Source organism: Aegilops tauschii, chromosome 3 (assembly GCF_002575655.3).
Source record: "Aegilops tauschii subsp. strangulata cultivar AL8/78 chromosome 3, Aet v6.0, whole genome shotgun sequence".
Lineage (NCBI taxonomy): Eukaryota > Viridiplantae > Streptophyta > Magnoliopsida > Poales > Poaceae > Aegilops > Aegilops tauschii.
In genome coordinates, this window is record NC_053037.3 from 105,026,670 (window position 1) to 105,098,758 (window position 72,089).

Below are 72,089 nucleotides of genomic sequence, written 5' to 3' on the forward strand. Positions count from 1 at the left end.
TGGCACGAACCGATACTAAAGGTTAATAAGCATCGCACCCTTTAGTACCGGTTCGTGGCACCAACCGGGACTAAAGGTCCCATTTGAACCGGGAGTAATGCCTATACGGTGCCCTCGCCAATCGAACCGGGACTAATGCTCACATTAGTCCCGGTTCGTAATGCAACCGGTATTAATACTCTTTTCTGGCCGAACCAAAGCCCCTTTTTCTACTAGTGAATGTTTCTCATTGGCTTTTATTTGCTTTCGGCTGGCACGCATGCAGGCTTCGACAAACATAGAGGGGCATTTTATTGGAACGTTGCAGATAATGAGCGGAAATACAGATTTGTCAGGTGGAAACTTATGTGTAAACCTAAAAACCTTGGGGGTTGGGCATTATACTCCCATTATGAATAAGTATCTTCTGTTTAAATGGTGGTGGAAAATCATGACAACAGGTGTGGGATCCTTATGGTACTCCATCCTCAAAGCTAAGTACTTCCCTCCCTCTAGTCCTTTGTTTTCCTCTACCCGAGGAGGATCCCAATTCTGGAGGGATTTAGTTAAAGTTAGACCTCTGTTTTTGGATCATGTTAAGTTTGTGGTTGGAGATGGCTCATCTGTTCGCTTTTGCCTTGATTGGTGGTGTGGAGACTCACCTCTCTCCATGAGCTTCCCCACTCTGTTCTCTTATTGCCCTAACCCGAGTATCTCTATCGCCGAGCTTTCGGCTAATAATTGGGACCTGGCTTTCCAGCGTTCCTTATCTCCCTAGAGCTTGAAGACTGGCCAAGACTCTCTGCTCTCTTCCCCTCGTTCTTGGAGAACGTGGACTCGGTAGTCTGGCCCCATACCTCGTCTGGCCGCTTTTCGGTTAAGTCTTTATATTCTAAGCTCGTTGGTGGCACTCCCACCAACATATTTTCTCAGGTTTGGCGGGCCCGCATTCCTCCTAAAATCAAGATATTCCCCTTGCAATCTTTTAGAGGCGTTTGTCCGCAGCGGACCAAATTCGTAAGAGGAACGGCCCTGGATCGGAATTCTGCGCCCTCTGTGGTGCTCTGGAGAATACGAACCATGTCTTATTCATTGTGTTTTGGCCAAGCTGGTTGGGAGTTGTGTTAGATCGTGGCTAAAGGTCACATGGGATCCCTCGTCTTTCTCTGAGCTCCGGGTCCTTGCCCAATCGTTGAATGGTGTTACTAAAAGGGTCTTTTGGGTAGGACTTGGAGCGATTTGCTGGGCCCTGTGGACGACTAGGAACAAGTTTACCATTGAGCATGTTTTTCCTGCTAAGCCTGCTGACTGCTTATTTAAATCTTGTATCCTCTTGCAGCAGTGGAGATCATTGACTAAGACCGAGGACCATGATGCTCTTGATCTGATGATTTCTAAAATGCGGGCCTCGGCGTCTTCCCTTTCCAAATAGGAGCATGTTGCTTAGTTGTTTTCTGCGTTGCTTCGACTAGTTGCTGGCTAGGTCGTATCTACCTCTCCGTCCTGCGTGCCTAACTTCGGGTGATAAAGCCATCAGGCAGAGGTCGAGGTAGATACGACCTAGCCAGCAACTAGTCGAAGCAACTGTGATCCCTCGTTTGGGGCGTACTTTTGTTTTCTTGTTTGGTTGGTTGGTTGTGATGGTTGAAACTCTGCCTGATGGCTTTATCTATAAAGTCAGGCGCATATCTTTTCTCTAAAAAATCTTTATGCATATGAGGCTCTTGAATGCTCCAAGGGTGATCCCTCGTTTGGGGCGTACTTTTGTTTTCTTGTTTGGTTGGTTGGTTGTGATGGTTGAAACTCTGCCTGATGGCTTTATCTATAAAGTCGAGCGCATATCTTTTCTCTAAAAAATCTTTATGCATATGAGGCTCTTGAATGCTCCAAGGCAAATCTCCGTTGGAAGGTTCTAGTGCATCCAGTGGCGCACATTTTGTCTATACTTATTAGCAGGGCCAGCACAAACAGAGAGAAGGGGGTTGAGCCGCGGATATTCAATTCTACTTCGGGGAGCATTTGCTCCTGGGCGCCATTTTTTAAAAAAGATTTCTAACCTTTTTACTATTTTTTAATTTATTGTCCATCTGGCAGCAAATGCTTCCTAGAGCGAAAATACTGTGTCTCGGGCCTGGCAGTGCTGGTCGCTGGGATTGTCCATATTTCAATGATTTGTCCAAAGTTATGCGTGTATGCCCATTTGAGAACATGGGCTGGATTAGGGTTAGAGCCAACCTAAGCCCTAGCCCTATGCCCACCCTCAAGTATGGGACTAATTTTCTTCTCTAAAACTGAAAATAAATTTTCTTTCTAAAATCATTATCTGGCAAAATATTAATCATTTTAACTATATGTAACTTATGTTGTCTCCGTTATTGGAAACAATGATGTCTATAGCGTCATTCGCTACCCGATCTTTACACACAACATGAACAACTAAAGTCCCTTTGTGCTTGTATATATCTATTGAACATTCAATACATATCAATTTTCTATCTATATGCTATTTAGATTTTAAATCATCATGATGGTAAAGAGTTCCATAATTAAGATGGATGATTGCTAAGATAGATATTGGATGAACCTTTTTTGCAGAAAAAATCGCAAAAGAATATATAGTCAAAAGGTTTGGCATGCATAACTTCCAGCGGACAAACAAATAACTTGTAATTTCTTACATCATGTGTTCGCTAAGGTTCCTCCTGTCTCCCGCCGGTGCCGGCGCCAGTCTACCTCGTCTCCTGTGGTCTTAGGGGCCATGGAGGTGTGTGGATCTCGGACCTTGTTGGCGGGAGGGCTTTGTTTTTTTATGACTTTTAAAGCTTTCTTAGGGTTTGTGTTCTGCTCAGAGAGATGAGGCGGCGGCGGCTCTCTGAAGATGGAATAAGGTTCTCCCAGCCTAGCCCCTATCCTGGTGGTGCTTCTAGCGTTATCGAAGGGCGTGTGGAGGTTTGTCTCCGATGGATCTCGCAGGATTCAGTCGTCGTTTGTCTTCGGTGGATCCAATGGATCCGGTCTCTATCAGTATGTGCTCGTGTGTATACAGGTGGGATCCTTCCGATCTAAGTTTCTCTTCAACGGCGACGGTTGTTGTTCTAGTGTGCTAGTCCTATAGGGAGGGGCGGTGACGGCGGCACGCCTTCGGCTTGCTTCAGTGCTTGTAGTAATTGCTATTTAGTCTATGATGAATAGATTGAAAGTTTTCTTAAAAAAAAATTTCAATATATAGTATTATACATAACACTTTGTCGGCTGGGAGGTGTATCAAAGAAAACTTATCTTATCATACTGTTCTACCTTTCAACATAAAAGCCACACGTTTTGACACATGCGAAACTAGAAAGTGGTGAGCAACAGTGTCGAGACAATAGTCCCGTTAATGACGTGCATGCACAATGCAGCGTGCCTGAAAAATATCTTTTACGAAAAATATATTCTCATGTTTTTCCTTTTGTGAAATATTTTTTCCAATAAAAGAAATATATTAGGGTTTTTATCATTTATGACACCAGTTATATCTCACTACTCAGTTTTGCCACTAGAAGTTACAGCCGCTCAAAAATGCCATCGGTTCGGGAGATGCTTACTCAAAATGCCATTAGATATATAAAAAATGTCATCGTTCCGTTAGATGTTTGCTCAAAAATGCCATTAGACATTGTTATTTTCATGTCAAACTTGTTAACCATCCAATATGACAAAAAAAAAGCCTAGACCCACATTTCAGTTCTCTCTATCACACAATGATAAGTGTGGCCCCACTTGTGAGGAGTAAGTAAGCGAATAATTTTATAGGAAAATAAGAACGCTGTTGGGATCAAGTGGACCCTATACTTTATTGTAGTGAGATAGAGGAAGAGCTGGCATGTTGGTCCATAGGTATTTATGCCATTATAACATGTCAAAAGAGATTTGAGATCCCAATAATGATGTCTAGTGGCATTTTGAGCATGTGTTTAACAAAGTGATGGCATTTTTTAGCAGTTGAAATTCCTAATGATGATACTGAGTAGTGGGACACAACTGGTGATATAAATGATAAAAACCCTATATATTAATATTGAGAAGATATTAATTGCACTGTCTCTGCACCAACATGATCTCTAGATGTACTCAAGAAATCAAGGATGCATGCAGTAAAATTATTACAAAAGAAAAGAAAATAAAAGAAAAGGCGACCAAGCGAACAACTGCAACAAACGAAAACAACAACCATCAATGATAACCTTTAGGTAACATGATAAGTGATCCAACAACGACACCTCTAGGAAGGGAACGATTTTTATGCGCGAGCGCCGTTGTTATTGGACCCAACCACTTAGGCTCTCATGAGTTTTTACCTTGAAGAGAAGTCTGAGTAAATCCCATGCAATTCATGCCTTAAATAAGGGAAAACCGTGTGAACAACAACATTGACAGGTTCAACTAATAAAAGTCGAACCTAGAGTATTTAACCTTGGAACTCGAACCTGTGCACTCAAAGAACACCACCTACCCAATGTCACCTAGTGCTGCCACTAGCTGCCGATATCCATCACCACACATACGCACATTCCTGATGTGGACCTAAGCACACAATTAGAACCATGCGCACGCAACTCATACTCCTAAGCAGCCTGACGCGTTCTGATGTAAATAATTAGAAAATCATGAGTACATGTGCTGTCGAAACTTGGACTCGCACGCATTAGACACTTTCAGCTCGTCTAGTCAACTCTTCTATACTCTATCTGTTTAATATAGTGCATGTTTCATTTTTCAAAATTCAAACATGTCTATGTTTGACTAAGTTTGTAGAATAAACTATCGACAACTAAAATACGAAATAAAGGAAATATAAAATACACTATGACGAATATTGAATACCACATATGCATTATGGATGCTGATAATTTTTTCCTATAAACTTGGGCAAATATAAACAATTTTTCTTATAAACATGGGCAAACATAGACATTTTTTAAACGGATACATGAACTCTCACACTGAACCATGGTCTCGCCTACTAGCATGCATGGGCAATACCATGCCAAGGTAGCAAAAACCAGGCTATGTGTCTAGCTAAAAAATGGGCCCTACTTCTCTAGAATATTTATCTATAATATTATATCTACACTAGTAGAAAATTGGGCTTTGGTCACAGAGTAATATTCACATTAGTCCCGGTTCAGTCACGAACCGGGACTAATGCGAGCATTGGTCCCAGTTCGTGCGGCCAGGGGCCTGCCGGGCCTCGTGGGGGCATTGGTCCCGGTTCGTCCGGCCCCTTTGGTCCCGGTTGGTGGGACAAACCGGGACCAATAGGCCACGCTCCTGGCCCACCATCCTTTAGTCCCGGTTCATACCACAAACCGGAACTAAAGGGCTGGTCCTAGTTGCGGCCAGTGTTTAGTCCCACCTCGCCAACCGAAGGGCGCTCACACCAGTTTATAAGCCCGTCCCTCTCTACCTTGTTGAGCTCCTCTCAAAGTGAAAATAGATGCCCTTATACAGGGAATTTGACCTAAATTCACAGTAAATTTCTTTGAATTTCCGAGAAATTTATTATGAATTTAGGTTGAATTTTCTCTATAGGCGCATCTATGTTCATTTTTTTATAGTAAATAAAATAAATAAACCTTAATAAAATAAATAAAAATAAATAAACCTTAATAAAATAAAATAAAATAAACTATAGTAACTAAAATAAATAAAGCTTAATAAAATAAATAAAAATAGCAGCAGTAAAATAAATAAATATAAAATAATTAAAGTAAAATACATAAGTAATTAGAAATAAAATAAATAAGTTTTTTGTTGTAAGTAGAAACAAAACAAAACAAATAAAGCAAAAGAGAAAACAAAAAACAGAGAAAACAAATTATGCCACCTACTGGGCCACCACGGCCTGAATACGACTTGAAAACCCATCCATGGGCCAGGATTCAGGCCCGCAGAAGGCCCAGTAGGCCCCACAGGCAAAGAGAACGGTTAGGCCCGAAAGCCTGCATGCAGTTGAGAGGAGCTCGAGAGGGTGGGCGCAGCAGCGCTTATAAACCACTCTCGAGCCCTCTCAACTAGCGAGGTGGGACTAAACTTTTGACGCGGGGCAGCACAAGGCTTTTGGTCCCGGTTCGTGGCACCAACCGGGACCAAAGGCCTTTAGTCCCGGTTGGTGCCACGAACCGGGACCAATGAGTTCCCTATATATACCACATCGCCACAGCAGAGCACTCCACAATGCTCTATTTTTTCTGGCCGGCGAGGGGAGGGCATTTGGGTGCTCTAGCTCACCTCCTATGCACATGAGGTGTTCGATGAAATGTTTGAGCCACACTAGTTAATCTTTCTCCTCTCGAAACTCGACCTCCGAGCTCCATTTTCCCCGAGATTTGTCTAGGTTTAGCGGTCCGTCACGTCCTGTCCCCGTCTTCACCGCCGTCGATCGCCCGCGCCGATCTCGTCGCTAGCACCACCGTGGTGAGCCTCTTGTTCTTATCTTCTTTCTGAAAGAAAAAAATTCTTACTTTAGATAGTTACTTGTCTAATTTTGTTACTTTTGTTATTCCTTCTTATTACATAGTGCGATGGTTTTGGTATCCGCCCCTATCGGCCCTCGTCCTGTCTATGATTAGGATGTGGTATATATTATCTTTTTATAACTATTTGGTTCATTTATTGTTTATGACAAATATACCGACCAACGTGACATAGATTTTATTTATCTAGGAGGTGGTTGAACCGGAAATTCTAACCGACCCTATTGTCGAGAGGTTAAATTTAGTTGAAGAAGAAAACAATTACTTGAAGGAAAAAATAAAAAAAAATTGAGGAGGAGAAGATGATATTGGAGTTGCATGTTGCGGATGTCGTCGATGATCACAAGATCAAGATGGATGCAATGCGCTTGAAGATTAGAAAGATTAGAAAATATGCCATTCATACCGAGGCTTGGTATCATTATGCCGTTGGATCAATTGTTACCTTGGTTGTGATTATGATCGCATTTGTTTTCGCATTGAAATGTTTTACATAGTTTTAATGTATGGTTTAATTAATTAGATGCTCTGGAGAGCTATATATATGTTGTTAGATGAGAACTATGTATGTACTTTGGTTTTAATGTGATGATGAACTTCTATTAATTTGGTCACTTAATTATCTATTCATGATGTTCTGTAATGGTTTTTGACACACTTAATTATATATAATGCACACAGATGAACCGGCAATGGATGTACGGTGACAGACACACCTCCGAGTACATTAAGGGCGTGCATGATTTTCTCGAAGTGGCTGAGGCAAACAAGCAGAATGGTTTTATGTGTTGTCCATGCCCTATATGTGGGAATACGAAGTCTTACTCTGACCGGAAAATCCTTCACACCCACCTGCTTTACAAGGGTTTCATGCCACACTATAATGTTTGGACGAGGCACGGAGAAATAGGGGTTATGATGGAAGACGGCGAAGAAGAAGAGGACGATGACAACTATGTGCCCCCTGAATACGGTGATGCTGCAACGGGGGAAGCTGCTGAAGATCAAGAGGAACCAGACGATGTGCCCAATGATGCTGCAAGGGGGGAAGCTGCTGAAGATGAAGAGGAACCAGTGCCCGATGATGATGATCTCCGCCGGGTCATTGTCGATGCAAGGACGCAATGCGAAAGTCAAAAGGAGAAGCTGAAGTTCGATCGCATGTTAGAGGATCACAAAAAAGGGTTGTACCCCAATTGCGAAGATGGCAACAAAAAGCTCGGTACCGTATTGGAATTGCTGCAGTGGAAGGCAGAGAATGCTGTGCCTGACAAAGGATTTGAGAAGCGATTGAAAATATTGAAGAAGAAGCTTCCAAAGGATAACGAATTGCCCGACAGTACATACGCAGCAAAGAAGGTCGTATGCCCTCTAGGATTGGAGGTGCAGAAGATACATGCATGCCCTAATGACTGCATCCTCTACCGCGGTGCATACAAGGATCTGAACGCATGCCCGGTATGCGGTGCATTGCGGTATAAGATCAGACGAGATGACCCTGGTGATGTTGACGGCCAGCCCCCCAGGAAGAGGGTTCCTGCGAAGGTGATGTGGTATGCTCCTATAATACCACGGTTGAAACGTCTGTTCAGAAACGAAGAGCATGCCAAATTGATGCGATAGCACAGTGAGGACCGTAAGAAAGACGGGAAGTTGAGAGCACCCGCTGACGGGTCGCAGTGGAGAAAAATCGAGAGAAAGTACTGGGCTGAGTTTGCAGCTGACCCAAGGAACGTATGGTTTGGTTTAAGCGCGGATGGCATTAATCCTTTCGGGGAGCAGAGCAGCAATCACAGCACCTGGCCCGTGATTCTATGTATGTATAACCTTCCTCCTTGGATGTGCATGAAGCGGAAGTTCATTATGATGCTAGTTCTCATCCAAGGCCCTAAGCAACCCAGCAACGACATTGATGTGTACCTAAGGCCATTAGTTGAAGAACTTTTACAGCTGTGGAATGGAAACGTTGTACGTACGTGGGATGAGCACAAACAGGGGGAATTTAACCTGCACGCGTTGCTGTTTGTAACCATCAACGATTGGCCCGCTCTCAGTAACCTTTCAGGACAGACAAACAAGGGATATCACGCATGCACGCACTGTTTAGATGACACTGAAAGTATATACCTGGACAAATGCAGGAAGAATGTGTACCTGGGCCATCGTCGATTTCTTCCGACCAACCATCAATGTCGAAAGAAAGGCAAGCATTTCAAAGGCGAGGCAGATCACCGGAAGAAGCCCGCCATGCGCACCGGTGATCACGTACTTGCTATGGTCAATTTTTTACACGTAATCTTTGGAAAGGGTCCCGGCGGACTAGCTGTTCCGAATGACGCTGGGGGACACGCACCCATGTGGAAGAAGAAATCTATATTTTGGGACCTACCCTACTGGAAAGAGCTAGAGGTCCGCTCTTCAATCGACGTGATGCACGTGACGAAGAACCTTTGCGTGAACCTGCTAGGCTTCTTGGGCGTGTATGGGAAGAAAAAAGATACACCTGAGGCACGGGAGGACCTGAAACGTTTGCACGAAAAAGACGGCATGCCTCCGAAGCAGTATGAAGGTCCTGCCAGCTACGCTCTTACGAAAGAAGAGAAAGAAATCTTCTTTGAATGCCTGCTCAGTATGAAGGTCCCGACTGGCTTCTCGTCGAATATAAAGGGAATAATAAATATGCCAGAGAAAAAGTTCCAGAACCTAAAGTCTCATGACTGCCACGTGATTATGACGCAACTGCTTCCGGTTGCATTGAGGGGGCTTCTACCGGAAAACGTCCGATTAGCCATTGTGAAGCTATGTGCATTCCTCAATACAATCTCTCAGAAGGTGATCAATCCAGAAATCATACCAAGGCTAAGGAGTGATGTGGCGCAATGTCTTGTCAGTTTCGAGCTGGTGTTCCCACCATCCTTCTTCAATATCATGACGCACGTCCTAGTTCATCTAGTCGACGAGATTGTCATTCTGGGGCCCGTATTTCTACACAATATGTTCCCCTTTGAGAGGTTCATGGGAGTCCTAAAGAAATATGTCTGTAACCGCGCTAGGCCAGAAGGAAGCATCTCCATGGGCCATCAAACAGAGGATGTCATTGGGTTTTGTGTTGACTTCATTCCTGGCCTTAAGAAGATAGGTCTCCCTAAATCGCGGTATGAGGGGAGACTGACTGGAAAAGGCACGCTTGGAGGGGACTCAATAATATGCAGGGACGGATATTCTTGGTCTCAAGCACACTACACAGTTCTACAGAACTCTACCTTGGTGACCCCGTATGTCGATGAACACAAGAACAGTCTGCGCTCCAAACACCCGGAGCAGTGTGACGACTGGATTACATGTGAACACATCAGGACTTTCAGCAGTTGGTTGGAAACACGTCTCAGAGGTGACACCACTGTTTGTGATGAGTTGTACTCATTGTCCAGGGGACCATCTTCGACTGTATTGACATACAAAGGATACGAGATAAATGGGAATACATTTTACACGATCGCCCAAGATCAAAAGAGCACCAACCAAAACAGCGGTGTCCGCTTTGATGCAGCAACCGAGAGGGGAAAGGACACATATTATGGTTACATAATGGACATATGGGAACTTGACTACGGACATGATTTTGAGGTCCCTTTGTTTAAGTGCAAATGGGTCAATCTATCAGGAGGAGGGGTACAGGTAGACCCACAGTACGGAATGACAACAGTGGATCTGAACAATCTTGGGTACACTGACGAACCGTTCGTCCTAGCCAATGATGTGGCACAGGTTATCTATGTGAAGGACATGTCTACCAGACTGAGAAAAAGAAAAGATAAGGAAGCGAATACATCATACGATGAGCCAAAGCGCCACATAGTTCTTTCAGGAAAAAGGGACATTGTGGGAGTGGAGGGCAAGACAGACATGTCTGAAGATTATGAAAAGTTTCATGAAATTCCTCCCTTCAAAGTCAAGGCTGACCCAAGCATCCTGATAAACGATGAAGATTATCCATGGTTACGGCGCAATAAGCAAATGACACAAGCGAAGAAAAAGTGAAGACTTTCTCCCGCAACTATTATGATGATACCATGCCAACTTTGTAACAGACGAGTATGATACCATTGTCCATTTTGTACACGAAGTGCATCTAGTTTTTGCCGTAACCATCTCAACTTTGTTGCACATGCTATGTGGATGAAATGATGATACCATGCCAACTTTCAACCTTTTTAGAGTTCATTTGAAATGCTTTTCAATTTTAGGGTCTTATAGCTTAAAATAATTAGTAAATGCATGAAAAATAACATGCCAAAAATTAAAAATTATGCCACCTACTGGGCCACCACGGCCTGAATACGATTAGAAACCCATCCATGGGCCAGGATTTAGGCCCGCAGAAGGCCCAGTAGGCCCACAGGCATGTACAGAGAGGTTAGGCACGTAAGCCTGCTTTAGAGAGGAGCTCGACAGCTCAGGCGCACCGCACCTTATAAACAGGTGCGGCTCTCTCTCAGCTAGTGAAGTGGGACTAAACTCCCACCACCACGCCGCTGTGCAAGGCCATTGGTCTCGATTGGTGGCACGAACCGGGACCAATTCCACCCTTTGGTCCCGGTTGGTGCCACGAAGCAGTACTAATGAGGCTGTGGCCCCACAAGCACCTTTAGTACCGGTTCGTGGCATGAACCGGTACTAGAGTTTCTTACTAAGCAGTTTTTTAGTCCCACCTCGCTAGCTGAGAGGCACTAGGAGCGGTTTATAAGCCCTGAGTGCAGAGACGATGAAGAAGAGGCGCAATGCTCACCTTCACGTTGCTTAGCTTCAAGCCTTGAGGAATAAGGTAGACTGCATTGAGCTATGTGCAGTGCAGTCTACACTATTCCGAAAGGCATGAAGCTAATCAACGAGCATTGCGCCTCTTTTTTATTTTTAATAACTTGTTACAACTCCGGACTTCTTGTGTTACGACAAAATAAAATAAACTTTAATAAAATTTATGAAACTAAAATTAACAAAGTATTTTCTGTTCAAAACATTATAAGAAACCTCTAGTATTATTGAAACTAAAATCATATAAAATTGATGCAACTAAAATTATCGAAGTATTTTCTGTTCAAAATCATTAAAAGCAAAAAGAATTTTCATAAAGAACTTTTTTTGATAGAAACTTTAATAGCAAAAAGAATTATCATAAAGTAAAATAAACAAGTAATTAGAAACAAAATAAAATAAAATAAATAAGTTTTTTGTTGTAAGTAGAAACAAAACAAAATAAATAAAGTAAAAAAGAAAACAAAAAAACTAAATACAGCAAAAAGAATTTTCATACAGACTTTTTTTGATAGAAACTTTAATAGCAAAAAGAATTATCATAAAGTAAAATAAATAAGTAATTAGAAACAAAATAAAATAAAATAAATAAGTTTTTGTTGTAAGTAGAAACAAAACAAAATAAATAAAGCAAAAAACAAAACAAAAAAACTAAATACAGCAAAAAAAATTGTTGGGGCGCTGCCCGCTGGGCCTTCCAACCCTCGGGTTTGCAAATACATGTCCAGAAGGGCTAGAAGGCTCAACGGGCAGCGCGCCAAAGTTAGGCCCAGAAGCCTGCTATAGAGAGGAGTTCGAGACAGCAGCCGCGCCGGGGCTTTTAAACTGGTGCGGGCGCCCCTCGGCTAGCGAGGTGGGACTAAACTTTTGGCCGCGACGCGGGCAGCAAGAGGCCTTTGGTCCCGGTTGGTGCCACCAACCGGGACTAAAGGGGTGCATTGGTACCGGTTCGTGGCACCAACCGGGACCAAAGGCCGCCGCTTCCCGCCCTTTGGGCTGCTGAAATAAGGGCTTTGGTCCCGGTTGGTGGCACCAATCGGGACTAATGCCCACCTTTAGTCCCGGTTGGTGCCACGAACCGGGACTAAAGTCTTTGCTATATAAGTTCACACTTAGGAAATTTTCACTCTCACCTAGCAGTTGCCGCCCCGACGACGCCGACGCCGCCAGGCTGCCCCGACGCCGCCCGCCGCCCCGACGCTGCCAGGCTGCCCCGACGCCGCCCGCCGCACCCGCCGTCGCCGTCGCCCGTGCCCGTCGTCGCCGTCGCCGTTGCCCGCGCCCTCGGCGTTAGCCGCGCCCCTGCCCCGACGCGCGCCACCCCGGCCCGTCCCCGTCGTCGCCGTCGCCCTGCCCCGCCCTTCGCCGCCGTCGCCCCCTACCCCGAGCGCGCGCCCATTGCCCCGTCGCCATCCTCGCCGCTGACCCCGCGGTCCTCCTCACGTTGGTCCGGCCGGCGCCCTTTTTTCATATATATGCTTGTTTTTTTCATATATATGCTTGTTTTTTTATATATATGATGATATGTTCATGTATGAGTATATGTATGTATATATGTTCTCTGTGTATATATATGTTCATGTATATATGCAAAAGATAGATTTTTTGAAAAGTTAGGATTTTTTTTATGTTCATAGTTTTTTTGGTGATATCAATTATTGTAGAATATGCAAATGTTTGTATATTCATATGAACAATGCATTAGGCAAAACCTTTACTATTTTCGAAATTTTCTATTTGAACATTTTTTTATGAATGAGAGGAAAAAGGAAAATAAGAAGAGGAAGAAAGGAGAAGAAGAGGAGAGGAAGAAGAGGAGAAATAAATAAGAAGAGGAAAAAAGAAGAAAAAGAAGAGGAGAAGAAGAAAGGAATAGAAGAGAAGAAGAAAAAATAGAAAAAATTCTATTTTTTCTTCTTCTCTCCTCTATTCCTTTCTTCTTCTCCTCTTTTTTTTTCTTCTTTTTTTTCTTCGATCTTCTCTTCTATTCCTTTTCTTCTTCTCCTCTTTTTATTTCTTCTTTGTTTTCTTATGTTTTATCGGGTCTGTCGTCGTCGATATACCCCTCTCCCGATAACTTCAACACGAGGGGGGGTCGATATACCCCCTCCCCGATAATATTATTTTCCCATGTACGTATGTCGTCGTTGTCGATATAACCCCCTCCCGATAACTTCAACACGTGGGGGGGTCGATATACCCCCTCCCCGATAACATTATTTTCTCCTGTATGTATGTCGTCATTGTCGATATATATAACTCCCTCCCAGATAACTTCGACATGATGGACGGTCGATATTTATACCCCCTCTCGACCATGATAACTTATACCACGGGAGCACCCCCCGGCCCTCTCGCTCGACCAAAACTCTCGAGGACACCCAAACCCTAGAAAAAACGATGTCGGTCTCCTACCCCCTCCCGTCGCGCCCCTACCCTTGAAGCGTTGCCGAGGCCACCCCAAACCCGGAATAAGCTAGGTCTACGTTTGCACTAACCACCTGCTGTTATGTTTGTGTAATAATTGCCATGTTGTAATATTTGCAGAAACAATGGAGCACGGACGAGACGAGCAAGCAGAAGAGGTGTTGGGGGACATAATCTTAGCCGGAGGTGATATCTTGTCGTATCTTAACGACAATGATGGTCTGGAAGAACAGGGTGAAGAAGCAGGCTATGGTGATCGAAGAGTGGAGGAGGAAAGACATGATTATGATGGCTCCGGTGACCCAATGCTGGTGCAAGAAGGAGCCCGTGGTGACGGCTCTGGTGACCGAACAGAGTCCGGCCAGGTAATATATTAGTTAAGCCTGTGCTGACTAGCTAATTGATGCATTCATTGTTTTGGTATGTACACATTAATTAACACTCGTCTTTCTTCTTTTTTCTAGCCCTCCGGATCGAGCACAACTGCGGTAAAGAGACGAGGCCCGAAGAGAAAATTGCGCTCGGATGAAAGGTTTGAGATCACAGCAATTGCGCGCGACGGCCAACCGATTGAACCCATCCGGACAAAGGATGCATTTGCTCCTCAGTGCGGGGTTCTAGTTAGGGACAAGATCCCGATCAGCATCCAGCAATGGTATAAGCCTAAGAAGGAAGACCCTGAGGTGTCTTATGTCAATGATATGCAGAAAGATGATCTTTGGACTGAGCTGAAGGCAAATTTCACCCTACCGCCAGAGGAGGATCCAGAGAAGCCAGTTAAAGAGCAATTAATCAAGTCTCATGCTCTTAAGAAGATGGCAGACCTATTCAGGAGGTGAAAGAGCAATTAATCAAGTCTCATGCTCTTAAGAAGATGGCAGACCTATTCAGGAGGTGGAAGAATGAGCTGAAAACGTTTGTCGACAAAGAAGAGACACCAGAATTCATCGGCCGGTATGAGAAGATCAGAGATCACTGGCCCGCATTTTTGGCCCACAAGACATCGGAAAAGAGTAAGAAGATGTCAGCGACAAACAAGAAGAATGCTGCGAAGAAGAAGCTTCACCATCGCACGGGGTCAGGTGGCTACCTCAAAGCCCGGCCTAAGTGGGCCAAGGCTGAGAATGATCTACTTGAAAAAGGGATCGAACCACAGACAATGAACTGGACAGACTGTTGCCGGACTTGGTTCTTCGGGGCTGGCGGAACCTTGGACCCTGTATCAGGGAGGTGCGTTTGGACGAACGAGCTTTTGAGAATACCAGTCAAGAAGATTCAGCAATATATCGATGCAGCGCAGGAAGGGACGTTCGTTCCAGACAGAGAGAACGACGAGCTCACAATGGCCCTCGGGAATCCTGAGCACCCTGGACGGACACGAGGCATGCCAGGCTCCGTTCCGTGGAAGGCTGGTTTTCCGGACGCAGGTGGTTACAAAAGCCAGGAGAGGAGGAAAAAAATGGAGCAGACCCAAATTCAGAAGCTGCACGAAAGGGTTCAAGCGCTAGAGGAACGAGACGGCAATCGACATGCCGAAACTACCCCCGAAGCTACCCCGCCATCTCAGCGGAGAAGCAACGTGGCTTCCACCGAGCTGCTTCAGCTGGAGCATGTCTTGACGGCTCCTGCTAGCTACCCCGTGGATGCTATCACGGAGTCTCAACATTGCCACCTTATGGCGCAATGGCAGAACTTCAAAGTCAAGGCGGCTGTTGGCTCTGTTTTACCTCCTGAACCCGGCGCAACCTACCACTGCCGGCCGATTCCAGAAGGATATGCTAGGGTGATGGTGGATGAAATAACGGAGGGATTTGAGGACCTCCAGCTTGACCACCCTACCGGTGAAGGGGAGACTCGGCTGGTTTAGCTCTGAAGACTCCGTGCCTATGGCGGAAGGAGCTCATCAACCTTCCGAACTGGACGGCTCCGGCGAGTAAGGGCACTCCGCCTCCTCCTTCGGCGGGTGATCAGGGCACTCAGCCTCCTTCTCCTGCGCGTGGCGGCACTCCGCCTCCTCCGCCGCCTCCTCCTCCGGCGAGTGATCAGGGCACTCAGCCTCCTTCTCCGGCGCGTGGCGGCACTCCGCCTCCTTCTCCGCCTGCGCCGGCGCGCCAGAGCAGCCAGCCTCCTCCTTCTCCGCCTCGTCAGATAGGGTGGAAGAGACCCACCGCCGCTCCGGCTGCTCTGGCGCGTCGTAGTCCTTCTCCTCTGCCTCGTAAGCAAGGAAAGAAGACAGCCGCAGCCGCTCCGTCTGCTCTGCCGGCGTCTAGCAGTACAGCTGCCAGAGGCGGGAGGCAATACAGATTCGGTCCTTCTCTGAAGACTCCAGAGAAGTTACCATACGAAAGGACCGAGGAGGAAACCAGGAAGATCGTGCGAGCCGAAGTGACAAACTTCTTTGAAGGGGTGAAAGCAAATAAACATTCACCTCCGGAGGAGAAGGTAGATCTGGTGAAAGCAAAGCGCACTCTGGCTGCCCTGACAAAACCACCAAAGTCTCCGCCGAGAGGCAACTATGAGCGCATTCTTGCAAAGACATATGCTGAAGCGGAGCGGTCGGGAAGTAATGTCAGTGATCAAAGGTTAAAAGAACGACGAGCTGGGAAAAAAATTGCCCAGCTCGGCGAACAAGCGAACCAATCGTGCCCCCCGCTCAAGGTGTCAAAAGACATCGTCGCTAATGATCCGAGGATGGTGGCCGGTTATAGCAATCTTGGAGATTACCTGCCCGACGATGTACATTATGAAATCATGGAGGTGGACGAACACAAATACCATTACGGGAAGCCTCTCGTCAAAGATGAAAGATCTCTAACAACGATGATGCGAAGATTACATGATTGGTACATGAAAACCTGCAGAGAGTCTGATGGGATGAATACTTTGACGCTGAGAGTTAAACTGGAGCATGACCTCGTTGGAATTGAACTGCTGAATGTTCCATTTGAGGATTTCTTCCAGTTTTACAATCAAAAGGCCCTCGATAAAACAACAATCACTTGCTACTGTCTGTAAGTAGTACTACTTCTGTCATTAAGTCTCTCTATATAGGTCAGCTCTTTCATTGCATGTATTTATAATTATCCTCACTATATTATGCAGATTGAAGATCGCCGAATTGAAGAAAAGACAAATCGGTGATATTGGGTTCATTAACACAAATCTCATAGATGCATATACGGTTGAAAAACATGCCAAAGAAGCCGAGGCCAACTTGCTACGATCGTTGGTATTAAATCGAAACAAAGATATAATACTCTTTCCTTACAACTTCAAGTGAGTGTTACTGTCTTGTGCATATTCGGTTTTCCTTATTAGTCCAGGTTATGGTAATGTAATTGATGACTTATGCATGCATGCGCAGCTTCCACTATATTCTCCTAGAGATTAAGCTTGAGCAGGGAGTAGTAACCGTCTTAGACTCGAGACGAAAAGATCCCCAGGACTATGCGAACATGACCCAAATGCTCGAGAAGTAAGTTAAATCGATCATTATCCACCATATCAGTAGCTTTGTTCATTTCCTGATATCAAGTAATTGTTTTCTTTGTCTGGCAGGGTTTGGAGAAAATTCACCACAAAAGCTCCGGGACTGCCGAAGAAGCTACAATTTAAACACCCGAAAGTAAGTACTATAGTAGCATGTTCCGCGCATCTCCTAGTAATTCAAGCGCTAGTTTCATCAATACCATTTAGCATGCTTGCTTATCAGTTTGATTGACCTCTATTTCTTGTAAAGTGGTTGTGGCAGGAACCCGGGAATAATTACTGTGGATACTATGTTTGCGAGTCCATCCGCTACACGACCTGTGAGCGGGGCTACTCTGACGAACAATATGAAGTGCGTAAGCAATAATATTCACAATTTTATTTTATTACCATCATTTGTGTTGAGTTTCATTTATTCATATATATATGTATTGACCCCCTTCAAATTAGATGTTTCGGAAGCGGGATGAACTCCTAGCACCAGATCGTATGCGAGCAATTTAAGAGGAATTGGCGGCATTCTTCCTTGACCACGTGATCGCTGAAAATGGAGAATACTATGTGGACCCTGTGTTCTTACAATTTAATAAGGAGATTGTATTGTAAGAGATAATTATTGTATATATGTAGCCGGTAGTGTCGGATAGATATACGAGAACTTGTTGTTCGACCAATCTCTCGGAGAAGGAGAGGTGGTCGATATCACTTCTCTCTGTATGCATATGTTCATGACGATCTTCTGTTTCCTTCATTTGATTACTATCTAGCGTGTCTAGTCCTCTCCATACGTATATAGTACGTAGCGTCGACCAAGCACGGAGATAAGAGAGGACACTTCTCTCTATTAATTAGCTAGCTAACACAATATATGGAACACCTAAATTTGTAATTTCCCTAAACCTGGTTTCTTTTTAATTTGTAGTGTTTTATTTCTTTTATATTTTATTTTGTGTTTTATTTTAATTTTGATGAAGTTTCAGTACACATATTCTACGCTACTATATACATGCATATGAATTTCAGACAAGAAGAATTCAAGAGGAATATATAATATATATTCAATCTCGGGTGACCATATACAACTTCGAACAAGTTTCCATACACAATTAGGATGGATGACCATATACAACTTCGAAAAAGTTTCAATCTCGGGTATGCATATAAATTTCTTCGTCCTCGGTATAGTGTTCTCCTTTAGGATTGATGACTTCCCTCATGAAAAATCCTGCTAATTCTTCTTGAATTGGTCGGAAGCGAGCTTCTGGACTAAGCCTCCTCCGCAAGTTATCCGTCGCGTTCCGCACGCTATCCGATGCCTTCCGCTCAGAGGTGTGTCTCCGGATGTTCTCACAAACATAGTATCCACATAGATTGGTCCCCGGTGGCTGCTTATCCACATTAACTAACCTTCTGAAATCTAGCTCATGTTTGAATTCACCGACAATTTCTTCTGAGAACCGTCTCCAAACCCTACAGGGCAAAGAAAATTAAATGAACAAGGGAGTTATTAGTTACTTGATATTAGGAAATGAACGAAAGAGACCGATCGATATAGAGCTCAAATGATTGAAAATAATTACTTTTGCAGCATTTTTCTCATGTCGGCCCAACGCTTTGGATCCGAATCCATAGAGTCCATGATTAGAACTCTGGAGGTGTGAAGTTCAATATTTAGCAGAATCCAGTGGAACCTGCGGACACGTTACATGCACAGTCATGCATAACTCATCGATTAGACATACCATGCATGGAGTAAACAAAAGAGAATGGGCACAAGAGAGAAACACTCACCCAAAATGGTAAGGAAATAGAATATGACTTTTGAGTTGATGCTTTCTAAGAAACTTGTACAAGTCTTTCTCCACGTCTTCGGGGTGATGTTGTAACACATGTCCATTAACGATATGTGGGTCAATGAACCCAACATCATGGATGTTTCTTATTTTGCATTCCCAAATCTTCAATCTGCATAATAGCGTACGCAACAATATAGTTAGGACCATATATATATAGTGCAGGCAATGAAGAACGAGATGAGGTAGAAATAAATCACTTACAGAACGTAGCAACTCAGCATAGATTTGTCGAGGTCGCGCAGATTGAACAGCTGGAACAATTCACTCATATGAACTTATACAGAGTACCGTTTGGTGTGATGCTCATCTGTAACATCCGCATAAACATATTCTTTGTCGGCCCATGTTATGAATTGCTTGTACCAACGTAGCAGATTTCGCATTTGTGGTGGTAGACTCTTTTCCCGTGCAGGCTCGACGAGAGGCCCATTCCGCACATATTGTAATGCTATCTCACATACTGGCGCATCCTCAAGGCCTAAGAAGGCACGAAGAGTCAAACCCATCTCGGACGCTTGTTTCATGGCACTCGCTACAGTCAATCAAAGTGCTGCCGCAGCTGCTATGATCTCGGGGTCCTCTTCCGGACCGGCTTTCACTATGAGCGGGGGGGTCGATTGTTTCTTCTGCATCCCGAGCTGGTCAACTTGTTTCCCGCTTTTTTACTTTCTTCTTTCTCCTCCTTCAATATTTTTGCTTGCCTACGAAGTTCATGTCCATAGTCGTCAGGCATATTCAGCTCGGCTTGGGACGGTGTCGTCAAAAAATCCTTAGCCCACTTCTTTTGCTTCTCAGTGAATACTTGCTTGGGCTCAGGCTCTTTTATCGCCTTCATATCCGCCTTCCATTTCTCATAATCAGCAGACGCGGCCAATTTGGTTTCAGCTTCACTAAGTTCCCAAGGCCTTGGGAGGAGAGGCTTCAGTGATGGCTCCGGTACCCTTGTGGTCTTAGGTACGTAAGGGTCCGGGTTAATAGTCCAGGAGCGGGTTTCCTTGCTGTCCGCCTGCTTCTGCTTCTTCGCCGGAGGTGGATTGGGGGGCGTCGTACCCGCCGGAGGAGGATTGGGGGGCGTCGTACCCGCCGGAGGTTGTGGATCGGGGGACGGCGTCGAATGGCGTGAAGGAGGTGTAGGTGAACCACCACGACCGCCACCACCGCCACCACCACCACCACCACCATCGGAGGGGGGTGGACTTGCTAGCCTTGGCGCCTCGCCTGGAAACACTATGTACTTCTTTTTCCATAGAATGAACTGGCGCTTGACATCTCCAAGTCTTCTCTCCCCTTCGGGTGTAGGTTTGTCAATCTCCAGGTCCTCAAACCCTTGGACTATGTCTTCCACCGTGACACGAGCATAGCCATATGCAATGGGGTTGTTGTGGTGGAGTGCTCCAGGTGTACAGGGTAAAGCACTGCCGCTAGCTACCTTCGTGGAAACGTTCCCCACGGGATAATGCAGATCACATTCTTTCATCTCCTTTACATCATCCACGGGGTAGTGAGGCTCCGGTGCACGAATCTCGATCATCGGTGCACTAGCACCAGGCGGGGCATCCGTGGAAGCCATGCTGCTTCTCCGCTGCTGGCTTCCGCGATCCGCTTCATGATCTTCATGCGGCCCTGCAGCCGATTTTTCTTTTACTAGTTCATGCACGGTCTGCTTCAACTCATGGAGTTCCGATGCAAACTTCGTCATAAGATCTGCATCCCGGTCCGTCTTTCTCTTACGGCTTCTGTAACAGTACGAGTCATTGTCCTGGGAAAACCCTACTTTCCACGGAACTTTGCCTTTGCCTCGTACACGTCCTCCGTGTTCATCATTCCCGAGGGCTGTTGTCAGTGCGTCTTTCTCTCTGTTGAACTTGATCAAGCCCTCTTGAGCTTGGGTCATTGCGTCAATAAGGGCTTGGGTGGGAGCAAACTGTCTCTGCCGGTGAACACACACCCCTGTCTCCGGGTCTAGTGATCCCCCATGCCCATACCACCAGCTTTTGGCCCTTGGGTCCCATCCCTCTGTACCTAGAGGGATTCCTCGCACCCTCAGGTCCTCCTCCATCTTCTGCCACCTAGGCTCCGAAAGGCGGTATCCTCCTGGCCCCATCATATGATGGAACTTTTTCTTACTCGCATTATCCTTATTTTTTTCGATATTTCCTTGAAATGCTCCGATTGCTTTTGCCTCACAAATTCTGGCCAATCATCTTTCAGTTTCTCATGTTGTCCATTGAAATCCGGAGTCTTGCCCTTGTTGACATAGTCACGGGTTAAATTTTTCTTGAAGTTCCGGAATGCTTCGCCCATCTTCTGAAGAGCGAACTCTTTAACTAGCCTCCTCCTCTGACGTCCACCCGGAACCTCGTTACCGAATTCATCGACTTTGTTGTATTCCGGAGGTAGAATGAAATGTTCCATAAGCTTTCTCCAGCAATCCTTTTTCGTTCTCTTGTCGACAAAACTGAAACCAAGACGTGCCTTCTTTGGCTCCTTCCATTCCTGGACGGTGATCGGGACGTTTTCTCTAACAACGACTCCGCATTGGTTGATAAACTTTGAGGTGTGCTGTAGGGGCTTGCCGGTTTCACTGACAAACTCAATGGCATATGTTTCTCCTATTTTCATCGCCTTGGATTTGCCACGCTTTGTCGTACTCGATCCGGAGGGCTAAAAAAAGAAAGAGAGTCACATTTCAGTAAGTTTGTATCACGAGAGGCTCAATGTATATATATACCTCGCCAGAGGTGGTTGCTACTTGCAATTCGAGATCGTCGTTTGTTGACGGTTGACCTCCGTCGACAATGTCCGTTCCTTCACCTTCTTGATCATCGACAATCTCTGTTCCACCGTCAAGGTTCAGAAAAGAAAAGACTACATCCTTTTCTTGCTCATATTCTGAGCCCGGCACATAAGGAATCTCGTTGTTGATGATGCCCATTAAATAACGTTCAGCCTCCGGATCCCTAAGCGGCTCGGCTCTATCGTCCGCCATATGTCACTCCTGCATGTAGTAAAAAATTTTAAGTATAAAGGAATTAAAAAATAAGATTAAGGGGACATAGAGGAGGAGGAATTAAAAAATAAGATTATTGAGCACTGCCAAGTATTTTGTTTTGTTTTCTTTGTTTTTCTTTTTGGTTTTCATTTGGTTTCTTTCTTCTTCCTTTTTTCTTCTTTTTTTCTTCTTCTTCCTTTCTTCTTCCTCTTTCTTCTTTCTTCCTTTTTCTTTCTTCTTTCTTTCTTCTTCTTCCTTTCTTCTTCCTTTCTTCTTCTTTTTTTCTTCTTCCTTTTTCTTTCTTCTTTCTTTTGGTTCTCATTTTCTTCTTCTTCCTTTTTCTTTCTTCTTTTTTTCTTCTTCCTTTTTCTTTCTTCTTTCTTTCTTCTTTCTTTTTTTCTTCTTCCTTTTTTTCTTCTTTCTTTCTTCTTTCTTTTTTTCTTCTCCCTTTTTTTTTCTTCTTTCTCTTGGTTTTCATTTGGTTTTCTTTCTTCTTTCTTTTTGGTTTTCATTTGGTTTCTTTTGTTTTCTTTTCTTTTTTTTTTCTTCTTCCTTTTTCTTTCTTCTTCCTTTTTTCTTCTTCCTTTTTCTTTCTTCTTTCTTTCTTCTTTCTTTTCTTCTTTTTTCATTTGATTTCTTTCTTCTTTCTTTCTTCTTCTTCCTTTTTCTTTCTTCTTTCTTTCTTCTTCTTCCTTTCTTCTTCTTTTTTTCTTCTTCCTTTTTCTTTCTTCTTTCTTTTGGTTTTCATTTGGTTTTCATTTTTTTCTTCTTCCTTTTTCTTTCTTCTTTTTTTCTTCTTCCTTTTTCTTCTGTTTTCTTTTGTTTTTCTTCTGTTTTTTTCTTCCTTTTTTCCTTTTTCCTTTTTTCTTCTTTTTTTTCTTCTGTTTTTTTCTTCTGTTTGTTTTTCTTCTGTTTTCTTTTGTTTTCTTTTTTCTTTCTTCTTCCTTTTTCTTTTGTTTTCTTTTTTTCTTCCTTTTTCCTTTTTTCTTCCTTTTCTTGTTTTTCTTTTGTTTTCTTCTTCTTTTTTTCTTCTTCTTCTTCCTTTTTCTTTCTTCTTCTTCCTTTTTCCTTTTTTCTTCTGTTTTTTTCTTCTGTTTGTTTTTCTTCTGTTTTCTTTTGTTTTCTTTTTTCTTTCTTCTTCCTTTTTCTTTTGTTTTCTTTTTTTTCTTCCTTTTTCCTTTTTTCTTCCTTTTTCTTGTTTTTCTTCTGTTTTTCTTTTGTTTTCTTTTCCTTTTTTCTTCTTCTTCTTCCTTTTTCTTTCTTCTTCCTTTTTCTTTCTTCTTCTTCCTTTTCCGGCGGCGGGAGGCGCGCGGAGGACGGCAGGCAGGGGCAGCGGGCGGCGGGAGGCAGGGCGTCGGGCGGCGGGCGGCGGAGCGCTAAGGGCAGGGCACGGGCGGCGGAGCGCTAAGGGCAGGGCACGGGCGGCGGCGGCGCTCACTGGGGACGGGGGCGGCGGCGCGCAGGGCTTCGGCGTCGGCGTCGGCGTCGGGGCAGGGCTTCGGCGTCCGCGTCGGCGTCGGGGCAGGGCTACGGCGTCGATCGGCGTCGGGGCAGGGCTTCGGCGTCGAGAGAGGAGAATGGGAAGTGGCGGAAACTACTAAGTGCAGTATATATAGACATACCTTTAGTCCCAGTTGGGGAGGCGGACCGCGAGTAAAGGTACCCTTTAGTCGCGGTTGGCCACACCAGCCGCGACTAAAGGGTACCTTTAGTCGCGGTCCGCCTCCCCAACCGGGACTAAAGGGTTTTGGCGCCGCTTTCGTTCCCGCGCAGAAAGAGCCTTTAGTCGCGGTTGGGGACAACAACCGCGACTAAAGGGTACCCTTTAGTCGCGGTCCGCCTCCCGAACCGGGACTAAAGGTCCTTTTTCATATAAAATAAAACTAATTCATTTTAAAATCTTAAAAATACAATTATATATCAAAAAAATCAGAAAAATAAAACTAATTCATTTTAAAATCTTAAAAATACAATTATATATCAAAAAAATCAGAAAAATAAAACTAATTCATTTTAAAATCTTAAAAATACAATTATATATCAAAAAAATCAGAAAAATAAAACTAATTCATTTTAAAATCTTGAAAATACAAATAATATATCAAAAAAATCAGAAAAATAAAACTAATTCATTTTAAAATCTTAAAAATACAATTATATATCAAAAAAATCAGAAAAATAAAACTAATTCATTTTAAAATCTTAAAAATACAAATAATATATCAAAAAATTAGAAAAATAAAACTACTTCATTTTAAAATCTTAAAAATACAATTAATATATCAAAAAATCAGAAAAATAAAACTAATTCATTTTAAAATCTTAAAAATACAAATAATATATCAAAAAATCAGAAAAATAAAACTAATTCATTTTAAAATCTTAAAAATACAATTATATATCAAAAAATCAGAAAAATATAACTAATTCATTTTAAAATCTTAAAAATACAAATAATATATCAAAAAAATCAGAAAAATAAAACTAATTCATTTTAAAATCTTAAAAATACAATTATATATCAAAAAAATCAGAAAAATAAAACTAATTCATTTTAAAATCTTAAAAATACAAATAATATATCAAAAAATTCAGTTCATCGATCCCTTGAAGGTTTGACAAAAGGTTTGATACATCATTCAGTTCATCGACCAAATACAAAGTTTGGTACAATAAATTATTACACATCAATTCTTCCCTTGTGTCCCTGCTTGCTTACGATTGTGCCGTATCCATGGAGCATCCTCATCATTTAACTTAATGCTTGGGTCAGTGTTCACTTTAAAGGGCGGAATTTCACCAAACATATTATAATCTTCTGACATGTCTGTCTTGTCCTCCACTCCCACGATGTTTCTTTTCCCTGAAAGAACAATGTGGCGCTTTGGATCATCGCATGATGTACTGATTGTTTTCTTATCTTTCCGTTTCCTCGGTTTGCTACTCATGTCCTTCAAATAAAAAACCTGAGCGACATCTTTGGCAAGGACGAATGGTTCGTCAAGGTAACCAAGATTGTTGAAATCCACCATTGTCATTCCGTATTGCTCGTCCACCTTTACCCCACCTCCTGTTAGCTTGAACCATTTGCACCGGAACAAAGGGACCTTAAAGGAGGGTCCATAGTCAAGTTCCCATATCTCCTCTATGTAACCATAATATGTGACCTTTCGCCCATTCTCGGTTGCTGCATCAAAGCGGACACCACTGTTTTGGTTGGTGCTCTTTTTATCTTGGGCGATGGTGTAAAATGTATTCCCATTTATCTCGTACCCTTGGAAAATCGTTATAGTCGAAGATGGTTTCTTGGCCAACATGTACAGCTGATCTCCAACATCATTGTCATTCATTAAAAGTTTTCGCAACCAACTGCCGAAAGTCTCCATGTGGGCCTTTCTAATCCAGGATTCAGGCTTCCCCGGGTTGTCCGAGCGTAAAATATTCTTGTGTTGCTCGAAGTACGGAGCCACAAAGCTGGAATTTTGCAGAACTGTGTGGTGTGCTTCAGTCATAGAATGACCGTCCATACATATCATGGATTTCCTTCCGATCTTGCCTTTTCCACTTAGTCTCCCCTCGTGCCGCGATTGAGGAATACCAATCGGCTTAAGGTCAGGAACATAGTCAATACAGAACTCAATTACCTCCTCATTTCCATAGCCCTTGACGATGCTTCCTTCTGGCCTAGCACGGTTACGAACATATTTCTTTAATACTCCCATGAACCTCTCAAAGGGGAACATATTGTGTAGAAATACAGGACCGAGAATGGAAATCTCTTCGACTAGGTGGAGCAGGAGGTGCGTCATAATATCGAAGAAGGATGGTGGGAACACCAACTCGAAACTGACAAGGCATTGGACCACATCGTTCTGTAACCGTGGTAGATCTTCTGGATTGATTACCTTCTGAGAGATTGCATTGAGGAATGCACATAGCTTCACAATGGCTACTCGAACATTTTCCGGTAGGAGCCCCCTCAAAGCAATCGGAAGCAATTGCGTCATAATCACGTGGCAGTCGTGAGACTTCAGGTTTTGGAACTTTTTCTCCGCCATGTTTATTATTCCCTTTATATTCGACGAGAAGCCAGACGGGACCTTCATACTGCTCAGGCATTCAAAAAAAATGACCTTCTCTTCTTTGGTAAGAGCGTAGCTGGCACGACCTTGAAACCATTCTGGATGCCGGTCATCTGGGTCTTTCAAAAGTTGCTGGTCCTGCCGTGCTTCCTTTGTATCATTTGTCTTCCCATACACGCCCAAGAAGCTTAGCAGGTTCACGCAAATATTCTTCGTAACATGCATCACGTCGATTGCAGAGCGGACATCTAGGACTTTCCAATATTCTAGCTCCCAAAATATAGATTTCTTCTTCCACATGGGTGCGTGCCCGTCAACTCCCCGCGGAACTGATTGTCCGCCAGGACCCTTTCCAAAGATGACTTTCAAATCCTTGACCATATCAAATATCTCAGCACCAGTACGTTCCGCAGGCTTCGTCCGGTGATCTGCCTTGCCGTTGAAATGCTTGCCTTTCTTTCTTACGTTATGATTTCGGGGAAGAAATCGACGATGACCCAGGTACACGTTCTTCTTAGAATTAACCAAACGTACACTTTCAGTCTCATGTAAGCAGTGCGTGCATGCATTGTATCCCTTATTTGTCTGTCCCGAAAGGTTACTGAGAGCAGGCCAATCGTTGATGGTTACAAAAAGCAACGCTTGTAGGTCAAATTCCTCTCCTTTGTGCTCATCCCAGACACGTACACCAGGTCTGGCCCACAACTGTAAAAGTTCATCAACTAATGGCCTTAGGTACACATCGATGTCGTTCCCGGGTTGCTTTGGACCTTGGATGAGCACTGGCATCATAATGAACTTCCGCTTCATGCACAACCAAGGAGGAAGGTTGTAGATGCATAGAGTCACGGGCCAGGTGCTATGGCTGGAGCTCTGCTCGCCAAAAGGATTCATCCATCAGTACTTAGACCAAATCTTATGTTCCTTGCGTCAGCTGCAAAATCTTCGAACACTCTGTCGATCTTTCTCCATTGCGTTCCATCAGCGGGGTGTCTCAACTCCCTGTCGGACTTACGGTCCTCTTTGTGCCATCGCAACGACTTGGCATGCTTTTTGTTCATGAACAGACGTTTCAACCGTGGTATTATAGGAGCATACCACATCACCTTGGCGGGAACCCTCTTCCTGGGTTTCTCGCCCTCAACATCGTCACAGGGTCATCGCCTCTGATCTTATAACACAATGCAATGCATACAGGGCATTCATTCAAATTCTCGTATTCACCGCGGTAGAGGATGCAGTCGTTAATGCATGCATGTATCTTCAGAACCTCTAAACCTAGAGGGCAGACAACCTTCTTTGCTTCGTACGTACTGGCGGGCAACTCGTTATTCTTCGGAAACATATTCTTCAACATTTTCAGCAAATTTTCAAATGATGAGTCACCTACACCTTCCTGTGCCTTCCATTTTAGCAAATCCAGTGTGCAGCCCAGCTTTTTCAGACTATTATCGCATCCTGGATACAACGACTTTTTGTGATCCTCTAACATGCGATCCAAATTCTCCCTATCCTTGTCAGTTTCGCAGCGTCTCCGTGCATCAGCAATGGTCCGACCAAGATCATCAGCGGGCTCATCATGTGCCTCTTCTTCACCTTCACCTAACCCTTCCCCACCTTCAGCATCATCCTCCATGAAAGTATCACCGAAATGATCATGATAGTTGTCATCGATATCATCCCCTTCTTCATCATCTTCCATTCTAACCCCTCTTTCTCCATGCTTGGTCCAACAATTATAGCTTGGCATGAAACCGTGCTGAAGCAGGTGCATGTGAACGTCTCTTGAGGAGGAGTAACCCTTCTGATTCTTACAGACAGCACATGGACAGATAATAAAACCTTGCTGCTTGTTCGCATTTGCCACTACGAGGAAATCTTTCAAACCCGTAGTGAACTCGCCGGAGAGTCGGGAACCGTACATCCATTGCCGATTCATCTGCATTATTATTATATAAAGTATATAATTAACCATCATGCATTTGTTAAACTAACTAGCTAGAAATAATACAAATTAAACAATGAACTACACACATGCATATTTTATTAATGACACATGAAAGGTTCAAGTTGCTAACCGCGATCGCGGAGGAAAAATAAATGAGAAAGCTCAAGTGTGGCTCGGACACTTCATATCATGTTTGTTTCAGGCTCTCGGGCATTTCATCGAACACCTTGTGTGCATAGGAGGAACCAAAAGCAAACCCACCACCCCCTTCTGAAAATTGTGAAGTGAGCTGAGTGAAGTGAAGTGAGCTGAGTCCTATATATAGGGATGGGCCTTTAGTCCCGGTTGGCCTGGCCAACCGCGACTAAAGGCCTTCAGGGACCATTAGTCCCGGTTGGCCAGGCCAACCGGGACTAAAGCCCCTCCCGTCCGCCAGCTGGATGGGCCTTTAGTCCCGGTTGGCCTGGCCAACCGCGACTAAAGGCCTTCGGGGACCTTTAGTCCCGGTTGGCCAGGCCAACCGCGACTAAAGCCCCTCCCGTCCGCCAGCTGTCGACCGAGCGCGCTGGGCCCAGATAGTTGGTCGCGGGTCTCCTCCCGAACCGCGACTAAAGGCCCCTTTTGTCGCGGTTCGATTGTTTTGGGGACTAATGGGGGCGTATGGAAGCCTCTTTTTCTACTAGTGTATTCAGCTCTTTTTGGATAATCTTCACCGGATCAATCACAAGTTCAGAATGGCTCAGAACTAAAATGAGGCAAGATTTGAGTTTTCCCTTTGGTTTGCCTTGTTCCCTGTTACTTGTAAAGTTTGATGTCCCCTTTTCTGATTATTAGATTAATAAGTATAAATTACGTTGCGTTGGAGTACTATTGGATGATCCCGTACACATCCTGGTAATTAGAGCAACTAGAAAGAGGGTGCGCTGTGCGGACCGTGGAACTCATGGCCTTAAGCAATTGAATTCGAAGTCCGTGGCGACTATTGAGGGATGGAGGGGCAGGCAAGGGTGAGACGCCGAGCCGCACGGGTATGTGAGTCACCCAAACCATTCGCACGGAGACAAAGGCGCATGAGGTGTCGAAGTCAAATAATTTATAAAAAAATCAGATACAATCAGATGTAAGGTCATTGACACCACAACTAGCCTAACAAAGGGGAAATTATCACTACAACTATGTACCTCCATAGTCTTGCCAAAGCCGCAACTGAACTTGTCGTTGTTGCACCACCCTTGCTCACGTCAATAATGGGCAACATGCATGGGGAAATCCAAGCATTGAATTACCTGCAAAGACCGGTAGAAAAATAAATCTCATTGAATCGCCGCAATAGTAGACTGTTGCGTATGAAGAGATTGACAATCACGACAAACATAAGACTACCCACAATGGGAGTAACATAGGTGGTAACATCACACTTATCTAGGCAAAATAGATGATGTGTCATGTAATTAATAAAAAAAGAGAGGCATGTGGTAACATAGCTAGTTACTGTAACATCACACATATCAAGAAAAGATGAGTCTATAACCTAATAAATAAAGTGATACATGATACAACACATATGTTACTACCCACTATGGAGGTAGTAACATAGAGTAGTAACATATGCATGTTACTACTCTAAGTTACTCCCCATTGTGACTAGTCTAAGGCAACAAGGGGGTCACCTTGATATAGATAGGTGGCCACGGTAGTATCGCCAAACCAAGCCGACGACTTCACTCATAAAGGCTCGAAGGAAGAGGTTGTCGAAGTCAATCTGACAAAGAGAAAAGGCCCAAATTCGATAGTGGGGCTTGTTCGGTAGGGAAAAAAGTAATGGGCCTATTCCCTACCAAAGGAACTTGTCGCGAGTAACAAAGGAAGTACTATCGTTCAGAACTTGAGGCAATTGTAGGCTATTCGACAGGGAATTTTTTTTGGGCCGGGGATTATTAGGCCTAATGGGCCGAAGTGATAGTAATTGGGGGGGGGGGGGGGTCAAAATTGAGGCTTTGTTTGGTCGCCCGGAATGCATGTCCATTGGACCGGGCCTGGTTTAGTGCTAGCGCATCTCCCCAACTATATCCTATTTATGTGTTTATATCGGAAATAACGCCGAACAGTGTTCTCTTGCGCTGGCGTGCCTGGTGCATTCCAGTTCATATGTAAATTATACCGTGGTTGTAAACACTACCAACGCACCTAGCCAACTGTCATACTTACTCTCTTTTCTTATCTTAGGATTACTTTTTAAGCATATTTTCTCAATCAAACAAATCACAAAACTATACCCACGTTACTATTATTTGTTTTTACATGAGCCGAAAATACTAAACCTTAGTCATAAACGCTACCGACCCATCTAGCAAACCGTCATATTTACGCGTTTTCATTTAGGATCACCTTTTAAAGCGTCATTTCCCAAACAAATAAATCACAGAAACAACACCAATGCATAACTCTATAAAACATTTTATATTGTATACTTTTGAAATAAAACCACAATTTACCTGTGATATTTGGTGTGTCTCAACAGCCCAGGGGCTGAGAATTGGGGCCTCTGTTTCATCGCCCGGAATAGACGCTCATTGGTTTAGGTCTGGTTAGTGCCAACACATTTCCCAACTATCCTATTTATGTGTTTATATCGACAATAACGCCGAACAATAGTCCCTTGTCATGGCGTGCAAGGTGCATGCCACAGCGCATGTGAAAATTATACTGTTGTTGTCGTAAACACTACCAACACACCTACCCAACCATCATATTTGGTCCTGTAAAAAAAACTCATCATATTTGCTACTTTTTAACCGAGGATTACTTTTTAATTAAGCATCTTTTCTCAATCAAACAAATCACAAATTATGCCTAATTTACTATTATGTGTTTTTACATGAGCCCAAAATAGTAAACCGTAGTCATAAACAGTACCGACCCACCTAACGAGCCTTCATATTTACGTGTTTTAATTTAGGGACACCTCTTTAAACCTCATTTACCAAACAAACAAATAACAAAAACATTACCCGTGCATAACCCTATGAACCAACTTAGATTGTATACTTCTGAAACAAAATCAAAATTTACCTGTGATTCTTCGTGTGCCTCAACGGCTCGGGGAGGGTGGGTGGGTGGGTGTGGAAATTGGGGCTCTGTTTCGTCGCCCGAAATGGACATCCATTAATCCGGGCCTTAGTGCCAGCACATCTCCCCAACTATCCTAGTTATGTGTTTATATCGGCAATAACACCGAACAATAGTCTCTTGTCCTGGCATGCGTGGTGCATGCCAGTGCATATGAAAACTGTACCGTAGTCGTGAACACTATCGACACAGTTAGCCAAGCGTCATATTACTCTCTTTTTAACTTAGGATTACATTTTAAGCATCTTTTCTCAATCAAACAGATCACAAGAAACTATACCCAATTTGTATTATTTGCTTTTACATGAGCCCAAAATACTAATTTGTAGTCATAAACATCACGGACCCACCTAGCAAAGCGTCATATTTACTCGTTTTGATTTAGGATCACCTTTTTAAGCCTCATTTCCCAAATAACAAATCACGAAAAAAATACCCATGCATAACCCTGTAAAACTGCTTAGATTGTACACCTTTGAAACAAGACCGAAACTTACCTGTGATTCTTCATGTATCTCCGCACGCAAGTTCAGATCATTGGAGGCTAAGTTGTGCGCCCCCACCGCGCAGCGGTCGTTATCACATGATGATGCCCTCCGGCGAACCGAGGACCGTGATAGTGCAACGTTACCTGCCACACACAAGAAATAAAGAAAAACAAATTGGAGGCTAGTATGTATCAGCGGTCGCTGTCCGCGGCAGTAAATAGATGTTGGGCCCCCGGGGCACGACACCGATGCCAGCCAGGGCATTAACTACCGAAAAATCAATGAATTGTACCCAAAATAAGCGGTGGGAAGAGCGGGAAAAAAAAGTAAAATATTCGCCTTGATGTTATCAAAGGCCACCTCGAATTATTAATACCATACGGTAATCGCTATCCTTTAAATACTAGTACTCCGTACCTGCCTTTCATTCACCTACCTCTTTCCTCCCACCTTCCTTTCTTCCAGTCTACTCCTCCTCTTCCTCTCCACCAAATCACGAAATCCAGCGCAGATTTGCGCCGAGGGAGCGCGTCGACGACGCGTCCATGGCCGCCGCCGCGTTCTCCATCAGGTTCGTGCGGACGCGCCGCGCCGTCTCGCCGGTATTATGGCGGTCGTGTTTGTGTTCTTTTTTTTCCCGTTTCTGATCTCCGTCTGTCATCTGTCCGAAGGGATTACGCGGCGAGCATGAGGTGCAAGACAGCGGCGGAGGGGCTGCCTCTCTTGGGAATCGAGGATCTCCCGCCCCTCAGGGCGCCGAGGTGCCGGTGGTGGGCGGACGAACTCGCCTCCGCCGTGGCTGCCGCAGCTGGGGCGGCCTCCCCGAGGAGGGCGCCAGGGAAGGCGAAGCCGACGAAGAAGCGGTCCATCTCCGACCTCTTCGCCGCGGCGCCCCCCTTGATCGCGCCCCCCGCCGGTGATGCCGGATGCAAAGAGCAAACGGAGGTGGACGGCGACGAGGCGTTGTGCGCGATCGCGAGGCGGGCCAAGGAGGAGAAGAAACGGAAGAGAAAGCTGCAAGAAGAGGAGGCGGGGCAGAAGGAGGAGACGGCTGCAGTTGCTGCCGCGCTTGAGAGCAGCGGAGGCCGGGAGCCCGAGGGGAATTTCGCTGCCAGCAAGGTACGTGGTCCAGCCCAATCCAGCCCAACCCAAGTTTTCTCTGTCTGCCACGTATTTTACCTTTTTATCTCCTAAGAATTGATGGAACGATTGGTTCCGGTCTTGATTGACTTGCTGAGGATGGTTAGATGCTTGCTAGCTCCATATAATTAGATTTTGCTTGTCTTATTGCCATGTTATTAGTAGTATTAGCAGCTAATGTGATTGCTATTTGTGGATACATATTGTGGGGGCATTTAGTTGTGGCTGGTTCTATGTGGGATATTTTATGTTAGATGTGCCGATCCCAGTTCCTAATCTATTCTGAGCTAGGCCTAGCTAGTTCGTCTAGAAGATTGTGTGGTTATACTCGATAATGGCTGCCTGCAGGTGCACGGCGATTTTCTGGCCAAACCTTTACGGGGCTTGTGCTAACTGCTAACGTTAGAACGATCAGTGTGTTTTCTTTCTTGGTACATTTGCTAGTACTTCTTTACTATCTATAGGCGAAATTATTGTTATTTCATGCTTAATTTGTGGACTTTGATCGATCAGTTCAAGTCGGGGAATGGGACATTCGTGTGACCATTTGTGCAAAATCTTGGGCGAACTTGGTGACGTCGATAGCTGCTCATGCAGTGAATTAGGACCAGTATCATCATTAAGAATCCGGTAGATTATATGATGACCACCAATAATCAAACCACTAGTGGTAGTGGTAGTGCACTCGAGGCCGGCTAGCTGGTACTGCAGCATATGTACCATATCTTATAGTACATGCATGGCGCGTCGTGTTGCCTTTTGAGACACCATGCACGGTGGGTTGTGAGAGTTGCCTAGTTGGTGTCCCTCCTGCAGATTTCAGTCGGGTCCGGACCCATACACGAGACTTTATCATAGGACGAGGACGTGGAGCAGGCATTTACTTCATTGATATCTTCTGCATTTCTCTTGGATAAGGGCCTTCATCATTACTTATCTCATACTTTTGGAACGAAGGCTTCAGATGAGCCCGACTTTAAATTAATAAAGCCATCAACCGGCCAGGAGTATAAGAGCAGACCGCGAACAAAGCAACGGCTAAAGGATACAAGGGAGAAAGAAGAACAGCTTACTAAGCTACACCTACAACCAGCGAACAGAAAATTACATTGAAGAACAGCTAATTGAGGATAAGCCCTCCCTACACAAAGGCCCTGAAACGACTATGAAGAAGCCACGAGGATCTGCAGCCGCCAAAATAGGACGGGCACATGGCTGAAACCCGAAACTGGAGATGACACAACACATGCCTTCTCTAACACCGAAGGGGATCCCTTCCCCTCGCCTAGGCTCTAAGGCGCCGCACCGTCGAAGTGTAGAGACGCTCACCCGAGAGCTAGAGCATAGGTTGGTCTCAAGACCGGGCCAGCAATGGAGCCAACCACATCATGCCGGAGCACACACACGCAAGCTGCAACGCAGACGCCGAAGGAGACCGATGGAAGAGGGTAAGCCGCCGGGAGAGTTGCCGAAAGGAAGAAGCTGTCGAGCCACATGGCGAAGATTAGGAACGAGGAACTCAAGAACCAGCCGAATCGGCACCTGCGGCGTTGCTGCTGCCGGGAAGGGGAACCCGATCCCCTTCCACCCATACTCGAGGGCGCCGACCCGCCGGGACATTGCAAACACCACCGCAGAGCACTTGTGGCTGGATCTGAAACCTGCACAGAAGGGACGCCATGAACTCCACAGACGCCAGGCACCCACCTACAACTGCTACACGCCCCCAAAGTACCAAACTTCCCCAGACGACGCCTCCAAGGAGGACATGACGCACCAGGCGCCGCCGCCGCCCATCCCAGGCCAGGATTTGAGCTTTCGCCTGGGAGGCATGGCCGGGGTGTGGAGGAGAGCCCATGGCTGCAACTCCAACGAGCAGAACGACGCAAAAGGGCGCCGCCGCCGCCGCGTTGGAAATACCAACAAGGGTTTCCCCCGGGCTCGTCCAGCACCACCTGCTCGGGGATCACCCAGCCGGCACCAGATCCGGCGACCAGAGGCCCGGAATCAGGCAAATCCAGCGAGGAGAGCAGAGAGGGGGAAAATCCTGACCTTCTGATCTGGAGCAGAGGAGGAGGAACCTCGCCGCGCCGCGACCACTACCCTCCGGGACCTCGCTGCCCGAGCAGCCAAGGGGGCTGGCCATCACCTCCCGCGCGCGCCGCCAGCCGAAGGACGGCGCCGCCTCACCGACCGGGCCGCCGCCCAGGCTTCCGAGGTCCAACGCCACAGCGGGCGAAGCGACGAAGCCCCGCCGCCACCGTCATCGGCAGTCGCCCAGGCAATGCCCGACGACTCCCTCGGGTGACGGCAGGGGGGGAGGGGTGGGGGGGGGGGCGGCGCCTGGGAAACCCTAGGGGCCCTCGGGTCGCCCTGGGGAGGACGACGCGAGGGAAGGGGATAGTACTTATCTCATACTCCCTCCGTCCGAAAAAGTTTGTCCCAAGCTTGTTTCTCAAATGAATGTATCTTGCACTAACTTGGTGCTAGATACATCCATTTGAGAGACAAGTCTTTCAGGACGGAGGGAGTACTTTTACTCGCCTCTATCGACCTGTCTTATTGTTCAACAATTCGTGATGTATGTATGCTCATGATAGCTGTTCTTAATACAACCGCTAAACATGCATACGAGCAGTGTTTCGAAAAGGTTGGTGGTTCCTACTCCCTCCGTTCCTAAATATATGACCTTTTAGAGATTTCAATACGGACTACATACGGAGTAAAATGAGTGAATCCACACTCTAAAATATGTCTATAACTCTATATACATTCATATGTAATCCATATTGAAATCTCTAAAAGGGCTTACATTTAGAAACGGAGGGAGTAATATGCATGTCGTAGTCAGACCGTCAGCTTATGTTTGACATGATTCATAATCTGCTGTTTGCAATGTTTTAGGTACTATTCTAGTAATTAACTAGTAAATTGGATTAACATGATAGAAATTCAACAGGATACTCTTTTGAAAGAATCTAATACTGACCTAGTCCTAATTACTGAAAAGTACTTCCTTTGTATTTTGAACTGTAAAAACGTCTTATATTTAGATACGGAGGGAGTAGATAAAAGTAAACGACAATATTCTTCTCTGCCTTATTGAGAGGGATCGACTTGACCAACAAGTCGGTAAATCTATCCAAACTCTAATACTATCTCTAAACTAACTGGACTCTTTGCTAACAAAGATGCTTATTTAAGGGATAAGACTCCACATTTGATAGGCTGGTCCACATAACATCTCTCCCTTCCTTGGGAAACATGTTGTTTACTGTAGGCTATGAAGCACCGATTGACGATACGGATACGACAATTTCTAGAAGCAACAATAGGGCGATACGGCGTATATAAAAATAATTAGTAAAATGACATGTATAAAGAGTGAGAGACATCAAAATACTGCCCATTGGTTGCCTCATTGCCTCCATGACTCTTTTCCCGTTCTGAATGATCATCAAGGTCCTCGACTCCTCATGGTGTATGCAAAATAGAAAATACATCATATGGTATTAGACTGTGTCAATTTCGTATTTCCCTCCCTAGCAGTACCACCAAAGTGAAGATTGGCTTGTTGCCATGCCACTCCCCATAGATGCCATGTCGTATTTCCCTCCCTCTAGCAGTAGACAAAAGCAGCAACATCAACAAGCAATATACAATACACTAGACAATAGGCATCAGCAACATCAGCAAGCAATGCTTCAACAACAAGACAGTAGGCATAGCTTATCAAGATAAATGGAGGTATATATATGTGCAAGTCTGCTTCCCCAACCTAACTAAGTTCAAAGGAACAGCCGAACTAATCTAATGAGAAAACACAAGTACAAGGAATTAGACACATGCACCATAGCACAAGCCAGCAGCTAAGCACACAGGAGACAGGACAGAGCAAGCAGCCAAGCACGAGCACGACGGAATCGTACCTCGCTGTTGATGGTGTTGGGCGGCGATGGCGGGAAAGACTTGAGTCACTCGAGGCAGCGGTGTGACGAGTCGACAAAACGGAGAGGCGATTCCAGGCGGCGGTGGGGCTCCTAAATGTCCCTTGATCCCCAATCCCTGCTGCAGCCGAACAGAGTGCAAGAGAGGAAGGTTGGGATTCGTGGTTCTGGGTTATCGGGCCTTGCTTGCCATGTCCTACCGTGTCACGACCGTGTCCCCAGCTACATCGGCATTTTTCCTTTTTCCTTTTAAATCAGCCTTGATGAAGAAGAGCCGCGTGCACGGTGACCCCGAACATAAATCTCGTCGCAGTTGAAGCAAAATCCCTGACAAGTGGAGCGAGGCACCAAACCTGCTGTGGCGAGGTTGGCTATGGACTATGGAGTGGTCGACGGCAGAATAAGTGCTAGTGGCATTGGCGGGGAAGGTATTGTAGTTGCATTGACCGCAGGAAGATCGCAGGGGCGCAAGGGCCCTGTAGGACTAGACAGCTGGTGTTGTGATGTTGATGGCAGTGTGGAGGTTAGATGGCAGCTGAAGCTCGACTTCAGTGTGAAGACCATCGAGCAGCCCTGTTGTGTACAGAAACCGTTGTTGGGTATAAATGGCTCATTGTTGTGGGACATGTGCGCTAGAAACCTGCTGGTGTAGTCAGCAACCGAGGAAGTGAAAGGTAGACGTGCCAACTCGTCAAAGGGATTGGTGTGGAGTGACGGCCCAAACTAAATGTGCCAAGCTATCTTGAACTGCTCCCATGTCCGCATGCTATCACACTCGAGTTGTAAGTACCAAAACAGATCGCCATTGGTAAGGTGGTAGGCTGCAGTCCATACCTTCTCAGTCTTGTGTCTTGTCTATGTGCTATCCACGGAAAAGCTGCTCGCACCTATTGAGCCAACCAAGAGGATCGACAGAACCATCGTACGTCCGAAATTCGAGCTTGTGGAAGCGAGGCACGACTGAACCAGAACCTGATCTAAGGTGTTGGCGGGTGATGCTGGTTGGCAGCGGTCGACACATGGTTGCAATGAGAGGGGAAGTCCGCCGTGGAAGGAAGGAAAGTGAGCACAGGTCGTGGGGGTGGGCAATCTGCCTCTTAGGTAGAGGTCCACTGTCGAGGCGGTGGTGATTCCCTCGCTGGATAAGGTGACACATAAGGTGCTATGGTTGAGGGGAAGCACCAAGGGCGCCTCGTCGCTGGGGAGAATGGTTTGCAGTGCAGAGGTTGCGTCATAGGTGGTTGCTGCAATGGTGGAATCTGATGGTGGGGTTAAGGCCTGTAGCTGTTGTAAGTGTTGCACTAGCCCGACGAGGAGCATATGGTCCTATCTTCATTGGCATGTGAAAGCTGCCAATTGCTTCGTGATGATCTTCATCTACTCCATAGATGGCTCCGATACGAAAGTGGAAGAATCTGCTGACCTAATCCTAATTACTGAAAGGTATATAAAAGTAAACGATAGTATTCTTTTCTGCTTTATATTGAGAGGGGTCCCCATATATTGTAGACAAGACTTGACCAACTAGGTGGTAAATCTATTGAAACTCTAATACGATCTCTAAACTGACTGGACTCTTTCTAACAAAGATCTTTAATCAACAAAGACTCCAAAGCATAAGACTCCATGTTTAATGTGGACTGGTCCACATAACATCTTTAGGGTACTGTGGTGGCGGACCTATCCACCTAATAAGTTACTCCCTCTGTAAAGAAATATAAGAGCGTTTAGATCACTAAAGTAGTGATCTAAACACTCCTAGTATTTCTTTACAGATGATGTATCTAAGTTTGAAGCGTGTGTGAACACATATTTTCTCTTCACGCTTGGCAAATACTCCCTCTGTTCGCAAATATAAGATGTTTTGCTTATTTTAATATACTGCTTGGACAAGAATGACTGAACTAGCACACTAAAACGTGTATATATACATTCGATTCATAAAAAAAGTTACTCCCTCTGATCCGTTTTAGTTGTCACTGAAAACTACCTGCCACCTACGCTCCGCCATCCATTCCAAGTTTAGGGACCTAGATTATAGTATCCCTATCAAAGAGTTGACGAAGGGGATGAGCGAAAGAGGGGTGCTAGATACATCCATTTGAGCGATAACCATAGTTACCGGATTTGCTGGGATAGGCCTCGAACTCTGATCTAAATCGAACGGCCCATATCAGAGTTTGAATTCGGTCGGTTCAATCAAAAATTGGTGCCTGATTTGCCGAACCCTCATTGGTCAAGTTTTCTCCTCATTCGTCTCCTCCATCCACCAGAGCATGAGCGCGACGGGAGAGATAAGGCAGGGAGAGGGGAAGCGCATTACTGGGGAGACGTGCTAGAATAAGAAAGAGGAGAGATGCCTGTCTGAAGCCACGAGACAGAAGATGTGTGTGTGTGTGGCGGCTGGGATCGCTAGGAAATCTCAACCTGAAGCCAGCATATTAGGTTTCCATTCTCTAGTGGGCTTAATGGGCTGTTCTTTCGTTACGTACATGGATCAGATGTGGCCCACCTAGTGTGTACGTCTCCATATAAAAGAAAAATACACTTTATACTAGGGGCGGCGAATCGTAATTGTCGGGTTTGCGAACCCCTTCTACGATTCACAAATCGGAGATGTGTAACCCCATGTCGAATCCGATTCGATAGATATAGCGAATTTTGATTCGCAAATTCGAATTACGAACCGAGCGAATTGCGAATCAAGTAACTATGTACCGAAAAAGGCTTTCGCCCTACTTTATATATAAAGTATCAAACTACAAGCATTCAGTACAAACACATGCTACGCCACCGCAACACATGCACACACCCAGGACAGGATACATAGGCGCTGAGCGCAGCAACACCACTCCTAGCACTACCGCCCCGAAGAGATGAAGTTACATATGACGAACCATGCGCTCCCAGGCGGCGCTTTCAGGAAGGATACGACGCCGGAGCGCCGCCACCGCCCGATCCAAGGATCAGAGTTTCCCCCGAAGCCGCATGACGGGTAATGAGAGCCGCGACGACGCCTTCAAAAAGGGAACGATCTTCGCCGCCGTCGGTCCGTCCGAAGATAGAGCAGGTTTTCACCTCGGCCAACATTCACCGTCACCGAACGCCACACCCCGGCAACCACGCCGCCCACACGACCATGGTGACCAGGCAGCACCAAGGCACGGGCTCTGTCCAAGAGCACCGCGCAACCACCATCAGGGCCACCGCCCCAGCATCCAAGACCTCGACACCACCTCACTCGAGACCCGCCGCACCCCAACGAAAGGGACGAGCGGAAAGGTCCCACCTTTCACACCCCTGGGCAACCCCCAGCATCGAGACCCAATAGGTCGGCCAGAACTGGCATCCACCGACCCATCCTGCTGCCCCAAGCGCGAGACGAGCTCGGTCCTGCAGCATCGAGAGGGGGACGAGGTCAGTCCTGCTGCACCGTGCGCGAGACGAGCTCGGTCCTGCTGCATCGTGCGTGAGACGAGCTCGGTCCTGCGGCATCGGGCACGAGACGAGCGGTGGACCGCAGCTGGGAGAGGACTAGCCCATTGATGGGGGTAGCGCCCGGGCGACGAGGAGATGGGGCGAAGGTCGAGACGGCCCGAACGCAGACAAACCGACACCGGAGAAGCCGGCCATTGCCGCGTGCAGATCCATCAAGCCACCGTGAGCCGCCACGACACCGGTAGGCCACCACCGAGACCTACCCATGCCGCCGCCCACGGCCGGAGCCGCCGGGCACGCACCACCGGAGCCAGGCACCGCCGGCCGGCCCCCAAAGCCAAATCCGGCAAGAGACCGGTCGCGCGCCACCTCCCGAGACGGGAGCACCGCAGCCGCCCCGCGCGCAGAACGAGGGTCGCCGGAGCGCCGCCACCAGCAGGCCACCCCGTCGCCCCGCGAAACCGCCGCCGCGCCGCTGGATCCCGTGGACGTCCAGCGCCGCCGCTCGAAGGAGCCGCCCCGCGCCGGCACCCACAAGCGGACGGGAAGGAGGGCCCCGCCGCCGCCGCGCCCGCCGGGCTTTGCCCGACGGAGCTCGCCGGCGACGGCGGGGGGAAGTGGAGGGAGGCGGGGCCGAGGGCCGCGGCCGCAGGGGGCCCCCGGGCGCGCGCGGGCGCACCGCGGGAGGGGAGGGGAGGAGAGGGGGGAGAGGGGGGGAGCGGGGCAGGCTGGGAGGCGCGCGCCCGACGGCCGGCGGCGGCTGGGAGGCGAGGTCGGGGCGGCGGCGGTGGGGGTAGGAACTCGAATCAAGTACCTATTGCGACAATTAATATGGATCAGAGGAAGTAGAACATCTTATATTTGTGAACGGGAAGTAGATTGCATTTCCTACGTACCTTGTATAATACCTGAAATTTTTAATATCGGGGTCAAAATATTGTTACTTTTAGTTTTGTTCTTAGCTTAATAATTTAGATATTTTGTTCTACGTTTCCTCATTGCATGTATATTTATTAATGGAAGTTAAATAAAAATTGTGCATTGCGTCGAAGTCTGTTTTGCCCTTTTAAAATCTCTACTTCACCAAGCTCCCTAATTTTGGAGACCCCTAATTCAATTGAGATCTTCAATTTGCGATTCAATACACGATTTTTACTGGGCTTTGTGGTGGGATCTTTTGATGGGTGGGTCCCATTGGTAAGTGCCTAGGTAGCATGGGTCTTGGTTGGCAAGAAGGAAGCGCCGAACATAGCATGCTTAGCACCAACACAATACACGTGGCACATAACTCCCTCGCGTACGTGTATTATTACAAGCTGCCCCCCAATCTCACGGTCAGAAAAAACCCACCAAACACTTAAACAATTTTCACAACTTCCAAAAAAACTAGCACATAAATATAAAGCATGTGCAACCTTAGGAACATAAGCTACGCAGCGAAGTGCGCACTTCCTTCTATCTAGTCCGGGCAGCGCTAAGGGCTGGCCGACCGGCTCTAGGGTTTGGCCGGTCGCATGCAGACCATCAGATTGGGCCCCCATAACCGTCCTATCTCCCTACCCCATGTCATCCTATTTTCTTTCCCCACCGATTTGTCCCGAATCATAGGGAGGCATGCGCTAGTTTTTCTTCTCATCCACCTTCCGTGTCGCTCACCGCATCCACCTCGCACACTCCCGCAACTTGCCGCAGCTGCTGCTGCCCTCTAGTCGTTGCGTGCAGCTAACGCCGTAAGCAGGACCGCCGCTCCCACATCTAGTGATGGTTGCAGCACATTCTTCAAGGGTTGCAAAAGATTTTGCTGCAATGGTTGCAACTCTGCTGCCGGTTGGTTATGGTTCCAGCACGCGGGCACCGCGATAGCAGGGGCGTCGGTCCCAACTCGCATGCGCCGGCGGTCGCCGGACCATGCCCCCCCCCCCCCCCTCCCCTGTCGCAGCTCCAGTAGTCGGGGGTGACAGCAAAAATCTTACGGGTTCCAGCTTTTCAAACGACAATTCCATCTCGCTGCAGTCACGGGGAATAACATCCCACAGTCACGAGTTCCCAGCTCGCCCGCGATCACCATTTCTGCCGGTTGAAGCTTCCCCCGTCGCCGGTTGTAGCTTCTCTCCCGTCGGCTGCAGCCTTTTTGCGGTGGCATAGTGCCCCACCACCAGCTCCTCCGTCTTCAGTTGAAGCTTTTTATTTCGTAGGTTCTAGCTTTTCTAGGCCGCCGGTCGTAGCATTTGGCGCTGCTGGTTGCAGCTTTGTGGCGCAAGGACTCAAGATGGCAACGGGGACGAAACCCATCGGGTTTTGCCTACCCAAACCCATCCCCACGAGAAAATCACAAACCCATCCCCGTCCCCGTCAGCGTGCGCGGGGCTAGTTTTTTGCCCGTCCCCTAAACCCATCGGGTTTTCTAAACTCATGAGGAAATCGGCATATTTAAGCAACCATAATAGCAGCAAAGAATAGCATTTCGGTAGCAAAAGAGCATATTTCAGCAGCGTAACTTGCGAAAATTTCAGCACAATACAATAGTACATGGTTCAACAGCTACAAGGAGCATATTTCAGCAGCATAACTCGAGCAAAAAGAGCAATAACGCAGCTACAAGGAGCATATTTCAGCGGCATAACTTGATCAAAAAGAGCAATAACAACAGCTAGAAAGAGCGGTAACAACATCTACATAAGCATATTTCCGCAACAAACAGGAGCATTATTCAGCCATACATGGTTCAACAAGATGTCTAATTAGGCTTAGTGTGGTATTTTGACGGGGGATGGCGGGTTTAGGGTTCGGGTATTGCTCAAACGGGTTTGAACCCGCGAAACGTGTCGGGTTTTATATTTTACCCAGCGGCAGCCCCGCGGGGTTAAAAAGACGACCATCCCCGTCCCCTAATAGGGTAAAAACCCGCGGGGACGCGGGTTTCGGGGCCCCATTGCCATCTTGAGCAAGGACGCGACTGGCGCAATTCCTGGCTACTCGGCCTGTGAATTTTTTTTGCTTCTAGTACTCTGTAGAGCTTGATTGGATCATGCATATTCATTTATTACATCAACAAAGAAGTTTAATTGGTTGATCTGTCAATAGATATCATTAAGTATATAAGATAATTGTCAAAAGATTGTTTTTCGATCGGTGCATTGAGGACGAGTACACACCATTGTGACAACCATGTGGTCCTTTTTGTCAAAAAAAAATCAACTACACAGCTTAATGAGTGCACAAATATATTTTTCTCAATAAAACATGATTATTTTAGTCATGATCATTTGATAAAAAAAAAGTTCAAGGAATAGATTCATTACACGAATACTCATTCTGTATACATTTGAGGGATTGTAAATATATATTACATTGTTTGTAGTTTAAGTTGATTTTTCATTCTTAAGACAGCATTTCCAATGTGGCGCCTGCGAGGTGTGCCTAAGATCTCAGTATGTGGTTCAGGTCTGTGTAGCTTGACACTTATCGAAAAGAACATAACCCTGTTGCATCAAGCATGTATTCCTATAGAAAATGTTAGAGCCACTTTAGGCACCCATCAGCACATATATGTATGCCTACGTAGGACTGTAACCCTGGTATGATCTTAAAACTAATTTTCTCCTAAACATTAGTGATGATATACGAGACCGACATTAACAAGTGTATCTACAGAAGAACATTTAAGATTTGTGAATTTTGCAGTGGGTGTAAAGTTTAAACGCATGGTCCATCACCCATATGCATACCTGCAACACCAATGTCATTTGTGTATAGCACACTTGTGCTGAAATTTCTATGATCCAAAATTAATGAACATAATAAATTATATATATGCAGCAACTTTCCCGTCTAGAGTATTCCGCTTTCCTGATCATTTTTTCAAATTGGTATACATCTGGTAGATCTGATTTGTGCTGTTCAGTTTTTCGTTTATTTTTTGTACTCACAGTTATATGTATCTTATGGTTTCAAATAATGCTCTTCAATTCTGTAGGAAACACTTGAAAGTTCAAACCTTTTTGATGGACTGGATACTCACTCATCACAGAAACCTGAGGCCTCACAACATCACAGAGAAGAGAGAGAAAAGATATCTGAGAGAAGGAAGCAGGGGAAGATCAATAATATAAATAAGAAGAAGGCTGACACACAAAAGCACATGGACATCAATAAAGCCGACAAAGTGGGGAAACCACGAGATCTGGAAAATTTTATCCCTAGGCATGGCATTTTAAAGTGCACAAAGCACACATCAGTGAAAATGGTCAAGGAGAAACGTGGCAATTCAGAAGGCAAGGAAGTAATAGAACTCTGCCGCAAATCAGTGAAACGTGTCAAATTCTCAGAAGCAGATGCTATACTTGAGCTACCAGAACAACAAAGTCTCTGCAAAATGTTTTCAGATGCTATGGCTTCTTCATCGTCGTCCTCTTCATCATCATCGTCATTCACGTCTAGCGAAGCAGACAAATGCATAACTGCAGAAAGTGGTAGTTCTCATATGCCCATGGAAGCTTTCAGTAAAGCGAAAGAAGCAAATAAGAATTCAGATCATGAGGATTCTCCTGAAAAATGCATAACTGCAGAAAGTGGTATTTCTCATATTCCCATGGAAGCTTTCACTAAGACGAAAGAAGCAAATAAGAATTCAGATCATGAGGATTCTCCTGAGCCTGGTAACAGAGAGATGTCCGCTCCTTTGATTGATCTGAATATGGCGTTACCGGAATCTACTGAATTGGACCAAAGGTATGATTCATATTCAGAGGTGCCAAATCTGGAGCATACACATGAGGGAACTTTAAGTTCTGATGTCCAATTGCTTGATGGGAGAGAAAAACGGATGAATTTTAATGTTGTTTCACAGAGACTGGAAAGCGAACAATCTACTGCTGACTTGGAACGAACAATGAATTCAAGTTCGGCAGGCACATTTTTGCATGGTGAGGCGATAAAAGTTTCTGATGTAGATGCTGATGGTCCTCCATTGAGCTTAACTGAACTTGCTGAGACTCGTCGTGGTTGCAGTAATGTTTCAGTAAAAGACACTATGACTATGAGTACGTCTCCTTTTGCATTGCCAGAGCATACATTTCAGGATTCATTTCGGCAGCACCAGAGTTGGTTTTCCACCAGCGGCAAATTCTCTTCCTGGCCATCTCATGAATCTAATGTGTCGCACAGTAAGGAGTTAAATTTTCGTTCTGAGTTGAACATGCCGTGGGAGAATGGCCCTTCGACAGGACAGACAGTTCGTTTGATGGGTAAAGATCTTCCAGTTTGCACGACCAGAGCTGAATCGTTTTCCAAGACTGCGCAGAGGCATACAGGCACTTTGACCAATGACTATCTCAACGCAAATGTGTTCTTGCCACAACCAGGACGGCCTTTTCTCTCTTTACAAGCTATGAATTTCCCCAATGACACAGTAAATTCTACCAGTATAATTCATGCTTCAACATATCATGCAAGCGCAAGTCAGGCACGGACTACACATGATTACAGCCACCCTTTCCCTGCAGCTAATGTACTGTCTGGAGATCAGTTGCCATATGAAAACAGGTTTGTTGATTTTTCAAACTCGCAGACCAATCGGTCTTTTCTATTGGGCTGCCCACCTCCTCCCAATCATGGCAGTGCAGCATTCCAACAGAATTCCCCATCGCGCCGTTATTACTCTGATCCTATCACTAGAACAGAACCACCCATAGCACCACCTTTGCCTACAACCAGACAGCATGGCATACCATCTTCAGGTTTCCATGCCAATTTGCCTCAGCAACATGTTGTGCATTCAGCAAGCTCATCAGTGGGTTTTACATTCAACCATCCAGGCCATGTAGTTCAAGCACCTTCCAACAGCATAAGAGATGTGGCCCTTTCGGCCAGAAATACAGACAACAGAATGGGGAGCGCTGTTCTTGGCAATTCCAATGCTTCGCCTAGTGGTCGCTGTGTGCAGAAGAGATCAGGCCCAGTGAAGCTCACTCCTGGGGCGAAGCATGTACTGGTGCCAAGCGATAGCACAGGTGATGGCGATTCTGCGCCTGTGTACTCATGTGTTTCGTTCGGAAGTAGGAGCACAAATGCTGCATGTCCTCAGAACAAAGGAGCATGATACCCTTTGTTGAACTTTTGTTGGCTGCAGTTCCATGAATCTATAAAACATCGGTGCTGTTTTTATTTAATTTCATTCATTTAGTTGGATCCTTTTGAAAAATGTTTGTTACATTTTTTTTTTCTGTTTGTGATAGTTGTGATATTTCAAATGATTTGCTTCCTTCGTTAGTAATTATTTCCTCAGCTGAACCTGAATCCATGGCTGGTGTAGCCTAAGACATGTACTCTTTTATATTTCTGTATTGTTACTTTTGGTCTGGAAGCTAAATAGAAAATGTTACCTACATTTTGTATTTGCAAGGTTCATTCTGAACAGAACAGGCCAGGAGCTCCTTTATATTTTTGTCATGAAAACCCGTCAATTCTAAGTTGTCTGTAAATAATTATTCTTTCTGAGAAGACACTGTTGTTTCTGATACTGGTTGTCTTGTGCTGTGAAGTGAGAGTTATTGGCTCATTTTAGCTTTGTAGTGTACCGCGACACCCACTTGAAACAGGCTTCCGCCCTATTTTATAAAGGAGATCAAAATAAAATCGACAATCCGAGGGTGTAGCGAAGATGTTGGCAACTAAGAGCATCTCTAGCAGACCAGTTCACGGAAAAACAACTTTGTGGACCGGTGCTGACGACCGCAAAGTCAGATCCCAGAAAACGGACCCGTAAAAAAGGATATTCGCAGAATATTCTCTTTTACGGGTTGGCTTTGCGGGGTCTGCTCAGGCGTCGCTCCCGCCGGCCCGCAAATCCGAAGTTTACAATTCAATTTCACACATGAAATTGCATTTCTTTGCTTTTTCAACGGCATTGGATACATAGTAGTTCACCAAATCTTTGCTAGAATAGCAAGACAAAAAAAATAAGAACCACAATTATGCATTTTAGAAGATATCCAACTTCCATAACGGCCCCCCACTAGTTGGACCAATATCTACTCCATGCATTCGTTGTTGATCTGCGGATTCTTGATTTTGCATTCTTCATTCTTCTTCTTTGGTTGTAAAGAAGTAGACGTTGCTTCTCCTCTACTTTCTTCTCTAATTGCATACGCAGCCGCATCATTAGCTTCAATTCTACTAAGGAGTGACATCTATTAAGTTCATTTCTATCAATAAATCAATGTATTCTCCTTCCCAAAATCAAGATGAGCATCCATCTTCGTACACCCATGACGATGTTCAAAAAGAGCTATCACAATTGAACCGAAGAATACCGTGACAAAGCCGAATGAAAACAACACATCTGGGGTGCTTCGGCGTGCCCGAAGTTAGCCGCAGCACTGTTCGCGTGCAGTCATCACATTGTATGAGCGGCATCGGCGAGCCGCTGCGCGAGCGCCGAGCCCGGCGGACCTGCCGGCAAACCGGCGGCGGCGGCGGCTACATGGCGAACCCGTACCTGCATGCGGCAACGGGGTTGCGCGGGGTGCTCCCCGACCAATCCATGGCTTGGTGCAGCCACCGGTGGCTGGAAAAGCCAAATCCGGCCGCCCGCGCCGAACGGTTGCCGATCTGCAACTTTCCGGCCCGCCGACGCAGGAGGAAGTGGCGGAGGGCAACCTCGGGCGTGTGGCGGCCTTCCGGCGTGACCCCGCAGGCTACTTTCGGCGGAATCGTGGGCGGCGGGGCGAGGGGGAGAGGGGCGGCGGTGGGTGGGGAAAAGCGCGGGCTGAAATATCCTCCCCACCAACCGCCCCCACTATATACAGGGCGTCGACGGGCCGAGGGGGGAACCCGCGTTTTCGCGGGTTGGGACGGGAATTATGTCGCGCCCCGTAAAAACTTTTACGGGTCGAACGCGTTTGCGGGGTCTGGTCAGGCAGGATTTTTCGCGCCGACCCGTATTTTGACGGTTATTTTACGGGTCACGGCTTTTTACAGGATTTGCTAGAGATGATCTAAGTCGAGCATGAACCCACGAGAAACCACACCCAACAAGTACACGAGACCTCTAACTAGGAATGAAAACCCCAATTCCTTAGGAAACCACCGGACACCGTTACACCACGCACACCAAACTATCGCCAGAGTGGGCCACCTGCCCTCTCGCTCAGCGATGGCGAGCGCTGATCCTGCTTGTAGACAGCGAGGACCTAGAACGGTAACAACGATGCCATGTATAAAAGTTAGGGGGACCAACGGTACTACCCATACCATAGTCGAAGAAGCTTCACGCAAGGATCCATGCCTGAAGACGCCGGCGCACTTTGACCAGAAGGTAGCTGAGCTCCATGATGACGCCCCCGAGAGGGTAACAACGCACCATGCGGCCACTGGAGTAGGTCTTGTTGATATTCTAATTACAGGAAATGCAGCTGGACTAAAAAAATAAAGAAAATCGGTGTCACCGTGGCATGATCTCGAGACCCCGTATAATTTTTTTTGGTAAAGTTTGGCACAAATTGCCATGATCGTTCCTTGGAACCCAAAACATCTCACAAGAAGGATTATAGTTTCCAAAGGAGATGCGGCAATTCAAACTCCAATCAGCGGTGACTTCATCGTTTTGCCTTAAAAGATCCACAGTACGCAATCACCATTGTACCCTAAATTTAATTTTCTGGTGCATTTGAGGGCTCGTTTGCTATATTTAAGGTATTTTTGTATTTACCATGCATTCAGTGCATATAAATCAAATCTCAACTGCAACTACATGTGGTTTTTGACAAGGCTCTAAAAATGATCATTTGTATGTCGCTTTGTGTGTTTTCAGTCATTTCCCAAGGAATGAGAATAAGTTTCAAACATTTCAGCTGCGAGATGTGGCCACCGGCGTAAGGCATGTTAGTAATTTAATGACAAGAAATGCAGATGAACTCCGAAAATCACGAAATCGATGTGTCACCGTGGCGTGATCTCAAGACCCCGTGGAATTTTTTTGGTAAAGTTTGGCACAAGTTGCTGATCGCTCCTTGGAAATCAGAGCATCTCACTAGAAGAATCATAGTTTCCAAAAGGAGGAGTGGCAATTCAAACTCCAATCAATGGTGACTTCGTCGTTCTCCTCGAAAAAAATTCCACGCTAGGCAATCACCATTATATTCTAAGTTTGATTTTCTGGAGCATTTCACGGCTCGTTTGCTATATTTAAGCCATTTTTTGTATTTACGGGCATTTAGTGCATATAAATCAATCTCAACTGCAACCACATGTGATGATGAGAGGGATAAGGATTGCCATTCGATCTTGGTGCATCCTAGAGTGCAGACGTACGATCCGTGGGTTTGGGGTTCTTGGCAATCAGAATGCACAACTCACATTGCGCACGCTAGGGGTCATTGGCCACGGTTTGATAGACATACGACTTTCGTGAATGAACCGTGTGCTAGTGATAAATTAGATTGCATATGTTCAGTTACATACTGGAGTGAGATCAATTGAGTGTGCTAGCTCTATGGTATATAATCATAAACAGTTCAAATTCATTGCTAGGGCTGACAACATATCAAGGTCAACATATTAATTGTTCTTACAAGAATAGATGGTCGGGCATAACTCACAATTCAGTACATGCAACCCGGATCATTAAGTAAACCCTTAATGAACTTAGGATTTCTGATGATTTTACGCTTCTCTGAGCTGCTGTTGCGTGATACCTCAGTTGGCAACTCATCAAATTGATTGTACTTGTCCTCATCAACAATATTCTCAAAGCCTAGTACCTTCCTCTTCCCATGCATCACTATATGGCAATGCTTATGCGAGGGGTCTTTCACATTGAAAATCTGGGTAGCATCGCTGGCAAGAATGAATGGTCCTTATAATATGCCATATTTCCGAGGTCAACATAGGTCTTCCCTGTAATCATCAACCTTTACCTGACCAAGAGGGACTCATCTGTACTTGAATAATGCTATTTTTCCTTTCACATAGTCAAGCTCCCAATTCTCTTCGATGGTTCCATAGTATACCTTTTTATCATCTTCGCCTATAGTTAGGCATTCTATTCGAACAGAGCTGTTCTGATATGTCCTCTCATCACGTTCCTCAGTGTAGAACGTGTTGCCATTTATGGCATATGCTTGATACCTCATAATAGTAGGTGATGGATTTTGTGCCAACCACGTTGCAAGGTCATCAATGGATCCGCGTGCCAAATGAGCCTTCAGCCATTTGACATAGTCCTTATTGTGCACATTGGTCTCGACAGTTGACGAATGCACCATGGGTAAGTAGCTTCGTCGTATCTCCTCCAAGTGTTCTTCGGCATAAGCGTCGAGATCTGTCTTGTTAAGCAGTACTGTCAAATGGGCTTGATTGGCCTGATCTCCAGGTGCACTAAATGGCGCGCCAGCAAGGACCGGCTTACCAGCCAGCCATCCCCCATGGTGAGAGAGGAGAAAACCTAAAGGTCTTTATTTCATATATTTGGTGCAAAATTTAACCACCACCTCCGTGGTATAACCTTGTAGGATGCTTGCCTCTGGATGACATCGATTCCGACAATAGCGCTTCAATATTACAATGAATCGCTCGAAGGGATACATGTTGCAAAGAAACACATGACCACAATACTTTATCTCGTCGACAAGGTGCACAGTGAGATGACCATGACATCAAAGAATGACAGTGGGGAAAACATCTCTAGGTTTGACAATATTAATATTCTTGCAATATCCACTTGCATAAAATCCAGCTCTTCACGATCTACCACCTTCTGCCATAGTTTGTTGAAGAAATCACAAAGACCAATGAGTGTGTTTTTTATGTCTGTGTCCATCATATTCCTGATGGTTACCGGGGAGATTTGTGTCAACATTACGTGGCAATCATGTGACTTAATGTGTGCCAACTTATTTTCACTCGAGCTCGCATCCACGAGACTTCTGATGTTTGTGGAGTAGGAAGAGGGTGCCTTAACTGACAACAAAAGGTCAAAGAGAGTGAGATTGTAACTATGGTGAACGTCGAGAAATTTTCCATGATCTTCTACTTCATTCATGTGTTTTGGTTGATCACCAAGCATATCTAGTCATGCACCATCACCATCCTTTGTTTTGCCTTTAATCTTGAGCAGAGTACTAAGGATGATTTCACAGACGTTCTTCGATGCAATGACATACAATTAGAAACTCCCAGTAAGGTACTTGCCAGAACACTGATTTCTTCTTAAACACTTGTTCCTTTGGTGTTATTTCCGATGACGAACCGAGTCCCTTGCCAAGCACAACTTTAATTGTTTTAGCCATGTTGTGGACCACCTTCCCAGAATAAGGTCTTGGGCCCGAAGCTACCTCTGTTGTACCATCAAATTCGTCTTTCATCTTTTGGTATGGGTGACCTTTCCGTAAGTACCTACGATGACGCAAGTACATGGTTTGCGCAAGTTGGGAAGAAATTTACTCACTGCCCTATCCATGCATGTGACACATCCTACTGGTCCTCTTGCTTTCTGCCCCGATGTGTTGCCTAATGCTGGCATATCTTGAATGGTGTGCAACAACAACGCATGTAGCTGGAAAAAGTGCCTTTTGTGAGCAACATGTTATACCAGGCTCTTTCTGCAATGTCAGCAGTTTTTCTACCAATAGCTGAAAGTAAATGTTGACGTCATCTCTAGGTTGCTTCAGGCCTTGGATAATCATTGACATCATGATGTAATTTTTCTTCATACACAACCAAGGAGCAAGGTTATATATGCACAGAAGCGTCGTCCATGTGTTGTGTTGGGTGCTCATATCGCCAAATGGATTCATTCAGTCGGTACACTCCCCGAGCCTTAAATTTCTAGGATCCTTGGCAAAGTCTTTATACTTGTCATCGATTAATTCCCACTGAGCCGCATATTTCGGGTGCCTCATATATTTATCCTTAGTTTGCTCATCCTAATGCCACCAAAACCTCTTTGCCTTTCTAGGGTTTGCAAACAAACACTTTAACCTTGGAATTATAGGCAAGTACCAAACAACCTTGAACGGGATTCACTGCAAAAAAACACTTCCGTGATGATACGTGTTTGTCACAGTAGGTCACGTTTTTTGTCATGCATGTACATCCGTGATGATTTTATGACAGAATTAAGATAGTCATATATGTGTTGTCGTAGAAATCCATGACAATATTCAAATTATCATGACGGAAGTGTCCACTTCCATGATGATAAATGGCGTTTCATGGAAGTGTTTTCGTCAAGGGTAACCGACACATGACATCCACCGTAACGGGTCACCATTAAGCTATTGGGTTCCGGTTTGGATCAGATAACCTGTTAACAGCTCAGACCAATGGGGCTTTTTTCATGTCTAAAATTCTCATTCGCCCGAGGATCCATGTGTCAGCTCGGCGTTGGGACAGATGTCATCCATTCAATGGGTGAGGAACGCCTATGATACATCGACATGTGCACTACTAGGAAAAAGCCTAGCAGTAGCGGGTTTTAGGTATAGCAGTAGCACGGGGTGCTACAACTAAAGTGTAGCAGTAGCGTGTGTTTGCCCGCGCTACAGCTATACCTGCTTAGCAGGTAGCAGCAGCGCTTTTGGTAGAAAGCGCTACTGGTAGTTACTAGCAGCGCACCTCTCTACCCGCGCTACTTCTATTATTACGTATTTCTTTTTTGTTATATGTCGTATTCATACACCAATATATAAGTTTTTATACAGTAGCAATTTATAGATTGTTTTTACATCATAATGAGTTATTACATCATTGGGTGGAAGAACCGTGGATTAGTTTCAAGTGCCTGGATCCAAAGTAACCAATGGTCACTTTGGATCCATCCATTTGAAACTAATCCGCGGTTCTTTCACCCAATGACATAATAACTTATCATCATCATCATAATATCATTAAAAACTTATCATCATAATATATCATTTTCATATAACTCCTCATCATCATCATTTTCGTCCATGAGACATCATATAACAACTTGGTCACTAGTTATAATAACAACTCCTCCTCCTCATCATCATACTACTCATAATCACTACTCCTACTCAGCATCACCATCAACTCTAAGACATTGTAGCACATAATAAAAGCTTCTCATCATCATCATAGTCATATATAATCAACACTAACTAATTGTTCTTAATACCTAGGACCTACTCCTCTCTCCTAGGTAAAATACCATAAAACAGATAAACCGGTCCTTCTCCATAATGGAGAATGGACATAAACCTATCTCCAACTTGTGGCTTGTGCACATTCATTTTGTCTCCAATTAGTTGCGTGTGCGCATTCATCGCTTTGCTACATTCTTTGATTTTGAGCCTTCCATCATTTGAAGAAATCGAGTATGCAGTATGGTAAGCCTTCGAAGGAGTTGATCCTAAGCTAACCATATGCATATCACCTTCGGTAAATAGCATGTCAGGCACAACCTCCTTCGGGAGCCTCTGTTCAAAAATGTAATAGTAACATATATATTTAGCAATGTAGTTTACTTAAGAATAATGTATGCAATGAAGTTACCATCATTAACAAAATCTTACCAAGTTTTTGGCAATGAAGTTACCATCAAACAATTTATGGACTAGTGGCACGTATCTAGTATAATTTGGGCTGATAGAGTGATTGGTTTTGAAGGCCTCAACATCTTCTATGAATGAGACAAGATAACCTTTCTCCTCGCAATTAAGCTTGGAGTCATAGCTGTAGTATGTGTTGTCCACAACCTTCCGAGTATTTCTTGAAGATAAGAAATAAGCTGACAATTATAAATAAATAAGTTTAGTACCGATGAACACCAAATATTTTTAAATTAACAACATAAATTATTGAACTTAACAAATTAGTTTGACAAGCATATCCACATCCACCTAGATGTCGATATTATTATCATCATCATAATCTTCGGGACGAATATCAAATCTTATTTGCATTCCCTCCTCAAATCCATATGCCTTGCAGAGAGCTTCCCAATTAGAGCAACCGAAATGGGAGTGATTGACCGCATTGTACAACTTAACTAGAAACTCATAACCATATTTAGTTCTTAAGTGAGCCCTCCTCGTCTCCACATTCTCAAAGTCATCTAAACCAAAACCAAGCTTCTCCAATACATATGGTCTAGCATGGCACGGGATGTACTAATCGAATTGAAAAAAATCCAGAAATTACACGTTGAACAAAGAAGCACAAGTGATGATATTAATTACGATGAAATGCTTGTCGTTGCGTACCATTCAAACATCAATGGTCTCTTCCAGCTTCGTGGTGAAAAACCTATCATTTTGCAGGTGAGGAAACCTGTCGCACAAACCCCGGTCATCGTAGCAGTACCCGCACTCCGGGATCCCATTGTCATCAGACATCTCCTGTGTTCAAAATTCAAAGATTATAACTCGACGGCAAAACCCAAAATGGCGTAGAATGCTCTTTCCGGCATTTCCAACACACTCGATATTTCCTATATTATAGAACAAGCCATGCCAAAATTCACAAAAAAATCCGGCATCGCCTTTGCTAAAAAAGGACATATCGAGCACCTGAAATTTTCCGGAACGGAAATTAATCAACACTCCGGCAAAACATAGGCTACTTATCGATGGTCATTGCATTTCAATGGTTGAAAATATGAACAAAAACATTTCCAAATATCTTATATATAATGCTAACATAACTAAATTTGCCAATATAGGTCTCTCTCTAAACTAGTTTTATTAAGCACTTACTAAATAAACTAGTTTTATTAACTACTTACTAAATAAACTAGTTCTATTAGGCACTTACTATAAATAAACTAGTTCTATTAAGCACTTACTAAATAAACTAGTTCTATTAACCACTTACTAAATAAACTAGTTCTATTAAGCACTTAATATGAATAAACTAGTTATATTAATCACTTACTAAATAAACTATTTCTATTAAACACTTGCTAAATATTCTACTACCCTAGTTCTACCCTAAATTTTCTTACTTCTATTTGATTCAAAACACCTAAAATAGTCAAAAAAATTATTCTATTAAAAAACCTACATTACAATGTCTACATTCCAAAATCTACATTGAAATTACCTACAAATTGCAAGAATAGAGACACGGGAGGGAGGGTATGAACGAGGGAGGAAGGAGGAGTACGAAGGAGGGAGGGAGGAGGGGGAGGGAGGAGGGAGGGGGCGGGAAGGAGGGGGGAGGGAGGTAGGAGGAGCTACCTCAGTGGCGGTGGCGGCAGGGGGGGGGGGGCGACGGCGCGACGGCGGAGGGATGGAGGAGGAAGCTAGGGAGGGAGGGGGCAATGGCGGCGGGATGGAGGAGGGAGGGGATGTAGGAGGGAGGGAGGGGGCGATGGCGGCAGCAGCTAGCAGCAATGCGGCGGCGGCGGACGACGGGGTGCGGGGGAGAGTGAGTGGAGTGGAGAGGGGAGAGTGAGGGGCTGCCGGGACGGGTGGAGAAGATAGGGTGGCTTTAGCAGTAGCGCCCTTTAGGGCAAAGCGCTACTACTAAGCTCAATAGCAGTAGCGCTTTTACTAAACAGGCGCTACTGCTATAACTAGTTTGGCGGCGAGGTCGTGGCAATTATAGTAGTAGCGCTGTTTACTACTGACGTGCTACTACTATGTGTATGTCAGTAGTGCGTTCTGCCGACGCGCGCTACTGCTAAGTAGCAGCAGCGCCTTATTTTATACCATGCTACTGGTAAGACTCTGTGTATAAGGTTTTCCCTAGTAGTGAGTGGCATGACCCAACAGTGGCCCATATAGGTTAAAAAGGTCGGCCCGTTTGACTTGGTCAAAAGTTAGCTGGCCGACCCATGGAAAGCCAGTTAACGGCATGTTCGCATATGGCCCATTTACGACCCAGTAACTCACGCCCCGTTATGGCCTTTCCGAATTCAGGCCAGTAGCGTCATGTGCGCCGTCCAATATAATTCCAACATGTTGTCACTTTCAGCCCATGTATGGCCCATGACGTCTTTCAACGTTCGTGGACAAAAGAAATCATGCAATGCTTGTGAGGATGCCCGAGTGTTAGAAAGCGAGATTTGCTAAACTTTATATATGGTAATGATTTGGGCGAGGAATTGATTGATCACCATGATGATACTCTTATCATTCGCTCTTGCTATTTGGAATGGTAAATCTAGAGTGACTTACCCATAGTAGAGAGACGGCGATTATCAAGCCATGTTTAAACCTTAGAGTGGTATGACGATTGACCCTTGTACAAGGCAACCGTTGCTAACAGTAGGTCATACGGTGAGAAAAGGCCAAATCCCATTTTTTCTGCAGGAACCAGTATTTGTTGACCACCATGCATGAGATTATCAATAGTTGCTTAGTTTTGTTGCAAGACCTATCAGCCAAGAAGACCCAGTCTTAGAAGAACCCTCACTTTGATGAAAGGACTCAAGATTTTGCGGGAAATGATATGCCTATACTGGAAGAGCAACAATGAAGGAGCTATACCGAACATGTGTGAAGACAAATGTTGTCAAGGAGGAAGTACATGAGTTTTGATGGACCCGTGAATTTGATTCTAAGGGTGGTAGCACCCCAGGTCTTTTTTGATCAGTGGATTTTCAAGAACACCCCAACCCTAATCTTTTCTTTCTAGCCTCTTCAAATCTCGAGGGCGAGATTCACTTTAAGGGTGGTAGGTTTGTAACATTCCAAAATTCTAAAATTTTGAATATTGTATTAATTAAGTTATAATGATAGCTTGTGTGATTATTGTTTGGAATTGAGTGGAAATTTGAAACTTTTGGAAATTTAATGAGAGGGAATAAAAGGCCCAAAATACTTCATACTGCACTTCTGTGTGAATTGGCACCTTTGAATTTTGAACCAGACAAAAAACAAACTTCATGCCATTCAATAATTTTCATGAGAGAAGATAACATGACCTCTTCAAAATATATGAAAGAGAGTGGGAAGTGATGAGGAGCACTTTTGAATTCCATTTGATTCACTTTCAAAAAGTTTCCCATTTTTAGTTTCAAGATCATTTCCATTTAATCAAATAAAATAAAGAGAGAATGAAATACGACTCCTTCAAATAACAAAAAGAAAATACGGAAAATGGATTATGAAACCAACAAAAAATTATTTAAAAATATTTGAAATCATTTGCATAGCTATTTCTTGAATTCATTAAATATTGATTTCTTGAGTTTTTACGCAAAATATTTGAAATCATTTTGGTATTCTAAAAATGTTTTTTTTACTGATTTCTATTGTAACAAAAGAACTGTTGGAATTTTAAGAATTTATATAAAATTTATCTTAGCAAAATAAAATATGGATCATGTCCTATATATGCCAAGATATTTTTGTGCAAACTTTTATTTAATTCGAAATTCATTTGAATTAGTTTTGCAGCATTTTTGTTCCCTGTTTATTTAAAATAAGTCCTTTTTTAAAAAGGGAGAAGCCCCAGCCCATTAGCCAGCGAGGCCCAAGCTAGCTCAGCGATTCCCGGATCGTTTTAGAACCGGTCACCCGCCCCTTTCCTTTCTTTCTCTCTCATTGACACCCGTACTCCACCGTCCGACGCCTCTCCCTACCTTCCTTCTTCCTCCTCTTTGCTATCTGCGCGCATGCTCGCGAACGACAACACATCCCGAATCAAATCGTCGCCGGATTCGTATCTCCATCGCCTCCCCCTCCAAGCCAGGATGTCCTATACATTTAGGAGCACCTCTGCTGTCTTTCGCCCCAGATCATAAGCCCCAGCTCTGCCCGTCGCCATCGCCGTCATCCTGAGAAGACCCGCCTCCGTTGAACCCTAGTTCCACTCGATTCCAACTCCCTGTCACTCGCCTTGAACCACCACTCCACCGACGCATTCACCTCGCTCCTGCGCACCTGCCAGACACCAAAGAGCACGTCCACTCGTAGCAGGAGCATGCCGTGGGACCTCATCTTCGCTGCTGGGAGCCGAGCCCTCGGCCTGCTCCGTTCGCTCACCTCCGTCATCCCCAAGCTCGCCATCGACCACCTCTGGACTCACTGTGACCCGCTAGTTCTTCTGGACATCAATGCCATAGCCAGTCATCGCCGAAACATCGTCGTCATCGACATCTCCGCCTTGGCCATGACCCACACCTCGGTGAGCTTCGTCGTGCCCCCTCCGTCGTTCATCTCAGATTGACGGCATAGACTAGATCCCCTATACAATTTCGTTTAGATCCCATTTATTTTAAGTGAACCGACGTTTTTTCTGTTTTAGTTAGTCGACCAAATCGTTTTCTGTTACAATTAGGTCGCCCGCGTGTTAACTCCTGCAACGCACACCCGTAGCCACTCATACTGTGCCACATAGCCCCCTGGCCCACCCATTTTTTTCTGTTTGTTTTGTTTTTCAGAATTGTTTCTGTTTTGTTTTCTTTATAACTTTTAGGGTTTTTAGTATTTTGAGTGATTATTTTTGCATTAGATTGACAAAATTGTGTAGTTTCTGATAGATTCAAAAGTTTTGATGCTTGAAGATTTTAAATTTGAATTTGAACAAATTTGCTTCAAACCATAATCTGCTTATAACTTTATTAAAATTTATTTTTTAGTGAATCTTTTTGCCACTGGTTTCTTTTTTATCCTAAAGAGTAATAAAAAATTATGGACTATTTTAGATTTGTTTAGATCAGTTTCAAAACAGAAACCTTTATGCTTATTTTAATGAAAATAGTTTTCTTTTCTTTTGTGTTAAAGTAATTCTTTTTTCCAATTTAATTTATTTACTCTAAATTTTTTGCTAGTTAACAGAAACAAAATTTTATAAATAATTAAAATTGTTTTAGTTCAGTCTTAAGTTGTATTTTGTTTAGGCCATAACTTTTGTTTCATAAAAGTTTTTTATTCTTCTTGCTAGTTAAAGTTAAAGTAAAGTACTTTATGTTAACTTAATAATTATATGTTCTACTTTATGTTAAAAAAATTTGACCAAAGAGTTATTTATGTTTTGATTGAGTAGTACTTGAGTTTTCCCCTAAGTTTTACAAAGTTTCTTTAACTTTTCTTCAGTTTTTCTTTTGGATTTCTTTATGGTTTTCACTTTAGTTTTTTTGTTGTTAATTTCTTTTGGTTGTTTATATGAATGCAATTGTTTGGTTACAATCGATTTTCTCGGAGTGTGAAAAATAGAGCAGTCAGAATTGTGAGAGCAATGAACTTCGCGAACAAGTACCAGGCAAGTCACATTTGATCATATTGTTGATATACCCATGTTTTCGTTGCATTAGATTCCGTCTTTCCACCTTGTATTCAAGTAGGTAATTTGGAAACTTGGTTCTTGAGTAGTAATGAGGTAGGAAACATACCCTTGTTACCGAGCCCCGCGAAACGTTGGTTATTTCATTGCTACGCTATAGTAGAGGGGATTGGTATGAGTGTTCATGAAAGATGTGAGAGTGATGACTCTTAATCAATGACGGCAACTTCAAGACTCAAGACAAGTATTCAATATACCACTGGGTGGAATAGTTGAAGGGCACCCTGGAGAAACCAGAGGATCAGCCTATGTGATACTGGAGTAGGCCAGATATCACGAGGAAAGCTCCACCCAGGCTCAAAGAGACGGAAGGATACTTCAAGACCGGAAGCTTACACTGGTACCGTATCCTGCAATACAAATGGTTTTTAACCCTTTTCCGCGACGGAATTTGGAACCGTCGCCTAGTGAGTGACTGCGATAGGGGGGTCCTTCCCACACAACCCAGAAACCGTCGGGGATAGGCGAGCGGCTACTGATGATCGCCATAGAATAAACGTATGAGAAGCCGCCCCAGTCCCACACGTTACATCTCGACGTTATGTTTCTGATCAGAGAGACATACCAAACGATTACGCCACTATAGTCATGTGAAAAAGGTGGAAACGGACATTTAATCTACCAATATGTTTGTGATAGGTACGTTATCGCACATGGTTCAAGAATGTAAAATGTGTGTGGTGCCTCTACTAACGCTAACGTGTCCATTTTCATAAATGTGTGCGATTGGTATTCCTATCACACACGCACACTGGTTTGAAATGTTTCCCGTATTACCATTAATCGCACGCGCATATGAGACGAAACCGTGTGTGCGTCCGTCGGGCATCACAAACATTTCACGTCAAAGAACCGTCTGTTCTCTATTTTTCATCGCACACGTTGTTTTCTTTCTAACCATGTGCACATTATTTTATTCGCTCCTGTATAATTTTATTTTTCCCTGTAATTTATTATTCAAATTGGAAATTTTGAAATATGAAACATGGAATTCAAATTCTCAGCACAATGGTTCAATAACGAATCCATAAATAAAATTGTCAGTACAATATGTTCAATAATTACAGGATTAGACATCAATTAACTATGATGAACCACAATATTTAGAGGTGGTAAAGGTGAAGAGACAAGTGTAAATCATTTTGACTGCCGATGGTGTTGAAGAAGCGGAATGCCCACAATGTGCCTTCCTGCATGCCATAGGCACGAACAACTTTTGTCCAACCCCTTGTGACGATCGCCCGCCCATCCTTCACCGCCTTCAGGAAGACTTCTAGAGCATTATCATGGTAGCATGAATTATATACTTTAACCTTAATTGCCTCCACTTCGGTCATATAGTTTGTAAGGTAATCATCAGTAAATAGCTTCAGAAACCATTGAAAAGAGAAAAATATCAGATACTAAGGTCTAATAGAGTAACTTGTTGTGGGCAGGGAAAAAAGGAAACACATTACTTACCATCCTAAAGTTCACTGTTGTCTTGGACAAAGTGTAAATAAAGAGCTTAATTCCCATCACCCATTTCTTTCGCCTAACAATCTTTCTTAGTTTCCTCACTTGACGCTTGTTCATGAATATCTCATTGCCCCATACGCAAAAGGGATTGAAGCGTGGATCAGTATCGCTCATATATGTACATACAAGCAACCAATAAATATTAGAAGCTAAACTGAGATTGCACAAATGATATAAAATACAACTACCTACGTTCCTAAGTACAAGTATATTTAGAGATTTCAATATGAACTACATACGAATGTATGTAGAATTATAGATATAGTTTAGATTAGAATCTAGATTCACTCATTTTGCTCCTTATGTAGTCTATATTGAAATATCTAAAATACTTATATTTAGGAAAAGATGGTGTATAAGACATGGGATGCAGCTAACCTCGACGGCAAACAAAAGCATCGCTCATTTTAGCCCTGTTTAAGTACATGGAAAGCCAATGTTAACTACAACAGGGTTAACACCCACCAAAAATAGCAAATGATAATAAAACGGCTGCATTTGTAGTGATATCTTCATTGCGAAAGAGTAGCATCGTAGCAAAGGGACGCCTTAAAAAATGGATACAACTGTTAATTGCAACAGGCTTAACAACATCCTAACACTACTAGGGAAAACCCTAGTAGTAGCGCTGGTTTTATAGCTATTAGTAGCGCTTATACAAATGTTTCCAGCGCTACTGCTATACCTAGTTATCAGTAGCGCTGGTTGGAGGAAAGCGTTGCTGATAATAGTATGTAGCAGTAATGTTTCTTCTGATAAGCGCTACTGCTAAATTTTCCTGTATTTTTGGAAATGCAGCTTATAGCCGATGTATTTGTATAGGTTTTATATACAGTACTTCCATCATATGATTTTATGACCATGATTAGTTATTATATGTAACAGTGGGTGAAATGAACGTGAATTAAATTGAAGTGGATGCAACATGTGGTGCATGTCGAAAGTACTACTAATCCAAACTTGATCTAGTTTGGATTAATAGTACTTTCGATGTGCACCACATGTTGCCTCCACTTGAATCTAATCCATGTTCATTTTACCCACTGATATATATATAATAACTCATCCTGCTCATATAACAACTTAGCATCATGCATCATAATAATAATAAGTAACTCATCATTGGTATCATAATAACGAGTCCTACTCATCATCATCATACAACTTCTACTCGTTATCATAATAACAAGTCAAACTCATCATCATCATAGTCATCTAACCAACCCTACTTAATTGTTCTTAGCACATGATCATGAGTATTAGCTAGGACCTAACTACCCTCTCTAAGGTAAAATAGAATAAAACAAGATAGGCCCTGACTCTCCATTATGGAGAATGGAGACTATCATGTCTCCAATTCTTGCGCTTCGCACAATGTTGGTTCCAAGTAGCTCCATACGATTGTCCATAGATTTTTTCCTTGCTTTGATTGCCATGTCTTCATCAGTTTTAGAAAACCGGTATGAACAGTAGTGAAGCCTAGGCAGACCCGGCCGTAAGCTCATAACATCAAGGTGACCTTTCGGAAGCATGCGATGAGGCACCCAATCCTTCGGGATTTTCTGTTGAAAAACATAGTAATAACACCGTAGTTAGCAATCTAGTTTAGCTTTAGAAGAATTTATGCAAAAAATGCACGAATGTCGTAGTAGTAAAAAATCTTACCATGCCATCTCCATAGATGTTACCGTAGTTCAACACGTGCACTAGAGGCACGTATTGACCATAATGTGCAGGAGTATGACAATTGATATTGTAATTCTCAACATCAATAATAAATGAGATAAGATGATCTTTCTCCTGGTAAGTTAATTCTGCGCCATCGGTGTAGTAGGTTCTGTCTACCATCTTCCGTACATTCTTTGAAGAATGAAAATAAGCTGTCAACTATTTTGAAATAAACAATATAAATTACTTAATAACTATGTTTGAGAAACTAACATAGCGGTAGAATTGGAAGCGTATCAACAAGGTCCCAAATGTCCATATTATCTTCGTCGATGTCAGGATCACCAAGATCCAAGGTGACAAGCATACCCTCATGAAAATCATACATCTTGCAAAGTGCTTCCCAATTCGGGCAACCAAAATGGGATATGCTATCAGAATTGTAAGATTTACAGCAAAATCCATACCATGATGGGTCCTTAGGTGAACTATCTTTGTTTCCATACTTTCATGATCTTCAAAATCCATCCTCTCCAAGAGATAGCATCTTGCATGGCATGAGATAAGCTAGTCGAATAGTAAAGATGAAAATTACACGTTGAAGAAGAAGAAGTCATGCTTAATTACGAAAAAACACTTGTTGTCGTTGCGTACCGTTTCAACATCGAAGGTCTCCTAGAGCTTAATGCTGAAGCGCCGACCTTCTACCAGGTGAGGCCTGTCGCACAGACCCCGGTCGTTGCCGCACCAGTCGCACTCCGGGAGACTTTCGTCGTCCGACGACGACATTTCCTATGCTCATAATCCAAAGATTAAACTTGTAAAATTAAATATATGTAGTACAAAAACTAAATTAGATCATTATTATTCATCACGGGTTGACTATCGGTCTATCAAGCCTTTTCTTGAAAACTCTCAGCTCACGTGGTGTATACATTCGACCGCTGGTGATGGTTGCTCCTCCTTTCGTTCCCAAGTGCATTACACCAAAATGTCTAGCACACGGGAACGAAGGAGAAGCGACCCCCACGACAACAGTCGAGATTCTTCGTCCTCTCATATATTGTGGAGACTCTCCCTCGCTGATTCCTCTCTGACATTTGCGACCGTCGGTGATGGTCATTACTCCTCCTTCCCCTAGTGCATAACAAAGGTCTAGCACAAGGAGAAGAAGGAGAAACGACCCCCACGACAACAGTCAGGATTCTTCATCCTCTCTCATATATGGTGGGCATACTCCCTCACTGATTTTTCGACCATCGATGATGGTCGTTACTCCTCCTTCCCCTAGTGCATAATAAAGGTCTAGCACAAGGAGAAGAAGGAGAAACGACCCCCACGACAACAGTCGGGATTCTTCTTCTCTCATATATGGTGCAGACTTTCTCCTCACTCATTTGTTGACTGTCATGTATGGAGCCTCGACATACTTAAAGTCAACCCGAAATGTCATTTAATTATCTTTCTACAAAATCCGGGTGACTCGATATTTCCTACGTATTCTAGCACAAGTCATGCCAAAATTCAAGGGAAAATCCGGCATGACCTTTGCTAAAAAGGACATATATCGAGCGCCTGGAATTTGTCGGAATGGAAATTAATCAACACTCCGACAAAACATAGGCTGCACTGTGAGGTGTTCCCTGCAAACATAGGCCACTCATGTAGCTACTACTCTACTACAACTATCAAAACATCTACATCATCATCGACATGGGATAGCGCTCTTTCTCACCTCTAGGTCGGATGTGGTCGGTGATGGGGACAACGGCGGGGATGATGCAAGGGTTCCTTGATTTCTGCAAAAACAAAATATAAACAAAAATATTATTATCCTCATCTTAGGACTTAGTCAAACCCTATGTCTAAAACATCCTACTTCTAGCCCTACCATTTACTAAAAATACCTTATTCTGACCCTAAAAATTGAAAAGACCTATATACATTTACTAAAAATACCCTAGTTCTAGCCCTAACATCTATCCATCCATCCATCTATCTATATATCCTCATAAATCCTTGAAAATGCCCTGGTTTTTTAACTACTGTCTACTTCTTGAATCATAGAAAAATGCCCTTATTTCACATAACTTAGAAAAATTCCTATTCTATTCAAAAGACCTACATTTACTTATTTTTTTCAATTCTATTAAGAAAACCTACATTTACTAAAATAATCTCATATAGTATAATATATTTCTGTACCTAAAAATTTATATTACTAAATTATTCTAAAAAAATTATACCTAAATTTTTATACAAAGAGAGGAGGGCAGTGGGAGGAGGAGGAGGAGGGAGGACTGAGGGCTTCGGGCGGCTGGGGAAGGGAGGAGAGAGGAGGGCAGTGGGAGGAGGGAGAGAAGAGGGCGGCGAGAGGAGGAGGGAGGGAGGGAGGCAGATACCTTGGGGGTGATGGCGCGCAGCGGAGTGGGCGAGTGAGAGTGTGAGGGGGAGAGTGAGGACGTGCGTGGGCCGGGGGGTGTGGATAAGGTACCCGTAGTAGTAGCGTTGGTCCGTAACAGGTACTGCTAAGATCCATAGCAGTAGCGCTTTATTGGAACAAGCGCTACTCCTATGATCATTAGCAGTAGCGTTTTTGTGGGACCAGCACTACTACTAAGGCTATGATCATTAGCATGTAAAAAAGCATCAAATTAAAAAAAGCATTGGTTGTCATTGATCTTTTTGTGTAGAATCTAAATTGTCAGTATGAATCTTCACCGGTTTAGGAACCGACGAAGATTCATATTGCCACAGATCCTACACATAGAGTACAATGAAGACCAAGTGGTTGTGATAGTTTGAGAAGCTCCATATTTAAGGTGGTAAACATTCTGTTCGCGGAGCAAGGTGGGACTAAACTTTGGTCTTAGGATGGGACTGGATTTAGCAGTAGCGCTGGTTAGAGGAAAGTGCTATTGCTGTGTACAATAGCAATAGCGCTTTTTACGTATGAGCGCTACTAGTATACCTAGACTGCCTGCAACGGTCGGGCAATTATAGTAGTAGCATGTTTTATAGACACAGCGCTACTGCTATATGCATAATAGCAGCGCTCTTTCTGCCCAAGCGCTACTGCTATTTAGCAGCAGCGCTTCCTTATAAAAAGCGATACTGGTGAGCTCTTGTGTATAAGAATTTCCCTAGTAGTGTAAGTCATGTTTTGTAAGTTTGTAGCCATTGAAATACAACTGTTTAAAAATGGATACAACTGTTAATTGCAACAGGCTTAATATCCATTTAAACCGGTACTGATAAAAATGCAATTGGCAGAGTTAAACATCACAAGGCAGGTGCTGCCAGAGCAGAGAATGGCCGAATTGTGTATAAAAAGGTAGGGAAATAGCTAAAACGTGTTAGGCATGTTTACTACAACATGCTTAATACATCGACCGTACAAAACATAGCCATTAATTGCAACTGGTATTGGAAAGATTGAACTGGCGAGTTCATACTTGGTAAGTCCTGAGAGGTAGTTGCTGGGGCACTTCATCTTGGCCAGAGCCTGCCCAAAGTCAGCGGTGGCGGAGGCAAGCTCTTCTTATGGGTCGATGCGTGGATCAGTGCCGCCGACATATGTACCTACAAGAAGCAAGTAAATGTTAGAAGCCAAACTGCAATTGCACAAATGATGTAAAATACTGTAAGACATGGGATGCAGCTAACCTCGACGGCAAACAACAACATCGCCCGTTATGGCCCTGCGTAAGTACGTGGAAAAGCATGGTAAGTACAACATGTTTTAGCATCCACCAAAAATAGCAAATGGGCAGCATCTCTAGTATATCTTTATTGCGGAGAGTAGCACGGTAACAAAGGGACAGATTAAAAAAACGGATACAATGTTAATTGCAACAGGCTTAACAACATCCTAAGTCATGTTTTGTAAGTTTGTAGCCATGACTGTTTAAAAATGGATACAACTGTTAATTGCAACATGCTTAATAGCCATTGAAACCGGTACTGATAAAAATGCAATTGGTAGAGTTAAACATCACAAGGCAGGTGCTGCCATAGCAAAGAATGGCCCAGTTGTCAATAAAAAGGTAGGGAAAGTAGCTAAAACGTGTTAGGCATGTTTACTACAACATGCTTAATACATCGACCGTACAAACCATAGCCATTAATTGCAACTGTTATTGGTAAGATTGAACTGGTGAGTACATACTTGGTAAGTCCTGAGTGGTAGTTGCTGGGGCACTTCATCTTGGCCAGAGCCTGCCCAAAGTCAATGGCGGCGGAGGCGAGCTATTCCTCCAGGTCGAAGCATGGATCAGTGCCATTGACATGTGTACCTACAGGCAACCAGTAAATGTTAGAAGTTAAACTACAATTGCACAAATGATGTGAAATACTGTAAGACATGGGATGCAGCTAACCTCGATGGCAAACAACAACATCGGCCTTATGACCCTACGTAATTATATGGACATGCATGTTAAGTACAATAGGCTTAGCATCCACCAAAAATAGCAAATGGGCAGCATTTCTAGTGATATCCTGAGTCATGTATTGTAAGCTTGTTGCTGGTATTGGTGAAATTGAGCAGGACAGTTAATACTTGAACATGACACAGTGTGCAGTACTGAAATAAACAAGGCACGAACATGCTTAATACATCAACCGTATAAAACATAGCCATTGCAAATGGTATTGGTAAGATTGAGATGGTCAAATCATACCTGTTAAGTCCTGGGGGTAGTCGCAAGGGCACTTCAATTGGGCCAGAGCCTGCACCATGTCGGTGGCGGCGGAGGCGAGGTGTTCCTCTGGGTCAACACGCACAGCGGCCATCGCACCATGGACCGCCATCAGCTCCTCGACCTCCATGTGATATGTGGTTTGGCTTGCACGGCGATGCTCTGGAGGTAGAGGCAGTGGGGATTTGGAGGCATGAGGATGTTTCGCAAGTGCCATTTAAGCAATCAGGCCGGGGCCGTGATAGAGATGAGTGGGTTACCTGACTGGATCCCAACAGAACGTAGATGTGGTTGAAGCTGTGGTTGCGGCGGCGGCGGTTTGAGCTTCCCGTAGGGGGAGGGGGAAGGGGAGATACCGAGGAAATTTAATGGGTGGGGATGTGGTTGGAGGAATAAATTCTGAAATCGCGCGCCTAATGGAAATTTCGCAGCGAAACTTGAAACTTGGGCGGGGGAAGCACACAACGCAGACGAAGCACGTAAAATACTCGTGTGCGAGAAAAGAGAAAATTGGCAGATCCCGTCTCCAAATAAATTTACACGTATAGTTGATTTTTTCGGTCAATGGTATGCCTGCTTCATTAGGAAACATCGCACATGTAACTGGCTTATGGATCATTAACGCAAAAAACGCACACGGGTACGCCATAGAAATCGTGTGTTTTGTGACCTTCTAATAATTCTTATATCTATCAGCATCTCCAACCGCACCTAATTTTAAAAATCTCTTTCATTGTTACAGGATTATTCAATGTACATGAACGAGGAAAGGTGACACCCGATGAGAAATCATCGGTTTATGAAATGCAATCAAGTGTCAACCTGCCTCGCTCGCATAGCCAGATTTGATCCTATGCAACAAGAGAGAAGCTTGCTGCCATCCGTCGGCGAGGCAATTTAAGCCGGTGTGCGGCCAACTCACGCAGCGAGGTGGGACTAAAAACCAGTTGTGGCCATCTCTAGTCTCCTCCGGTGGCTGCGGGCGGACGTTTTGGTAGTATTTGGGGCCGGGGTGCGGCTACAAAGGTTCAGTGAACACATGTTAATCAACGCTCAAAGCCCTCAAAGGATGCGCTTACCGACATTGTACGTTAATAATAGATAGTACCAACTTAAAGTACTACTGGTAATTTTCTCTAAGACTAGTACGTATGTAGTACCGGTAGATGCGCGTAATTAATTATACAAACTTATGGGCGACACACGCACTAACTACTTCTCACATGCTGCCATCGGGGCATGCTGGCCAAACGCCGGCGTTCTCCTTCCCGGCCTTGTAGGGGGCAGCCCACAGTGCTTCGATCTCCGCCAAGCTCTCCTCAGCACAGCATGCGACCTTTTCTTTCTTGCGGCGGCGGGACTCTCTTTTCTTGATTGCTCTCTCCTTTTCCGCTCCTTTTGTGCGGCTTTGGCCGCCTCTAGATCCATCGCCCATTCTGCCATGGCAGCCTCAAAGTCCGCCCACGTAACTGTGTGGTCGCCGGCGGCGATGAACTCGGCGCCGGCGAGATGCCATCACTTACTTACCATGTGTGCGGTCGCGGGCAGCGAGGAACGTGGCGCGTGGGATGCCATTGCTTCCTTACCAGTTACTGTGCGTCGTGGTGCCATGAACGACGCTTGGAGAGAGCGCTGGGACGGAGGGGCTGGGCAGCCATACAGTGCGGTGGTTTTTAAGAGCTCAACGACAAAGGACGAAGGTAATTTGGCTTCCCTTACAATTTTGCTCGTTGATTATCGCACATGGTTCATCTCCGTCGCCTCCGGAAAGAGTGTGCGCTGAGCCTATTGTGTGTTGCGTTATGATTGGCCGGAACCCCAGCCAAGCGGATCGCGCGTGTGTACCGTAGGATGCACCGTGCTCGAACAACAATCCACGTCCCTCACATCACATCCGTGCAGCTGTAGCTGGATTGGATTTATATGCGTTAAGTGCCTAGAAAATGCACATAATCCCCTAAATATGGTAAATGAGCCCGAAAAAATGCCAAATTTGAACACAGTGATTTGCAGGGTGTATGTTCGTCGTAGAAAAAAACTCCAGGGCAAAGAACGAACAAAATTTGGATTCCCCTTCAATCTTGGTGAATTCCCTCTCGAAAGCATGGAACTTCCTCGATGATCGTTCGATTTATGAAGGGCGTGCATGATGACATAAGCCAAACCTTCTCAATTTTTTACCAGGGCATGGTAAGGCCATAGCATGTGCATCATGCCAGGCATCATGTTTTTCAAGCATTTATTTCATTTTTCTATAGTTGAAAACCCAATAAACAAACGTTTGTGGTTGACTATTGCCACACATTTCATCAAAATATCTGCCAATTCCTTGTAAAAGGCATGAGAATTTACTAAATGGCACGAGCATGATTTTCCAGGCCATTCTTGTGCACCCTTTCATGCACCGATTGTTTGAACTTGAATTATGTGCATTGATGCCTAGAAAATGCACATAATCCCCTAAATATGGTAAATGAACCCAGAAAAGTACCAAATTTGAACACGGTGATTTGCAGGGTGTATGTTCATCGTAGAAAAACACTCATGGACAAAGGACAAAGGAAATTTGGATCCCCCCTCAATCTTGGTGATTTCCCCCTCGAAACCATGAAACTTCTCCTCGGTGATGGTTCGATTTATGAAAGGCGTGCATGACGACATAACGCAAACATTCTCAAATTTTTACCAGGGCACGGTGAGGCCATACCATGGCACCATGCCAGGCGTCATGTTTTCCAAGCATGTATTTCATTTTCGTATAGTTGTTAACCCAGTAAATGACACATTTGTGGTTGACTATTGCGACACATTCCTTGTAAAAGGCATGAGAATTTACTAAATAGCACGAGCATGGTTTTCCAGACCGTTCTTGTCCATGTTTTCATGCACCGATTGTTCGAATTTGAATTATGTGCATTAATGCCTAGAAAATGCACATAATCACCTAAATATGGTAAATGAGCCCGAAAAAATGTCAAATTTGAACACGTTGCATTGGAGGCGGTGTGTTGATCGTTGGAAAAAAACTGAATGACAAACTAGGACGGAAATTTGGATTCCCCTTCAATGTTGCAGATTTCCCTCTCGAAAGCATGGAACTTCCTCGGTGATGGTTCGGTTTATGAAGGGCATGCATGATACAATAAATCAAACCTTCTCAGATTTTTACCAGGGCATGGTGAGGCCGTACCATGGCACCATGCCAGGCGTCGTGTTTTTCAAGCAAGTATTTCATTTTTCTATAGTTGATAACCCAGTAAATGACGCGTTTGTGGTTGACTATTGCCACACATCCCCTTGAAATCTCTGCCCATTCCTTGTAAAAGGCTTGAGAATTTACTAAATACCACGAGTATGGTTTTTCCAGACCGTTCTTGTGCACCTTTTCATCCACCGATTGTTCAAATTTCAATTAGGTGGATTAATCCCTAGAAAATGCACATAATCCCCTAATAAGGCAAATGAGCCCGGAAAAATGCCAAATTTGAACACACTGCATTCGAGGGGGTATGTTGATTGTATAAAAACTGAATGACAAGCTAGGAAGGAAATTTGGATTCCCGGCCCCTTCAATCTTGATGATTTCCCCCTCGAACCATGAAAATTCCTCGGTGTTGGTTCGATTTATGAATGGCGTGGACGACGACATAAGCCAAACCTTCTCAAATTTGTACCAGGGCATGGTGAGGCCATACCATGGCACCATGCCAGCCGTCATATTTTTCAAGCGTGTTTGTGGTTGACTATTGCCACACATTTCCGTGAAATATCTGCCCATTCCTTGTAAAAGGCATGAGAATTTACTAAATAGCACGATCATGGTTTTCCAGACCGTTCTCGTGCACCTTTTCAGGCACCGATTGTTTGAATTTGAATTATGTGCATTAATGCCTAGAAGATGCACATAATCCCCTAAATATTGTAAATGCGCCCGGAAAAGTGCCAAATTTGAACACGATGATTTGCAGGGTTTATGTTCATCATAGAAAAAATTCATGGACAAACAACAAAGGAAATTTGGATTCCCCTTCAATCTCGGTGATTTAGTGTAGCACACGATTCATCTCCGTCGCCTCTGCGAACCGTGTGTGTGTGTTCACCCACACATGCGAAAGGAAAAAGAAAACCCTCGCCCACTTCGTCCCCACCCACTCGCCGCGGACTCCTCCGCAACTCTTCTCCTCATCAACTTCTATCGCGGGATCCACCCTAAGCTCGACGGCTGTTGTCAGCGGGCGGAGGTCGCGCTCCAAACGGCACGGCATGATTTCGCCCCTACCGCTTTCCGCCGCCTATTTACACTGACATTCTAGACTCTGGTCGATCAGGGTTTTCTGCGAGATTGGGCCAGGGATTTTTCTCATGGAGAAGGTAATCAACTTAGCAAAATATTCGCTCATCTCTTATCGTAGTCCGTCCGTCGCTGTTAATCAACTGGTGGAAATTGCCGTGGATTCATTTTTCTTCTAGCTGATTCGAGGGTTTTCATTCATGTGTCCACAGTGCGAGCACAATCGGGCAAGTGTGGTCGTGGCCAATCGGAAACGAAGTTCTATCTCACCATTCCGGAGGACTTCAGGAAGCGTTCGGTATGTTCAATGTCAACCTACCACGGTCGGCATGGCCTAAATTTGTGAACATATACTGTATGTTGCTACATTTGGATAAAAGGTACGGTGCCACGTGCAGCCTAGATGTCGA

General features: G+C 44.5%; 1 protein-coding gene across 1 annotated transcript; it reads left to right on the forward strand.

Annotated features, from left to right (window-relative positions):
• The first annotated feature begins 32,102 nt into the window (after positions 1 to 32,102).
• On the forward strand, positions 32,103 to 46,643 carry LOC109786727 (uncharacterized). Its single transcript, XM_020345292.4, has 3 exons — positions 32,103 to 32,294; positions 32,395 to 32,842; positions 44,225 to 46,643. Exons 1-3 carry the CDS (start codon positions 32,269 to 32,271, stop codon positions 46,346 to 46,348), a joined length of 2,598 nt encoding a protein of 865 aa, XP_020200881.1. The 5' UTR covers positions 32,103 to 32,268; the 3' UTR covers positions 46,349 to 46,643.
• The last annotated feature ends 25,446 nt before the right edge of the window (positions 46,644 to 72,089 follow it).

Coding starts and splice junctions, on each gene's coding strand:
- LOC109786727 (XM_020345292.4), top strand. CDS start 32,269: ATGGCCGCCGCCGCGTTCTCCATCAG. Junction 32,295..32,394: donor GCCGCCGCGTTCTCCATCAG/GTTCGTGCGGAC, acceptor ATCTGTCCGAAG/GGATTACGCGGCGAGCATGA. Junction 32,843..44,224: donor GGAATTTCGCTGCCAGCAAG/GTACGTGGTCCA, acceptor TCAATTCTGTAG/GAAACACTTGAAAGTTCAAA.